This window comes from Sinohyriopsis cumingii, chromosome 16 (genome assembly GCF_028554795.1).
Source record: "Sinohyriopsis cumingii isolate HCF-2022 chromosome 16, ASM2855479v2, whole genome shotgun sequence".
Taxonomy (NCBI): Eukaryota; Metazoa; Mollusca; class Bivalvia; order Unionida; family Unionidae; genus Sinohyriopsis; species Sinohyriopsis cumingii.
Window position 1 is genome coordinate 75,684,415 of NC_142976.1, and position 60,948 is coordinate 75,745,362.

At 37.6% G+C, this 60,948-nt stretch overlaps 1 protein-coding gene across 3 annotated transcripts; it reads right to left on the reverse strand.

The window, feature by feature from the left end:
* Positions 1-11,682: 11,682 nt before the first annotated feature.
* Positions 11,683-42,119, reverse strand: LOC149780818 (uncharacterized). Of its 3 annotated transcripts, none has more exons than XR_016415141.1 (6): positions 41,786-42,119; positions 35,133-35,291; positions 31,554-33,338; positions 27,457-27,540; positions 14,713-16,792; positions 11,683-14,652 (listed from the first exon to the last, which is right to left on the reverse strand). XR_016415141.1 is itself a non-coding variant. In XM_089937881.1 (5 exons), exons 1-5 carry the CDS (start codon positions 41,829-41,831, stop codon positions 16,560-16,562), a joined length of 2,307 nt encoding a protein of 768 aa, XP_089794007.1. In that variant the 5' UTR covers positions 41,832-42,119; the 3' UTR covers positions 11,683-16,559. The 3 variants fall into 3 exon arrangements, 1 of the variants encoding a protein (XP_089794007.1); XR_016415140.1 differs by having other exon boundaries at positions 11,683-14,682; XM_089937881.1 differs by having other exon boundaries at positions 11,683-16,792.
* Between the last annotated feature and the right edge of the window lie 18,829 nt (positions 42,120-60,948).

Here is a 60,948-nt window from a genome sequence, read left to right on the forward strand (position 1 = left end):
GCGTAGATGTCACATCGGACAAATATTCATGAAAAAGGATACGTAAATCAACCAGTTGTTCTTCATGATCTGAATTTACGATATGAATGACATTATTGATATTCAAATCGTAAAATGAATTACCGCCATCAACGTTGTGTAAGAACCAGTAGTACTCACCGGTTTTATCGACACGAAATTGATCCCGTTTATCCCATACACGTTTTTCTATGTTCCACCAGAAACTTGTATAATTCATTTTAATATTATGATGAAAACTTTTCGATGATGTAAAATCATCCCGAGTTGGTTCTGGTAGTCCTTCATACACCGGGGGGATTTCAGGCCAACCTAGTACGGATCTGATTGAAGATTTATAAATATCAACGATGTAATCGGGAGAATGTATTTCAACCGTCGAGGACAGGGTCGGTTCATGAACATTAATTGATATTTTTGCTTCTTTTCCCGTTATTGATTTTATTCTACGTCGAAATTCCTCATTGATCTCTTCAATCTCGTAACTGCCAGTTGGTATTCCAACAACAACCCAGTCAGGTGTTCCATCGGGTTTAATTTTACTAGCAAATACAAGCGAATTATTTGCTGGTGTACCATAAAATGATTTTGATCTGATATTTGGCCAGCTGTAATATACCCGTAATTGCGCTAGTGCTATTTCTTTTACTGGAATTGCAGTGGGAAAATTAACACTAAATTCAGGATTAGTTGAACTTACCGAGATCATCGTTATCTTTGGCGGAGTTGTGTTGGTCACGATCTGCTGGAGTAATTCTGTCATTATTAATACTTGTATCTTTAATACCGATACTTTCGTCGTATATTTTGGTCATCATTGAAAACTCGAAATCAGATATAATTCCATCACTGAGACTCGCTGATAACAACGAGGATAATTTCGAGTATGCTACCGTCGCTGTGTGTAATTTTATTATGTAATCGGATAATTTTTCGTTTGTGCAAGTACATATTTTTTTTGCGATGATATTAAGCACACCTGCAATAGTTGTTGCTGCTGAAATACAAATAGTTACGGCTACTGGTGCCATCATTGTCACCGCTGATAATATAACACCCGTTCCAGCAACAACAGCGGACACTGAATAAACAATCACGTCCACGATAACTAATCGTCGTCGATATTTTTTTACTTTTACTGTATATTGATCGACTTGATCTTTTAGCGCCGCCTGCCATTCACGCGCTTGATTGTACCTGTATTGTGCACCGTCCATATATTTTTATGCAGTAACCAATTGAGGTGTTTCAGCTACAAATTCCAAACACCACCAGTAAGATGTTGCGGTTAATTTCTTATCAGCTGCTTCCAAGATAAATATTTCTTCGGTTCCGCTATTTAATATAACAGATACAACCCCGGAAAACCTGTCTGTGGAATGACGCCATGGAAACGTTGTAAATATTTCAAATTTTGCAGCACTGAACACAGACAGCCTGTACACGCCAGTGGTTGTTGCTGTATATTTGATAGTATTATTTTGTTTGGACCCTGTTGCAAAACCCGATGATACCGTGTATACGATGTTTGTGATATGTCCGGGAGTTATTCCAGCTGGAATTTTAATCAAATTGGTTTTATTGACAATCTCAGGAATTCCCGCTACGATGTTTTGCTGTGCTTGTTTGATCATGTCTAGGTTACTTTTGATATCAGCGAGTTTTATGTCGATGACGGGAGGAGTTCCAAAGAACTCATCTACAGATTCATTGGTTTTTTGAAAGTTTCTTCGAAGTCTTATAAAAGCGGTTACGTGAACATCATACTCGGCCCGCAGCGTGGATAGTTTTCCATCCACGTTGTCGACGTATTTTTTTGTTGCTGCGTCTTCGTCAGATGTTGGATCTCTTAAAACTACTATTTTATTTCCGTTCATGCTGAGTTCACCCGTCATTGTGCCGCCGGTGTTTTTCATACGATTAGCAACGCTTCTTGCAATTTCATTTCTAATTGTTGCTAATGATACACTTGAATCTCTAATTTTGCCGCTGTCAGTAAACACGGGAATATTATCCGTAACTGCACCAAGTACTCGCCGAACTATATCATTCCATTTGATATTGCTGGTTTTTAGTTTACCATATCGATCTTGAAAAATAACAACCTCATCTGGGTCAACTCCAGCCAGGTTCATAATATCAGCGAGTTCATCTTTAGTCGCACACTTCGACAGATCAACGTCGGATTTTATTTTCTTACTAGTAGAAGATCTTCCGTAAATATCAACCATTATAATAAGACCTGTTTTTTAAAACGCTTTACGCGAAACGAATCGGTTACTTGTGTAATCATGCACAACTTTATGTGGTGGTTTGGATGATTTTGATATAGCGTCGAGTACATTAATTACCTCACGGCCGCATATTGGCGGATCTGTCATTGTTTGTGTGGGTAGCGTTGAATACCAAACTCTGGTTGTTGCGTGAAGTGGTGCAACATACTTGATAAATTCAACAGGTGGAGCTAACCCGTACGAATCAAAATAAACAATTCCACGTGGATCAACCGCATATGATACCCAATGAGTACCGGGTCCGGAACGTTCGTCGAGATTAATAATACCTGTTTCGAGTTTGTTTGGTTGTTTCGGTAATTGATCTCGCATAAAAACACCTCTAAAGGCTTTTGTTTTTAATTTTTTAGCAGCATCAAGTAAATCAAAATTTGATGCTGGAACGTCTAACGAAGTGATCCTGGAAGCCTTAGACCTCTCCCCCAACGAGATCCTGGCAATCTTAGGCCGCGTCCCTTTTTTTCTATCCATTTCCAGTTGCTTTCTTTAGTGCCATTCCAGCAGCTGTTCCAACAGCACCTAACGCGGCTGCTTTTGCTACGGCTGGAGCAGCAGCAGCTATTAATGCCGGAATGGCCGCGAGAAGTGGAAATATACCACCCGTTTTAACCATGTCTTTGATGGCGCTCGGAGAGAGATGGAATTGAACTCCGGTTTTTGATTCTAGGGCTTTATTGAAATGTTTAATCTGATTATTTGTCAGCGATAATTTGTTTGGACCACCACTAATCTGATCTCGTTTTAGTGATATTTTAGTTCCGCATTTGTTGGCGGTTTTTGATTGAAGCTTTTTTACCTGACCGGGAGTCAGAGTAACATTAACATGACTATACGACATTTTTTATATAAATAATATTTTTTCTGAATAATTAAAGATTTTCTACTGGTGCATCAACGACTCTCATTCGACCACTACCACCTTCAAGTAACATGGCTTTATCGCTAAGTATGACCGCGATTGCTCTGTAATCAACACCACCGGTATTTAATGTTGCTTTGAGATGTATATCAACGACAGATTGTTTTGAGAGCTCAAGATGCTCCAGCGAGAAATAATAAATCGGGTACAAGTTTTTAAAATCTAGTTGTGATATTTGCAACCCGGAATCAACATTTTGATCACGTCCCATAAATGACATCAAACGATGATATGCACGTCCTATATGGTTTTGTGCATAATTTAGTTGTATATTCTCTGTTGGTTCCTGTTGTCCGTTTATCCGTAAGGAAATATTTGTGCGACCTAGTTGGTCAAATATCATATGAGAGTGAGTTTGTGAGTTTAAACGATTAGTTCTCTGAAAAGCAATAAAAATATGTCGTGGTGCAGAAACACCCTGTTGTGATGCTATATGCCATGTAAACTGACCGTTAACGTTAGTTTGCATACTATCCGTGCTTGTTGTTAACCATGACAACAAGGATTTACCACCTGTATCCATGAAAGAAATCAATTTTTGTTCTTCTGCGATCGTTGGAGTCATTACCGGCATCCACAGTGAAAGCTTCGATAATATTACTTTACCAGCAGGTCTCCACAGAGCATCGTCATCATCATTCTTTCTTACAAGAACAACCGTGTGTCTAGCTCCAAAAATAACCTTTTTAACATTCCTGCAAAATCCAAAAATATGCGATAGTGGAATTGTACATGAAAAACCTCTATTGCCTCCTAGCAACATATTTCTACGCGCTGCAAATCCGAAGTTGAAATTTTGGACAACATTTCTAATCACCGGCGCCACATCAGCATCAGCGTTATTGGCATGATTTCTTGGTCGTCCTATATCATACTGATCGATTTCAGGGTAATCGGAGTTATCTTTCACAAACATCATTGTGGGACCTGCTGATCTTGTATAATCATCAGAATATCTTGCTAATCCTATTATTGTTGTAGCAACGTCGACATCATTCTGAATTGATTCAATATTTTTTCCATCAATCATATATGTGGCGCTACTAAATAATGCCATGATCCCGTTGTTGACAAAACCAATTTTTACTGGATCTAAGTAATTAGTATTATCCGTTTTTACAATTGTACCTTCTACCTCAAGAAAAGCATCAGCGGGTAAAAAGTATCTACTTGTGTCATGAACTTGTAGTTCAATTCTTCCACGTTGATCTGGTTGTTTTGCGTCATAGGAATAAAATTGATAATCACGTACCGATTCATCCTTAAGGACGGGTGCTTCCATGTCAAATGCTGTGTCGGATACGCGCTTGAACATTTTATTATAATTATTTTTCGTCTAACACGTTGATTACCGCGTTCGGGAAATTCCACTTCGGGAAGTTCCACTTCCGGATATTAAACTTGAGATATTATTTCCAGATTCACCAAGTCCTTGATCTGCTAACGCTGCTAGTTTTTGATTTGCAGCTTGATTTATTATTTTACTGACATCTGCAGGCATCACCTCAGTACTTGGTAATTTTACCGGTTGTTGTTTTCGTCGCAATAATCGTGCTAGTCTTTCTTTGATCGCCGAGAACGCCTTACCAGCAACATTGAGAATTGCACCAGGAGCTTTATCACGAACAATATCAATGGCCTTCATCGATAATTGTTTTGCAACAGGTGCTACTTTTGGAGCTATCCTTGTAAATAATCCCTGAATAACATCACCAAGTCCATCTCCGTAAGTAGCTCTTTAGATTGGTAATCGTGAGTTTACCGCTCTGATCTGTACAGGTTTGCGATGATTATTATATATTATCATCTTATTTTTATTTACCATTTATCTAACAACTAGTCATCAACAAGTGCATCGATAAGTTCTTGGTAAACGCCAATATCCATGATGCCGCCGCGAAATAATCGCTGGCAAATATCAGCTGCTTCATTAATTATTTCTGGTGAATTATTTCCAGCACGTTTTCCTCGTATAAGAACCTCTAACCGTGACACGTCATTGATGATATTATCAGGACAAACAAAATCATCCCCCAGACCACTGCCAGTAGCACCCGGTACATCGTAAATTTCTTCTTCTGGAGATTGCGGTCGAGGAGGTTGTTGCCGCGGTGATGGAAGTTGTCTTTTCTGTTGCCGCGGTGGTGGAAGTTGTTGCTGCGATGGTGGAAGTTGTTGCTGCGATGGTGGAAGTTGTTGCCGCGGTGATGGAAGTTGTTGCTGCGATGGTGGAAGTTGTTGCTGCGGTGATGGAAGTTGTTGCTGTTTTTGTAGTTAATCAAAATAAAAATCTATTGCATTAATAAATCTAATATATTCAACATTAGTATTTCTAGCTTGGTCAACATCATGATGTATACGAAATATCCACTTGTTCCAATTTTCACGACTTATAGTATCATAGGCATACTTGGTTTTTAAAATTACTCTTCGATGATCATAACTCTGTATGGCATATTCAGCTAATTTATTTATATCTCTAATTTCCTTTATGTAATTAAACTATTTTTCATTAAATTTATCTTTTAAATGAACCCTTTCTTTGATTTGTTCTGTTTCTGTTTCTGTTTCTGGTACATAATCTTTCATCTTACTTATTTCAGTATGAAGTTTTCCAATACCTTCAAGTATTTCCTCACCAACAGGTGAAGGTTGAGCTGCAGCTATGTCAGTTGGAAGGTCTCGTAAAATCTTCTTGGCCTGTTTAGTTCTTCTTGCTATTTTTTCAGTCTGCGCTGCAGTTTGTTTTGATACCGGAAGAAGATCTTCTTTGATGACGGTTGTAACTTTCTCAGTAGCTGCAGTGACGGGTTTAAACAGTTTTTTAGTTTCTTCTTCATACTCAACTTGTGCTTCTTGCTGCGCTTGTAGATTTTTTCTGAATGAGTCTCTGACAGGAAGAAATTTTTTAATTGCTTCTAATCGTTCTCGAGCTATTCTTGCAGTATGAGATTCTGGAGGTATCATTTTATTATAACATAATGATTTAATTAATATCAGCAGAAGAGGTATAAATTTAATTAAAAAGATATCGTTCATATAATGAACAACTGTGCGTGGCTGCGTCAAGGAACCACTAACAAATGTGATAAAAAATGCCGTGGAGAATATTGCAAGAAACATAATTATCTTGTAAAGAAAAACCCTCATGCTGGTCCACGATGTTGTGTTGGATGTAACAACGGCGTTAGAGGATTATATCAGATTTGCAAAAATTGCGGTGGAGATCGATACAGAAGTTTGATGATATATTATAAACACAGAAAGAACATAAATCCAAAAATAGAAAAACCACCATCAGAACTTGAATATTACTTGAAACATAGAACAAATAAAGATGAAACAAATAAAGATGAAACAGATAAGGAGAAACGACAGCGAGAACGCGTTGAGAAATATTCATCAAACTTGGTATGGTGGTAAATTAATAGCAGCAGAGAGGGTACCTACCAACGTTGGTCGTCAAAAATATAAACAAAAAAAATAAATAAACACGTAGAGTACTTTATTTTTCAGCTACTATTTCGAACTGGGGTTTCATTAGTATAATCAGTCATTACAGAAATAAAACATCTCAAGGAAAAGTTCATTTGTAAAAATCTGGACCTTTCTACGAGATGATTTATTTTGTTTGTTTTATTTGTTTTTGTCGGAATTCTATGGTCTGTTCACCCTCTCTGCTGCTACTTCTATTGGCCAAAACTCAAAAGTGATGTTGGTAAATACTGTAGATCTTGTCATACCTGTCAAATGGTAGGATAACCAAATCAGAAAATCCTCAAGGCTCATCTACAACCTATTCCTGCCTTTGATGAACCATTTACTAGAATTATGGTAGACTGTGTTGGTCCTTTACCTAAGGCCAATCTTTTAACTGTCTATTGATGTAAGTGATGTTGGGGTTGGAGCAGTTTTGATTCAAGAAGATGAAAGTGGTATTGATCATCCAGTGTGCTATTTTTATAAGAAATTAAATAAGCACCAAAGGAATTATTCAACGATCGAGAAGGAATGTTTGGCTTTGATCTTGGCATTACATATACCTTAGTTCAGTTCCTTCTCCGATTATTGTATTTAGTGACCACAACCCCCTTACTTTTATCGGCAAGATGAAAAATAAAAATCAAAGACTACTAAAGTAGAGTTTATTGTTACAGGAATATAATCTTGACATCAGGAACATCAAGGGAAAAGATAATTTAATAACAGGCGCACTTTCCCGTGTATAACAATGTATTATTTCATGTACAGTGTAATGTATGAGTTCTTTTAAACCTCATGTATAATTAGTCTGTGGCAAAAAGAAAGCTTATGTACAAATCTTTCTTTTTTATGAGGGAAGTGTTATGTATATTTGATTTAGTTATAGCTGATTTAATATATATTTATTTCAATTAAATTGTCAGTTTTTTTAAAAAAAATGTTACATGATATTGTAATGTAAATCTATTCACTAGAGATGATAGTTGTTTTTAGAAAATAGTTTGACCTTGACTATTAGTTTATAAACGCCAGGTGTTGATCTAAATCCTGACCTTGTTTCAGAATTTCTAGCAACCTTCGTAAACAAGTTCTATTTTATTTTAAAATGATTGGTTGTTTCCAAGGTCATGATGGTACTTTGTCTTTAATACATTAACCCCTGGAGCTTTTTGTCATTTTTGCCTGAAAATCGAGTAGAAAAAACATTTTGAAAGCTATTTCTGAATAGACTCGAAAACACCAAATCCCCGGTCATCTTTCAATAACATACTGCCTAGTTGTGTTAGAAACATCATTTTTCGTTGGCTATTTGACTCGCGCATGAGCAGAAGGGTAAAAGTTGGACTTCTTTATTTTCTTTTGCTAAACGGAGCCATTATTTTTTTTATGGAGACCACTCTTTATTCCAAATGCCCATCTTATCCTACGTTTTGCAAAGGCTCATCTGTCTGTTTGCAGTTCATACCGGTTTGCCTTAGATATGAGACCAAAAAATCAAAAATCAGGACACAAAATAGGATTCCGACCACGGGCGAATTTTGCGTTAAAAAGTCGGGTCCAAAAAATGAGGTTTTTCTATCTGTATTTCAGGTTTTTTTGGTATCATTGTAGAGCTACATCTGTCTACCTTTCGATAATACCACCCACTTTAGTGTATCATGCATGACCATGACGCTACAGTGCTCGGCAGTAGGCTACTACCTTCTGCCCCGTAAAGTCGTCGCTAGGGGTTAATGTGTTAAGATGTAAACAATTTTTTTTAAATTTTATTTCTTATGGTAAAAACGATTGGTTTTCGTCAGGGTCACACTGAGTAAACGTGATCTGTAACAAGCACTTGCTTCTATAACCTTCCAGAAGATGATCACGTGACCCCTTGTTTACGTTGTAGAAAGACCATATAACCCATGTTTTGGAGAATTAATTTCAGTAGAAGCTGGGCTGTTACACTATTAGTTGTATGTTGTGCTGTTTGGAATTATTTCAAATTACTTGGATTCAAAAGGATTAATTCTGTTATTTTTATGGAAAATACGTGTGCTCATGTAATATTGTGGAACATGGACAGTTTTTTTATAAAAATTTATTCAGCTATCAGAAACCGGAGTGATAATTCTTGTTTCTGCAAGGAACTGTAGACTTGAACACTACAGCTTGCAGCATACATCAACGTCTTCCATCTTGGATTCTTCATCAGGATTCGAACATGAAATCAGAACATTTTGTTATTAGGACTACTAAAATTTTATTCTTGGATTATTTTTTTTTTATTCTATAAAACCGTCAAGTTCATATTTTTTCACTTCAACAGAATTTTTCCTGGGAAATAAATGATTGCATTTTTTCAAAACTTGTTGTTTTCACCCTTTCTTGTGTTACTGTTTATTTGAGCCTAAACAAGTGACATAAGAACACCACTACGGGAATCAGACTCATCAAGAAAACAAAAATCAGTGACATAATACACAGATTTTATCGCATACACGTGACATTTGTTGAAACCAGCTGGAAAGATTTTTCATATGTTGGAAATTTTGAAAATAAATGTTATTTAAACAGAATAACAAACAACTTTATAAGAAAAAGCAGCTTATTAAAAATTATTTTCGACATGTATGTAAAATGAGGATTCAGTCATTAAACAGTACAGTTCCCTAACGCTGCCACGCACCCCACTCCGACGGTTTTTCGATGTCAACGCCATTTTTTTCAATTTTTGGAGGTCCCTCGGTAACTCACGCCTCGCTTATAGTGCGGTCTGTTTGTGGACCCCATTGTGTGCGAGTTATCTTGGGAAAGGTGTATCACATTGAGCTAGGGTTTTCAGTGTTAGTTGTATAACAGTTTCTGTAGGAACAAGGTCGCCATATTTGCTAGGGCCGGTTTGTGTATTCAAGCAACAGTGGTGATGCAGTTCACCATCTTTGATATTATTAATTCTGCAAAATTCTGGTGTCTTTTTAAACACGTGTATAAGAGTTCCTCCTTTTTTTTCTCAATCCTTTTTGAAATATTAAAACTAGACATTGCAAATATCGAATGCAGATGACAGAGTTTTTACTGAAATAGACTGTTATAGATGACAGAAAAGGACTGAGCAGTTTGCTTATTTACATTGACAGTTACCATTTGATTTGAAACACCAATAAACCGATATTGTTGGGGACCTCTTACTAACAGCCAGTTTAGAAATTATAAATGAAAGAATTAAGTTTTGTGCATTTTTTGTATCTCTATGCTTTTTTATTTTACAATCAGTATGGGATTTACAAACAAATGTGAGGTTGTGCGAATACTATAGTGTCTTTTGGGTGTTCATCAGTCCAACACCTGAATGATCGCCTTCGATGTGTGGGTGATTGCTACCAGGACAAAAGTTGTACATGCAACTGTCAGTGCCAAATAGAAGACTCGATCTCCAAAAAGTTCCATGGCTTCATGCAATTTTAAACTGGCATTTGACTGTCAAGTATGCTACAATTATATTTCCAAATTCATTCAGGGTGCAAACTCTGTTGCTTCAACACAATTTACCATAATCAAACCTTCATGGATGATTTCCATGTTTCATAAGTTTTCCTTTGTTGTCCACCAGTTGAAAATGGCAACTTGGATCTGTCAAGTATTCTACATTGGGTAATATCAGACACTGCAAAAATTTTGACAACAAACAATTTAACATAATACTGGCAAATGATCATCTTCCTTGACTATTTTCCCCACGTGCCAATGTAATGCATTCTTGATTTTGGTATAGTTATTTGAATACCTCTTTGTCCAACACCAAAATAAATAGCCTCTAGCTCCTTGTTTCAGTTTTATGAATTCGTCAATGTAGCCCAAGAAAATTCCTTTATTGGAGTTGTCATCTTGCTGATATTGTTCTGTTGTAGAAAAGTGAAAAAATGTCATGTAATTTTAACACTTACTATCCACAATCCAGATCAAGAAAAGTCTGACACTCATCTAAGTTCCTGTCAAACCCCTTGTGACAACAATGTTGGTCTTCATGTAATATTTCAGTACAAGAATGGCTAAATCAGTTTTCATTGGCAATGATGTGGTAAAACAAGATGGTACAAGTTGGATGTAGGTAAGATTTTGCATTTGGTCAAACAGCTCTTCCATAAGAAAGAACCAGTTCAAGTCTCATTGAGGAAAGTGCGCATGTCATCTATGAAATAAACATCCCTGGTATTTATTCATGGATGATCTGGATGTTTTCTAAATCAAAGCCATCAACAGAAAGGTTACCAATTGTCTTTTCTCCTTCATTTCTAGCATGTTATATCCATTTGTCTTCACTTTCATATGAGTAATGGAGTAGCACAAAGTTTTGGTGGAATATCAGAGAGGTACAGTTAGCGGAGGGTGTTCTCATGAATTAACTTTCTTTCCTAGACTAATCCACACACTTTAGTGATAGTATAAGCTTTGTTCAAAGGATCTATGCCTCTGAGATACAGAAAAAATTGTCAAAATTTTCATGAAGAATGCTGTTAAATGTAAAATTCAGATCAACAATATTTCAATATTTCTTCTTTAAAGTTGAACACATAGGTACAGGAAGTTCTTTTTAAACACCAATCCATGAACGGAATGATATTGTATTATGTTCAAAAACTGATCATGATAGCAAAAATCTGGAATTAAATCTCACTGATCATTTAGAACGCCGTAAATTTTAAAAACTTCGACTCAATCAAATGGGTGGAATAGTGAACGACAAGTATTAGTTCTGAGTAAGTGATTAAATTCCACTTCAAACACAGACTTGGCAGTAATTGCTTAAATAGAAAACACAGACTTGGCAGTAATCGATTCAATAGAAAGCACAGACTTGGCAGTAATCACTTAAATAGATGAAATGAAATGACCAGACTGATACACAAAATAGTTAGCTACGCCATAAATTAAACTTTTTGGAACTCATTTCAACATCAAGTAGAAATGACAATAAAACATGGCTCTCATAAAACAAGGTGTATTATTTAGATAACCAAAATAAATCATAAAACATTTAAGCTACAGATATAATATACAGATATATTTTGTCATTATTAACAAATTATTTTATGAAGATAGCACACAGAGAAAAGAGTAAAACTTGATTCTGTTATACAGTGATTAAATTACAATAATATATTTGAGAGATAGAATCTGGCAAAGGTTAAAAAAAAATAAATGCTTCAACAACCTAAGGCAAATTAATAAAACTGCTGTATTGAAATTGTCTGATTTCAGGAACATACAGATCTATTGAGACTCTAATAATATGACAAGACTACTGCATATACTGGCTTATAAGGCAAACCCAACTGCAAACTGCACAGACCCAAATCAGTCATTGCAAAATGCACTGGCAGATCTGGGTCTCTGCAGTTTGTTAGGACTAATGAGTTGAACAAACTTGACAGACCCAGATCTGCAGGCTCATTGTACTATGGTAGATCAGGATTTTTGTTGTCTCCAGTTTGACTTGGCTTATAAGTGAGTATATCTGGTGTAACTGTATGGGAATTTGACAATAACATTTTTCTTTGAGATGTAAAATTGTCAAGTTCCATGGTCCAACTAAATGAATCAATTTCAATATGAATATGTAGTTTCATGCAAAGGCAATGTACAAAACTATATCTGCGTGTAAATATTTGATGAAAAAAATTATCTGGTGATAATGTAATATAGATAACATGACCAACGTTTTTAAATTCTATAGTAACACGTGTAGCTGCTCTTGGGTTGCACACAGTATGTTGTGTATGCATTATGTATTACACATTCTACATTACGACATGGTAAAACAGGAAACAAAGACTTCAACAATAAAACAGTTCATGACATAAAGTACAAAGTCAGATGCCTTGCCCTCCTGTAATAAAATCTTACTCAGCATTGCAAGTAATAAATGTTACTCTAAATAGAGATATCTTACATGTACTTCTTACAGGGATATCTTACTCCAAACAGGGACATCTTACACCAAACAGAGATATCTTACTCAAAACAGGAAAGTCTTACTTTGTACTAGGAAAAACAGAGATATCTTATCATACAAGGATATCCTGCTCCAAACAGGGTCATCTTAATTCATACAGGGGTATCTTACTCCAAAAAGGGACATCTAACTCCAAATTGGGACATCTTATTTCATGCAGGCATATCTTACTTTATATAGGGACATCTTACTTCATATTGGGATATATCTTACTCCAAACAGGGACATCTTACTTCATACATGGATATCTTATTCCAAAAATGAATATGTTACTCCAAATAGGGATATTTTACTTCACACAGGGACATCTTACTCTATACTAAGACATCTTACTTCAAACTGATTAAAAGGTCCTTTAATTGTCCAGATTAATTTCAGGTAAGATTTTGAGTTGTGCAAAGTTTTATGATGGCGTGGGAGAGGGTATGGTCGGTTTCCACCTGACTGAACATTTCATCCACCATTATTATTTGCATATACATGTATATCAGAACCATTTACTTCGTAAACATTATGACTAAACTGAAGGTTAATATGATCAGCAAAGTACATGTATGTAGCAAAATAACTGAAAAAGTTCTGTGGTCAAGTCTTGATTAGTGCTGTTGTCTGTCCTGTTCAGAATTCCATAATGGAGCAGTCCACTGAATAGAAACTTACCACCACCCACCCCCAACTTGAGAAAACACATTACTGTTATTTCTCAAAGTAGTTCCTCTATGTACACTCATACTGTCAGAAATTACAAATGTCCATGTAAGACTTCCATTAAATTTGGTCAAGGAACAAATGTCACTGTGCTGAAACCATTTTTCTTTTTTGCACAATTCTGACAGCCATGGAGAGTTTTCCTTCATGGATTTTTTAAAAGTCTTTGAAACATTTCAAACAGTATTTTCTTTTCTTTGAAAAACTGAACTTTCTCCATATCTTACTCTCTTTATCACTGAAAGATAAAGTACAAAAGTAGAACTTCTCAGGTCATGGTGATGGAGACAGAGGGTGCATTATCAATATATCACATGATGATGAAACAACAGCTGAAGCAGCATCTTGTTCATGCATTGATAAATGACAGCAAATGAATTCAGTGATGTCATTCTCATGGCTTTTCCCTTTTCATGTGCAACTTTAATGCACTTTCTCTCAGGCTGGAAGCAATAATAACTTTAATGTTTTGTCACACATTTTTCAAAGCGCTTGTTTCTCCCCCTCCCTTCTTTAAATTAATTTCCTAACTGTAAAGTGGGTCATGTTCCTGCTTTTTTAATCATAGACACATATGACTCCTAATTAGTTGGGCAACATTCCTGACTAAATCAGCCATCCATCTTCAAATACTATAAGTGTGCTATGAAAACAAACGTACACTACTCCACCTGGTAACTACAGGTATTGTTATCATTTGATCCACCCAATTGTATCCCTAATATATTTCCTCAATAAATTTACAGAGTTTTTGTCATCATTTAGGGAGCTTTTTAACAAAATTCAATGACTTTTAAAGGAGCCATGGGTGGCCAAGTGGTTTAAGGCAACTTGCTTTTACCAACTACTGACATCTTACCTCTGACCTTATGGTCAGTGGTTTTTCCTGGTGTTTTCCCAGGTTCTTCCTCCAGCAGTTATGCTGTATAACATATCATGTGCTTAAAAATGGCATTAAACCCACAACAATAACAAGGTTGTATGAACCTTGCATTGTATCAGAATTACTTCAACTTTTGACAGTTTCACCCTGAAAGTGATTCTAAAGTGAAAGCCATCAAATGTTGCACTATGTATGTGGTCTGGAATGTATTTTGTAGAAATCATTGTTCCTCTTTTCGGTCAAAGTGACCTTAACCTGGGACCATTCAACACAAATGTTGACATGCTTCCTCCATACCCTAACCACCAGTCATCCAGTCCTCCATACCCTAACCACCAGTCATCCAGTCCTCCATACCCTAACCACCAGTCATCCAGTCCTCCATACCCTAACCACCAGTCCTCCATACCCTAACCACTAGTCATCCAGTCCTCCATACCCTAACCACCAGTCATCCAGTCCTCCATACCCTAACCACCAGTCATCCAGTCCTCCATACCCTAACCACCAGTCATCCAGTCCTCCATACCCTAACCACCAGTCATCCAGTTTTGTCCTTGTCAAATATTTAGCATGAATGTTATCATGTGGAAATCAAACTGGATGGACATTTACATGGCAGCCATGGTGGTTGTATGGCCAAGAAATATGGGCTAAAAACATCACATAAGGATATACTACACCTCAGATGGGTTTACAAAAGAAAGAATACCTCTAACATGGCTCAAAGGGAGATAATAAATCTGAAAATCTTGAGTATGGGAGCCAATTTATGTAAATCAGAGACTACTAATAAGGTAGAAAGATGAAGCATAATGGTGTGTATGTCGAGTTAAATACTTCTGACTTCTTTTGGAAAACATGGTTCACTTTCATCTACAATAGAGAAATAATTCATTTGCACTCCACCTGTAACTGATTGATTTGAACAGAGCACACTTTTGGCTTGGAGTTTGTGATTGAAATTGTCAACCAATAAAAAATTACATCAAATTTGAAAAGGCACTCTTGATCTCAAAACTCAAGCTTAGATTGTTTCACAATTTCCAGGATAGGTAATTATGACAAGAAATCACACACAATGTCATTCTGGCATAAAGTCATTAAAAATTTCTCGTCTGTTTCCACATGAAAATAACATTAAACATTATGTGAAAAAAATCATTAAGGACGTTAGTGGGATAAATGTGCTGAACAATGTTTAGTGACCTAGTATGGAATGATAAAGTCAGCGGAAAACTTCCCCATGTTCAATGAAGCACTATGACATATTAAGTTTTCCATAGCAGGTCATTAACAAACCATGCAACTAATAATCTCAGGTGTTTTAGATCAAATACTGTTCTATGTACAGAATCCAGTCAAGGTTTTTTCAGTATCTACATATGCACAAATATTGACCTAAATACAACTCATCATTTGAAAAAGGAAAAGTCATACATGAACAAGCATCATTAGTTACTTTGCAATGATCAGGAATGCATGGTATTTTGCAGTCATGACACTTCGTGGATGCCTAGCATTTGGGATAAGGAAGAGACCAGTCAATTACTTGGTCAATCATTTCAGAAATTATTACCATTTCTATGAAGCAAGCAAGAAAGTTGAAATAACATATAGGAGACAATATTTTACAATTGTTCAATTATTTTCAAATGAAAATATGTTCCAGTGCAGTTTTTGGAATGTAAAATCAACAATGAAAATTTCTTTTGATTTTAGAAGCTGATTCATCAACAGTGACACCTGACATATGGGGAGAGTTTGGCAGTCTGACCACCCGTGTCGGTTCTGACCTGGATTTATGGCTGAAAACCTGTTCTTCAAGAAGGAACACAACTTTGGACATAATACCCATGACTATTTGTTTGTTTCATATTTCATAAGACATTTAATTTCTATAAAGGAAGTTTCAGTTTTCATCAATTAGCAAATAACAAAATGCATATCAAATTATTCTATCATTTATTAGCGAATTTTCTTTCCATAAACCACTGTTAGGGTTTTTCTTGGGATGCTCCTGACTAATGGGTTAGAATCAGGCTGGATAACAAAGCCGTTCTCCTACAATTAAAATTACTAAATGGGCTACAAAACCACAAAACTGAAATGTGTTTGTGTTCACGGCTGCCAAAACACACCACAGGTGGAGCTTTGTAACAGAAGGTTATGGAGTCTGTTGTGCATGTCCAGTTGCCATAGCAATAGATTATCTTCTTCATCTTGTGCTGTTATTTCACCCACTGTTATAGCAACTCAGTTGTCCTTTTGACCTTGCCCTTGATCTTCCTGCTCTTTCCGACCTCCTGCAGAGGAGCTGGATTTATGCTCTATTTGATGTGACTTGAAGGAATCCTGCCGGGTAAAAGTCTTCTGGCAGCATTTGCACTGCAGCAGTTGGCTACCATGATGACGCTTCTGGTGAATTTTAAGGGTGCTGTTTTGAGCTGTGGCATACTCACAGTGTGCGCATTTAAATGGTTTCTCACCTGGAAGATGAAAATTGATGTAAAATGAAAACAGATTTGGTGGTGGGGCCCCCTGGATAATCCAACCTCTGAAAAAACAATTCAGTACACTGTATATGCAGTATTAAATAAATCTCCAAGCTCTCTGTACACCTTTGATACTTAGTCTAGGATCATCATTATCCAGATGCTGAAGATCCTAATAAGAAACTGAGGTGTCCAGGTGAGAGAAAAATATGTCCATCAATGAGGGTAATGTCATTATGCCAAAGGAAAATAATAAAACTGTTTTTATGGTGAATCTTATTAACTTTATTTATTACTATCTTTTAATTTCATTTAAAGTTGCACATTATCTTCTTAACGTTTTAATGCAAGAATTCTCTACTTATGTTTTTGTTATTATCTTTCTTGTCAACTCAGGCTTTATCTTACAACTACTGAGGGAAAACATACAATAATATGATTCAGCTTTGAAAAAACTTAAGGTCCAAAGGATGTAGCCTTAGGATACTGAGGGTCCAAGACTTGAATATGAAGGTCCAGGATACACTGGAAGTGCTTACAAAGAGCTCTGAATCCCAGAAAGAAGGCAACAGTGACATAGTTTTTGGTGCATGTTGTTATGACTGTAATGTTAAGAACCAACTGAAGTTTTGTAGTGTTGGGGTTATCTCCCTTTAATTGCTGATATCACCTTTCTAGGCGAGGAGTTGCTCAGCCTGGTTTGGAGCTATTCTCCAAGATGTTTGGTTGAAATAAATAGCATGACCCTGTGATTTAGGCTTTTTTTTCTTTTCCTCAGTTATTTAAATCCATATATAGCAATACCAGAAATTCTATATTTTCATGTGTTTCACTGGAAATGTGTTATTTTTAGAATTTATGTTGAATGTTTTTTTTTGTTTTTTTTGTATGAATTAAGAACCTGTTTCATTGCCTTGCTGAAAACAAGACCAACGAATTGAAGTAACATGAAACCTTCTTTTGTGATGACCTATTAGAAATTAGTGTAATGGAAAATTTATGGGCAAGTAAACTTCACTTAAGTAGAAACATGAACCATCTTGAACATAATTTCCCACATAGCCAATCGATATGGGTGCTCCCAATATCACAAACAACCATTCAAAAGAACCACAAAGTTATGGAGAAATACTCATCCTACATGAATGACACCCTTAAATTCATATGATAATATGATTCCTATGTGGCAGCATAGAAATATATTCATGATGTGATGAAAAAAGCCTTTCCTTGCTAAATATTGTGACAACTGAAATAATCCAAGATTCAATGCAGAATCTGCTCTTTTTGATATTTTTACTACATCTGGCCATTGATGATTTTCATTCGGTTAGTTCTAAAGAAATAACCCTGTCTTGGTAATTGTACCAGGAACATGATCATTAAGTTCACTGGTGGTGTTCCTTCACAAATGGCATTCTTTATTAGGGCTGAAAGAGTGTGTGTATGAGAGTGTGTGTGTATGTGAGATTTGGATTTTTAACATAGCTATAACAATTTCATATCAATACAATGTCTTCAGTGTGGTACATGATAGCAATGTCTAGCACAGGGAATATCTAGCTGCACTACAAAATATAGATATAAAAAAAACTCATTTTTTGGACCTGACTTTTTTCTACTCAAAATTTGCCTGTGGTCCAAATCCGATTTTGTGTCTGGATTTTAGACTTTTTGGTCTCAGATCTAAGGCAAACTGGTATGAACTGCAAACAGACAGATGAGCCTTTGCAAAAAGTTGGACAAGATGGGCATTTGGAATAAAGAGTGGTCTCCATACAAAAATAATGGCTCTCTTTAGCAAAAAAAATTTTAAAAAATCCAACTTTTACCCTGCTGCTCATGCGCGAGTCAAATAGTCAATGAAAAACAATGTTTCTAACACAACTAGGCAGTATGTTATTGAAAGATGACCGGGGGTTTGGTGCTTTCAAGTCTATTCAGAAATAGCTTTCAAAATGTGTTTCCTACTTGATTTTCAGGCGAAAATGACAAAAACCTCCAGGGGTTAATGTGTTAATGATGAGAGCCAAGTGAGACAGCTGTTAGTACTATTATTAGAAATCTCAGCTGGTGTTTGAACCCACGACCTCCCACAGCCAAGGCAGACGCTCCAACCTCTAGGTCACCGGAGTGGTCTGGCTGGAAGAGCAACAACCTTGCACAATGCACTTCATTCCACATGAATACCAAGACTGCCATATACAGTGTATGTCCCCTCCATGTTTAATATAATTTCTCTATGTAGTCACCAGTAAAGTATAGTTAACACTAATGACTGTTAACCAATAGGGTTCAAAAGCCTTGACCTTTGGGAAAGGTACATGGTTGTAAGTTCAGCCTAATTTACAGAAACCATTATTTTATTACTTATCTTGGTTGTGACCTCTAGATCCCGTAATCTATAGATTACTTATTAAGCTAAGAGCAAGTCATCCACAAAATTTGGGGAAAGAATGAATCCAGGACAAAAGTTATTCTGCAAAAACCCATTTGACTTTGAGCTGACAATGCCCTTGGCCTTTGTACTTCTGATTATAAAATCAATAGGCTAATTCCATATCATAAGTGTAAGCTAACCACAAACACTGGTCAAGGAATGTGGTCTAGAAGTTATTAAGCAAAAGCCCTTTTTCTTCTTTCAGAGACCTTGACCTTCAATATTTTGACCCCAAAATTAATAGGTGTCTGTCTTACCTACTGTGTAAGGTATCAGCAAATATTGGTAAAGGTACATGCTCGAGAGCTGACAATGCCCTTGGCCTTTGTACTTCTGATTATAAAATCAATAGGCTAATTCCATATCATAAGTGTAAGCTAACCACAAACACTGGTCAAGGAATGTGGTCTAGAAGTTATTAAGCAAAAGCCCTTTTTCTTCTTTCAGAGACCTTGACCTTCAATATTTTGACCCCAAAATTAATAGATGTCTGTCTTACCTACTGTGTAAGGTATCAGCAAATATTGGTAAAGGTACATGCTCGAGAACCGAAACAATTCTCAGGAAACTATATTTTGTTCAGTTTGTGACCTTGACATTTGACCTTTCAAGTTTATAGACTTTTTCATTACACCAAATGCAAGCTATGTACAAAGTCTGGAAACTATTGATGGTGGACAACTTGAAATAATGTCCAGAATTTTTTCTTCTTCTTTCAGTCACATTACCTTTTGAACAAACAAGAGCCATTAACTGAGGACTGATATTCGACTGGAAAAAAAGAATTTCCAGAAATTCAATATAAGACCATTTCATCCTTTTAACTGCTAAGTGTTGAAACTATTTCTGATATTCCTCAATGATAACAAGATTTTTAAATTAGCTGTGGTAGACATAATGGATATCAGAATGGCACCATATTCATTTAGGACCAACATGACAAAAGTCTTCAGGTTAAAGGCCCATATTGATATGACTTCCATTTTGGAGGAATAATAATAACAAAATTTTCAAGATGGCTACCATGGTCACCATATTGGATATCATACTCGCACCATTTACATTTGGGGGCGCTCACCAGTTATTATGTACTTTTGAGAGAGTGATGTATGTAATGTGAAGTTGTTTGCATTTAAAACATGCACAATGGAGAGAATGTTGGCATACCTCTATGCTACGTTAATGTAATGTGGATGATATTTCTTTGGATATTGTACTTTTGGAAATTGTACATGATTTAAAAACAATGCTAACTAAAATGACTGCTCCCTTGTGCTAAAAAATCAGCCTGAATTAGTCTAAAGTACACTATCCATAGCAGCTGTTAAAACAGGGAAAATTAATTTTTCCAGACTAGACAATACCAGCTTTTGAAAGTGCAATGAATGAATTACCAAAGATATAAAATGTAAAGGAAGTTATCAGCTCTTTTTTATACAATTTACCTCTGAAGTTCAGGAAGTGAAAATGACCAAGTGGAGCTAGCACTTTTTTGAAAGGTGCACATCTGGAGTAAGGCCAAGCTGTATACTCTATAACCCATACTACACCCCTCAATCTTACACCAAAATAAAGGGAATTAAAGGTTCTTTGAATTATACCTAAGATATACAAGGTCTTTTTTAAACAGCCAGTATAACCAGTGAGGAAAGCCAGGGAAATTCTTTTTCTTTAAAATCCTAATCCTATGCAAAATACAAAACTGTTGAGCACCACCTTTAATACCAACTATACAAATGAAGTACTATGATGAAAGCACAATGTCAATATGACCAGCCTTCTAGCAAAAGATTTTCAAGATGGCCATTTTGGTGGCCATATTTAAAAGTCTAATATATACCATGTACATTTACAACCAACATTATATCATATGTCTTTTAGAGAAAACACAATGCTAATATGACCCTTCATTCAGGAGAAATAGCAATAGGTGGCGCTATACAGTTTCGCATTTTGCATAGGGTTAGGAATTTAAAGAAAAAGAATGTCCCTGGCTTTCCTCACTGGTTATACTGGCTATTTAAAAAAGACCTTGTATATCTTAGGTATAATGCAAAGAACCTTTAATTCCCTTTATTTTGGTGTATGATTGATGGGTGTACTATGGGTTATAGAGTATACAGCTTGGCCTTACTTCAAATGTGCACCTTTCAAAAAAGTGCAAGCTCTACTTGGTCATTTTCACTTCCTGAACTTCAGAGGTCAATTGTATAAAAAAGAGCCGATAACTTTTTTTACATTTTATATATTTGGTAATTCATTCATTGCACTTTCAGAAGCTGGTATTGTCTAGTCTGGCAAAATTCATTTTCCCTATTTTAATAGCTGCTATGTATAGTGTACTTTAGACTAATTCAGACTGATTTTTTAACACAAGGGAGCAGTCATTTTAGTTAGCAGTGTGCTTAAATCATGTAAAATTTCCAAAAGTACAATATCCAAAAGAAATATCATCCACATTACATTAATGTAGCATAGAGGTATGCAAACATTCTCTCCACTGTGCATGTTTTAAATGCGAACTACTTCACCTTACATACGTCACTCTCTCAAAAGTACATATTATCTGGTGAGCGCCACCATAACAAGATTTTCAAGATGGCCACTTTGTCAGTCATATTGGATCTCTGAGCAGCACCATTTTCACTTATGACCAACTAGACATCACAAGTCTTCTGGTAGACACCCATGGCAATATTACTTTTCATTCTGGAGGAATAGCAACACGAAGACAGCACATAAGCACCATTTGTATTTAGAATCAAGCAGATATAATAAGTTGTTTTGGGGTAAAAACTCCACATGAATATGACTTCAGTTCAGGCGAAAATAGAACAAGATTTTCAAAGTGGCTTCTGTAGCTGTTATATCTGATGATATCCAAGTGGCACAAATTTTATTTAGAAACAACTGAACTCTGTGTGTGTGTGTGTCTGTGTGTGTGTGTGTGTATACATATATATAAAGGATATAGACAACTTCAGGACAGTAATGCCCACACTTGCACAATAGCACCTAACAAAAGATTCCAAAACAGTTCAATAAGTTTTTTTTTTAAAAAGTCTCTTAACTTGAGAATGTGAGACAATCTCACCAAATCAACAACTCAACAACAAACCATCAGCAAGATCTGGACTACACAACACAAACAAGTGTACATGCCACAAGTGTAACTGACATAATCATGTTAAGTTGCTTTGCAACTGGAATATACAAGGCACACCCATCCCAGATATGGCCTGCCTCCTTATCAATCTATATTGAAACAAATCTTTATTCTGCACCTGTCAGTCATATTTACATTAATGTTTCATAATATATGCTTAGTATAACAACAACATTAATTCCTTAAGACAAATTATCTCCTGTTGTATTAAAATAAATTATATTCTGGTTTATTAAGATAAATTATCTTATGTTGTATTGAGAATAATTATCTTCTGGTGCATTAAGATAAATTATATTTGTTGTAACAAGATAAAGTATCTTATGTTGTATTAAGATAAATTATCTTTGTTGTATTATGATAAATTATCTTCTGGTGTATTATGCTAAATTATCTTCTGTCTTATGAAGATAAATAATTCTGTGGTGTATTATGATAAATTATCTCCTGTTTTATTAAGATAAATTATCTTTGTTGTATTAAGATAAATTATCTTCTGTTTTATTAAGATAAATTATCTTCTTGTATATTAAGATAAATTATCTTTGTTGTATTCTGATAAATCATCTGCTGTTGGATTAAGATAAATTATCTTTGTTGCATTAAGATAAATTATCTTCTGGTATATTAAAATAAATTATCTTCGTTGTATTATGATAAATCATCTGCTGTTGGATTAAGATAAATTATCTTTGTTGCATTCAATAATCTTCTGGTGTATTAAGTTAAATTATCTTTGTTGTATTAAGATAACTTATCTTCTGGTGCATATAGATAAATTATCTTCTGTTGTATTAACATAAATTATCTTTGTTGTATTAAGAAATTATCTTTGTTGTATTATGATAAATTATCTTTTGTTGTATTAAGATAAATTATCTTCTGGTTGTTGTTGTTGTACGGTTTTAAAGCCATTTTTCAGCACACGATAGGCTATACATGGTGGCCAGTATCAATGGTGGAGGAAGAACCCAGGAAAACCCCAGAAAGAACCACGGACCCACGAGAAGCTACTGGCAAGCTTTCTCACATACCCACATTTGCTGAATCCGAGACTCGAACCCATGCAGACAGAGGTGAGATGGCAGTGATCCATAATGGAGAGCGCTTTAGACCACTCGGCCACTCGGGGCCCCCAAATTATCTTCTGGTGTATTAAGATAAATTATCTTCTGTTGTATTATGATAAATTATCTTCTGTTGTATTATGATAAATTATCTTCTGTTGTATTATGATAAATTATCTTCTATTATTGTATTTAGATAAATTATCTTTGTTGTATTAAGATAAATTATCTTCTACTGTATTATGATAAATTATCTTTGTTGTATTAAGATAAATTATCTTCTGTTGTACTGCATGCACTATTTGATCACTATTTGTTTTTCTCATGCATGTAAATTTCATGTATTTGATGCTAGTGCACAGGGTCTTTTTAAATAAAGTTGGTATATCCTAGGAATAGTTATGCCAGTTTACCAGTCTTATATGTACATGTACTTCAAGTGTAATTCCATATTTTATATCATTAGTTTTATCAATGGATACTGAGTTACAAAATATATGTACCATATATGCTTGCTTATAAGTCAAGTCCAACAGCAAAAAGCACTGACCCAGATCACATTATGCACCAGAAGATCTGCAGATCTGAAGGTCTGTGCAGTTTGTTAGGAATAATCAATAGAACAACATAGACCCTGATATGCAGGTACATTATGCTACAGCAGATCTGGATCTTTGTTGTTTGCAGTTTGACTTAACTTATAAGCAAGTACATCTTGTATATCTGTTTGGAAGGTCCTTGAAAAATCCTTTCACAATCACTGTTCATTCCATCTTGTATTACAATGCCCAGATTCATTTATTTTAACATGTTTGTGGCATGATGCCCCAGTGCTAGACATCACAATCAAATGTCATGCTGAAGACATCATAGCAATATGACTTAAAAATTGTTGAAGCTATGTTGAAAATCTAAATCAGACACACAAACACACACACACACACACACACAGATGCACAGCACAAACACACACACACACACACAGATGCATAGTGTGTTTGGAATATAAGACTTCTGCAGTCTAACGCTGCAGTAGCTAAGCAGACCAAAATTGTTTTCTAAATTGGAAGAGTACTTATGGGTGGTTAATAGTGATGCTTTTTATCACACAGCACATGCATAAACACACACACACACACACACACACACACACAAAAATCTACCAGGAATGTTTTCATGGACAGCAAGTTTGCACCCAGAATCCTATGGGCAGGGAATACTGTGTCCCCTTGTCCTCCTAATTTGGAGACACACAATTTCAAGGGCATGAAAAATAATGACATTATTACTAACACACAACTAGTGGTAAAAGAAAATAGACAATCTGCTCTGCTTTCAAAGTTAACAAGAGACCCAAGCTGTGTCAATGACCTGCTTATGAATCTTAACAGTTGACAAGTTCATGAAGCTTGCTTATGTAGTATTGAAAGAACACACACAATCAAAACTATTTCCCCAACTTTATTTCATGCTTATTGTATCTATTTGGCAATATATCCTGCTCAAACTTCTCTCCAAAGATAAAAGCATATTTAATACACACAGTCTCTTGCTCATAATCAAGGTCATCCAGATCATAATAACCCAAGAGATCAAACATATTATCTCAAGAGTGGTAATAATGTTAGCCATTAGGTACAAGATCACCTCAATAATATAAATGGATCTCAATTACTTTCAAAATGTATGAAGAGCTTAATGATATAAGCCATTATATCAATTCTGGCCAAAATTAGATCAGAATGATGGCTTCCAGAACAGTAATAAGCAAAGCCAATCATATGCAAGAGGAAAGATATGCATGGATTACACACTGTACTAACACAGTCCAAGATCTTAATGATATAAGCTTACCTGCCAAGTTTGATCAAAAGCAGATCACAAAAAAAGGCTTCCAAAACTGTAAAAACTTCAGCTAATCAGATCCATCAGTACATCAGTAATATTACATATCTCGCTTATAATCAATCTTAAACAAGATCTTGATGTTATAAGCATATATATATAAAGTTTGATGAAAATCGAATCAGAAATATGCCTTCCAGAGGGTTAAAATGGTTAACCAATAGGATGCAGGTCAATTTTCACATATCTGCCATATTCCCAAGAGTGGAGGGGGGCATGACTCAAAAACTGTTTTGAGGTCCCAAGGTCTGATGACCATAACATTAGCATTGTCAGAACTTATCTGATGCAGTTTGATAATGAGGTGTGCTTGTCTATATACAAAAAAGAATTTACATTTCGTTTGGAAATCAACATTAAATTGGAGTGAAGTGGGTGGAGGAAGAGACATAACATTGTCAAGTGTAATGGGGGCTTGACAAGTAATTCATTAGTAATAAATGCCTCTGTCCAATTAAGGGTGTTAATGCTTTATCAATTCAAGTCAATAGGCAAACATGAGCATATGTTTATTATGATGGAAGTTTGGGACTGTTATGGCAGGTATGATTTCATCACTATGCATGGGTCTCACTCATTATCAAACTGATCTGAGATTTTAAAGACATAAGTTCATATTCCAAGCGTGTATTTAAAAGTACCCCTCAAGGACGGCCACCCATCTAACACTGCCAGTGGCCAGCATGTTAATGCAAAACCTTTAAAATTTACCCCTCACAAGCGGCCACATAATCGTTGATTATTGATAAAAAAATTTCACTAATATTTGTTGATTTCTCAACTCAAGGCATTTTTTACAATATGCCAATAAATAAACTTTAATCCATGTGAAGACATTAGTAATCCAATCATCCTCACTGATGTGTTCCTTGGATATTAGGTTTTATCTCTTTGATAATTACAGGCTATTATTACCACCGATAATTATCAAGATGACAAAAGTTAACCACTGAGAAGCACAGTACAGTTCAACTCAAGTCAGTGTAACATCTGGTCACCTGGTAGTATAATGGCTTCCGTCTCTTAAATTACAAAATATACTTAAGCAGGTACCAAACTGAAGAAAACAAAAACATATATCATGTGGCAATCTCACTTCCTTTGTAAACACTGTGCAGCTCATGTGATAAGTACAAATTGGCAATGAATGTGTAAGTTGTTGCCAAAAATGCAAAATGTTGTCAAACATTCTCAGTTTCGAAACAAAAGTGAAAGCAATTTGACTAAACAAAAAGAGGATGAGTACTTCGATCACTACTAGGAAATTTTATGTCAGAAAGATTTAAATAACCATCATCAATATATTCAAACATTGTGAGCAGGAAAATGAAATCAGAGGACTTCAAGGGATAGTTACAGCCCGATGTTTGTGCCCAGATTTTACTAGTAAGGTGTTTTTGCACCCCGAGTCATGAGTATACATATTTTAAAAATAACATTGATGTTATTTTTATCACATAAAGTCCATGTTATACCATTCCTGGGTTTTTAATTGAAAATATTAAATATCTAAAACTTAGTTACACCTTTCATAGTTAATATGTAGTTATTATTCATATCTTTGTAATCCCCCTCTAGAAAGGCAACCCCTCTTATAAGGCCACTTTCCTACTGCAGAAGGGGGTGGCCTTATAACAGGGGAGCCACTGTATCTAACAGCATTTATTATAATAAAACCAATTTTTCTTAAATATTTTTCTTTTCAACCAACAATTCATTGACAAAATGTTAAAATGTGTATTTCTGCTAGGTCTTCATTTATAATCAGTAATAACAAATAATTAAAATGTTCACCTGACTGGGGATTTATGAATAATCAGTAATATGAAATAATTATAATGTTCACCTGTGATTTAAGAATAATCAGCAATATGAAATAATTATATTGTTCACCTGACTCTGAAATATAAATACTTGCAAAATCTTCACAAGAATATAATGTTCCCCATATGAAAATTAAGTGACACAAATAGTTACGACTTTTTTTATATGGACTGATGATGTGTAAACAATAAGAAAATAAAAAAAAGTCCAGACAATAAATTTTATAATATATCACTGGCAACATCGGCAACTTCACCTGTGTGAATTCGGAAATGTACTTTAAGGTGACTTCTTTCCACAGTAGAGTAATCACACTGTTGGCACTTGAAGGGCTTAATGCCTGCATTAAAAGAAGAAATAATGTTTAAGTCATTCCAATTATGTACATTTCAAATGTTGTGCAATTAAAGGAGTTGTGCAAAAGCCCAAAATTTCAAGTCTATGCTTTGCTTAAACTTACAGTACTTTAGAATTATTTTTTTTCTTTACCCTACCAAAGAACAATTTTAATTATTCTAAGACAAAGATCAATTAAAAATGACGGTGCTAAATAGCTTTCTACCCCAAAAAAATTTAAAAGCTTAAAACATGTTCCTTGATAATGCTTTAAAATCTGGTGTGAAAATTCAAACACCAAGTGTGCATTTCAAATGGAAGAAGTCCTGTTCACAAAGTGAACACATGAAAGAAGTGTTGTAGTCTACCATTTTACATGTACCGATATTTGCATTATGTGAACTCAGTAAATGAGGTTTATGATTCAGAATTACTGAAAACTAATAATACAGTTCCTTAAATTTTAACATGATACAGTTGTATGCATTATGTTCACTTAGTTATAGAGGTTTACAATTACAAATTACTGAAAAATTAGTGATCCCTTAATATTTAAACATACAGTTGTATGCATTATGTTAACTTAGTAATGGAGGTTTACAATTATGAATTGCTGAAAAATGAGTGGTTTCTTAAAATTTAAACAGTTTGTATTCATTAGATGGTGCTCACTAATTTTGCATTTTGCTTAACATCAATATGAATGTACCATTTTATTCAGAACATCATACATAATTATATGAAAATAAAAAAAATAATTGCATACATTTTTATATTTGCTTTAAGGAGGTGCTCTACAGTTTCGTATTTTGCATAGGGTTAGAATTTTGTTTAAAAAGAATTTCCCTGGGTGTCCTCACTGGTTAATGGTTATACTGGCTATTTAAAAAGGACCTTGTATATCTTAGGTATAATTCAAAGAACTTTTAATTCCCTTTATTTTGGTATAGAGGTAAATTGTATAAAAAAAAGAGCCGATAACTTTTTTTTTAAATTTTATATATTTGGTAATTCATTCACTGCACTTTTAGAAGCTGTTATTGTCTAGTCTGGCAAAATTCATTTTGCCTATTTTAATAACTGCTAAAGATAGTGTACTTCAGACTAATTCAAGCTGATTTTTTTAGCACAAGGGAGTAGTCATTTTAGTTAGCTGTGTGCTTAGATTATTTACAATTTCCACAAGTACAATATCCAATAACCTTTCAGCCACTGTACATGAAAATAACATACAGGTATACCAGCATTCTCTCCATTGTGCATGTTGTAAATGTAAACAACTTCACCTGACACCCACCACTTTCTCAAAACATGTATGTAGAGCACCCCTATGTTAAATCAGTGACAGAGACTTACAATTATGAATTACTGAAAAATGAGTGGTCCCTTAAAATTAAAACATACAATTTGTATTCATTATGTTAAATCAGTGACAGAAGTTTACAATTATGAATTACTGAAAAAATGAGTGGCCCCTTAATATTTAAACATGTCTGTATGCATTATATTAACTCAGCACTCGAGGTTCAGAACTACCGAAAATGAGTAGACCCATAACATCTAAACATGATACAGCAGCATCTAACCTGATCAACATTTGTCCACTTAAAAAATAAAAATAAATACTTCCAAGGAATTAGATGTCCCACCTGCTACCCTATATTTTCACCAACAAATGTCCTTGAGGTTGGGAAAGGGTGTGTTTCCCAATAGACAGTTTTTGGATTACTTCTCTGAAGCAATGCACAATTGACCTCTGAACCTTTTCTCAGGCCAAAATAACAAATTTACAATGCACTACCAAAATTGCATGGGGAATCACATGCTTTTCTGTTAGTTATATAAAAAGATATGGTTTTAAATATGGAGGTAATTATCAAATGATATTATCAAAATATGTTTATATTATCCCTGCAAATAATTTTTACTCATTTTGTACACAATGAAATTACAAGTAATTTTCTTATTTAATGGCCACCATTCAGCTTGGGTTACACTGTAATATACTAAAATGTAGCTGGGGAGACAGGCAGACATGCTGCTAATGTTCAATAGCGAAAATATTGATAAAATGCCTTCCCAAACTGCACAGAGTAAACAAAATTTCAATTTGATTTAAGCCTCTTACTTTCTGGTGATCTGCAAGGACAGAGATGGTAAAATGCATATGTACTCAACCAGACACCCAAAGCCAACAGAAGAGCAAGGTAGGGGATGCAACTCTTTGTATTTCAGCAGTTATCTATGCCACAGTCATTCAGAAGTCATATATGCCATGTATAATAGATAATCCTCTCTGGGTTGGAACCAACAGAGTTCTCTGTAGAATTTTCAAAATTCAAGGCCAGGGCCCAGTTTCTCTAAACAATGAATCTATTATGCATAAAACTAAACCAAATTTTAACAACTGAAATTCCAGGACCAAAAACTGAAGGTCCTGGAAACAAGGCTTTTCACCAAAGAGGGCTTTGGACCAATGACCATACCCCAAAACTTTAACAAAAATTTTAATCATGATTTTTCATCACCTTGGAGAACTTGAAATATGTACCATATTTGTGTATTTTACAAAAACAAACTAACTAAAGGAAATTTTTCATGCATTCAGTTCAAGCAAAGCAATTTATCTGTACTTAGTCCAAAGCTATCATGTATTGGTCCAGCCATAATCGTTGTCAATGTTTAATTTTGGTGCATCTGATTGATATCAACTATGGAAATGCATTGGATGCATCAAGCACTTCTGGAAACAACAGTACTTGATGACTGTGAGTACTCTCACTGAATTAATCTTCATCACTAAGCTGCTAAAGCATTTGAAAAGGCACAATTAATGTCTGGGTGATTAAGACTAAATCTGGTATCAGTTTGCTTTTTGCAGTGTTCACTAAATACCCTAACAAGTTTCAAGGAATGGAATTAATTTCAAAGGAAGGAGTAAAATACCCAAATGATTAAATTCTTCTCTGAAGCTGTGACTTTGACCCTGCATAAGTGTTTTAAGGAGAGAAGAGATGCATGGTTTTGAATGGCACAGATTACTGATTCTGCAGTTCAATTATGGTAGTTATCCCTTGAAGGATTTAAAAACAATTACCCTACAGAAAACCTTTAAGTGAAAACTTAACCACAGTATTAAAATGACCTGCAAGGGAGTCAGAGAAAGTGTAAGGGACCATGAAAATGAAAAAGCATAACTTCCTAATTGTATGGTCCATGTATAATAGCTACCCATTACATAGTCTGAGACTTATGGCTGTTCCAAAAAACATTTAAAGACAATCATCCACGATTTTCAAATGACAATGACTTTATTATAGGATAGTGGGAGGATGACGGTGCATGGAGTGCAATGGGGAAATCATACAGATTCTATTGTACAATGATACCAATCTCCCTAAACGTTTGCAACTGTGACCACACAGAAAACTTTTCACCCAAAAATTAACAGATTTAATAATGACCTTGACCTTGGTTGGAGAGTTGAAGGGAGAAGGACATGGAAGAACATTGCCTATTGATTATATGGTTCTAATTTGAAAGCAATCCTTAAAAGGGTAAGAGAATTATGACCACAGAGAAAAACTTAAACCATAACTTCAACAAATGTTGATGATGATGACAATGCACCAGTGGTACTCATGCCTCCCCTATGTTAATAAAGGTAAGACAGAACACATTAATGTGCTTGATCATTAGAACTGATTTAAACATTAAAAACAAGCACATTTGAACTGCTGGACAACTCTCTGGTTCTTCATCCTGGGACAAGGTATTGCAGAAATAATTTTTTGAATTAAGAATACAAAACTTTGGTTATCTGAGCCATTTCATGAGGATTTCCAATGTTGTACAAGATGAGACAAAAATATCTGTCAAGCCTTATTGAAAAGAATTTTTATACGTGTATCATTTAAACTGAAACAAAATTATAATTTTCCAAGAGTAATGAAAATTTTCAGGAACAATTACTATTATTATTATTATTATTATCCAAATTCTGTTTTATCATCTTACCTGTGTGCTTGCTCATGTGTTTTTTTAGATGGATTCTCTGATTGAAGGCCAGGGTACACACATCACACTTAAACGGCCTTGAAGTCGGATACTTCCGCCTTCGTCCCATTTGCTGTCCCTCTGATAACACTGGCATACGCAAGGTATCAGAGGCTTCACGCTCCACAGATTCCGACCCAATACTACTAGAAGTGGCAGTGTATGACAGTGTTATTGTGGGGTTCCGAGGGGAGACCACTGTTACAGTGTCAGCTTTGGCTGTTGATGGTCCCAGAATTGGCTTCCTATTAGCAATCTCTACTGTCTCAGAAGCAGTCTCTCCAGAGTGAAAAGCTTTGCTAGTCATGGCTGCCTTTTGGACTGGCACTGATAATCTGGGAGGAATTGACTTTACTCGAGTAAGTGACTGTGGAATCAATGGAGGAACTGAGGAAGTGACAGTGGGGAAAGCATATGTAAATGGAATGGAGATGACTGAACCAGGCTTTAAGATAACAGACCTTGACTTTCTTTGTTTGTTGCCAGATTTCTTTGGATCAAAGTTTTGACCAGTACAGTTAGATGATGATGACACAAAAGGCACACTGGAACTGGAAATTGTCTCTGTTGTGACTGAAGCAGATGACATAGGACATTGAATCTCCTCAGGTTTAACATCAATGTATATAGTATGTCCCTCATCTGTAATGTTTGAATCATCCTCTGAAGGTGTCTTAAATGGTTCACCTTCACAAACAGATCGTCTGCGACTGAACTTATGAGAGGAGAAAGACATGTGTTTTGTTTCGAAATGACGCTTTCTCTTCTTGGGAACAACTGCATTGCAGCATTTTTTCAGGCATTCATGTGTTCCAGGTATTACAGTAACGCCACATGTTTGGTTATTACAGCAACCTCTTGGTAGCACTTTAGTCCTTTCTACTGTAAAGCTGTGTACTTTGTCAGCAAATGGCTGAGATGTACCTTCCCTAACTTCCACCTCTTCAATACTGTTCGTCTTACATTTTTCTTCAGTCAAAGTTGATTCACTTGCTGGTTCTTCAAGAATTATCTCACTCTGCTTTTGTATTATTTGCCCTTTCAAAACTGGATTTCCCGATTTGTCATTTTTGACTGTTTCTGATGCACCCACAAGGATATTAGTGCTTTTGTTTTCTAGCTTTATTTCACTATGTTTAAAATCTAATTCACAATTCTGCTGACTCAGCAATATCCCTGCTCTACTAAAATCATTGCCTAATGATCTATCAATAGCTGGAATAGCTGAATTTTCGTTGCAATTGTTGTCATATTGAACTTGGTGTGTTGAACCTATGGCTAAAATGTTCCGGTCCCTTTCATCTGACACTGGATGACTATTACTAATCCCTGTTTTATGAACAAATAATGTCAGTTTAGGATCTAGGTCTGCTTTGTGCTTATATCCATCTATCAACGATCCAAGTTCTGGTTGGTTTACCATAATATTTTCTCTTACTTTCTTTGAAACATCAGGCTGCAAACCATCTGATATGACAGCATTCATCCTGCATGGAGTTTCCACATTCCCTGATCTCACCTGACCTGCTCCTGAATTTGGTATACCTGTATTATATGCTGACTCGTCAAAATTGTTTAGACTCTCCTTTTGAATGGGGAAAAAGTAATTTTCATCTAAAGTCTGTTGCGTCTGCGGGCTAGATGAAGAGGTGTCCACAAAAATGCGAATATTGTGTGTGATCTGAGCATGTTTCAGGAGTCCTCTAGCTGTCATGAAACCCTTTGGGCATGAGCTGCACTGTAATGCTAAAAAATAAAGAAAGAGTAATCAGTGATTACAGCTCACCTCTGTGAACCTTTTAGTAGTCTCCTATAACCAATGAAACATTAATGCAGAAAATAAATTCACACTAAGTGACTGTGGCAGCTAAATGTTGGCCCTTCAATAAATGAAGGTGCTTTTCTCCTATTTCTATCTTTTCATTTCAAGAAAATGTATTTTCAATTATGTAATTCTTACCATCTACTATTGCATTGCTACCCTTTTCTGGGATTGCTAAGCTTCCAACCCAAGTTAAATATTCCCTCCTTCAATGAATTCTGTCCATATGTGCATCTTCAAATGATGCCCATTACATGTATAAAGTGTCATGGTGATCCACTCAAAACTGAGACAAGTTATATTCACAATATTCCATTATAATCTGGACGCCAAAAGGGCAAAACTGTAACAAAAATCTCAGGACAAGATTATTTGCCAATATGCACATCTTCAGATAATGGCAGAGTAAGAAATTTTGTCAATATGCACATCTTTATATGATGGCAGAGCAAGGTAATTAGTTCACATGTACATCTTCAGACAATGCCAGTGCAAGATGATTTGTCAATATGCATATCTTTTGATGATGGCAGAGCAAGGTGATTTGTCAATATCGACATGTTCAGATGATGCAGAGCATGGTGATTTGTCAATATGCACATCTTCTAATGATGGCAGAGTACGGTGATTTGTCAATATGCACATCTTCATACAATGACCATAAAATTTATCATATTTCATGACAATCTACTTTAAATATGAGAGACTGGTTGCATTCTCTGTATCCAGCTGCATATAAAAACAGCCAATACTCTGACTTATAAAAATTGCAAGAGCAAAGTGATCTGTCCATAACAGTATGCACATCTGCAAATAGTAACTGTATTATTTACGAAGCATCGTGCTACCCATCAATAATTGTGGGAATAAGTACAATTGATGGACATGAACATTTCTTTATAGCTCCACCTGTATATCTGTGGGGATATAATAAGGCTGAATGACAGATTTGCTTTCATGTATGAACTCCATGCAGATAATAAACAACCCTGTCATAACCTTTTATATGGATAAACCTTGGATGTCAAGGCTGAAAAGCTGACACATTTAAAAGGCTTTATTAAACTGTCAACAAAGGTTTACAAAATCAGTAACCATGTAAACAAACGTGCACATGGTACATGACATTGGTAGATTCACAAGCCCTGTAAGTATGTCCAGTTGCATCATCGATTTATTAACTAGTATACAAAGCATCAGTATGAACAATATAACACAATTCCTAATGATGTTTTACCTAGAGTGTCAGAAGCTATTTTCAATAAGATGAGGTAAAAGACATACAGTAAATTAAATAGTCAAAAGTGACTTACATATAAATAGTTGTCAGCCATATGCCTAATAATTAAGCCATTTTTCATCTGCAAATGTTTATTTTCCTCACCGTTTGTGAGGTCACAAATTTTAGTGCCATATTGGCACAGAGTAAAAGTTAATTCTGGACTGCACACACCGAGTCACATAATACTGAGATAATATATCTGAATACATCAAACTAAGCAATAAAATTAGTGGCAGGATTCAAAGTGAGAGCCAAAAATATGAGCAGGGCATGCAGAGTTTGGGGATGGGTGTCATATCCCTCTGTTTCTGCCAATTATTACCTTATTAACTAATTAAATATGAACTAAGGAACATAAATGAAGTGTTAAGTTTCAAAGAAGAAAAGAACTTACAAATTTATTTTTGTCATAAAAGCTGTAATAGCACGTGATTACCTCTGTCAATGAAAGACTTGATCCCATGCTGAAAGACCTGAGACTTAAAACCGTTGTCATTGCAGTCCAGCTTTTTGTGGTGAATGAATATAGTGATGTTTTGCAATGGGAATTCCTGTAAACACCTGCCACAGGTCAAGTAGTCAGTCTCCATCTCATCTACAAGGAAATCAAATTATGAAGCAAAAATACTAATAAAGCACACTGGAAGAAACTAATAATATGCCTGTGGATTATGAATGTGCCAGTACCTAAGAAACACAAAGCCTAACCAAGATGTGATGCAGGGAGGGATGGCTAAAGTTGGTTGGTTTTTAATGACACTTTCAACATATTATGCCGAAAGACAATGAAACAATATTTAAATACAAGTGACCAAACCAGAACATCAAATCAACAGATCTCAAAATTTTTATCAGACTAGATTGGCTTCTAAACCACTGCATCTTGTTTACTGACATATGTACATGTATCTCCATGATGACACTGGACCTCCAACTCCTAATCATACCTAATTTCATCCCTTCTGTATCAGTGGTGGGGATAGGATCTAAGTGACAATGTGTGTTGTCTATGTAAAAGCTAACATGGACATTTCTGTGCAATCTCAGTCTACAAATATAACTTTAACCAGACCAGTTTAATTCGTCATAAAGAATGGTAAATTGTGTCCTGCCACAAAAGTTACAAAGAAAGTCTCTGCAAGTGCCATTTTATCCACTTTTGATCAAGACGTAAACAAAGCCTACAAAGTGGGTGTGTTTCTTACAGAAAAAAACTTCAATTCTATGTGATGGTTCCTACTTATGCCTGCTTTTTTATATTCTTTCTCCATATATTATTGTAAAATTCAATTTACATGAAATACACTGCACACTCAGGACTTCTGCCTGCACATACATAGTCTCTGAATTTCAAGCACTGGTGAACTTGTAACATTTCTTAGCCTGTTTTTTTTTTTTTTTAGCATGGGGACAAAGTGCACATTTTGGATTCTGACATGAATTAATAAAAAAATATAAGAGATGCTCTTAAATATTCCTCTTAACAAATCCGAATTACTCAAGTGTTTCTGTCAAAATCAATTTTTGTTCAGTCCTTCCTCACTTCCGCCAAGGTCAGTTAAATTTTAATCAATGATTCAAAAGTCATCATGGACCATCTTTGATCCTATTATTACTTATGAATAGAGTCTGTCACCTTCTAACATTGGCACAGTCTGTCATTTGTATTACTTATGAATATAGTCTGTCACCTTCTAACATTGGAACAGCCTGTCATTTGTATTGCTTATGAATAGAGTCTGTCACCTTCTAACACTGGCACAGTCTGTCATTTTTATTACTAATGAATAGGAAGTCTGTCACCTTCTGACACTGGCACAGTCTGTCATTTTTATTACTAATGAATGGAGTTTGTCACCTTCTAACACTGGCACAGTCTATACTTTTTATTACTAATGAATGGGGAGTCTGTCACCTTCTAACAATGGCACAGTCTGTCATTTTTATTACTTACGAATAGAGTCTGTCACCTTCTAACACTGGCACAGTCTGTCATTTTTATTACTAATGAATCGGGGGGTCTGTCACCTTCTAACACTGGCACAGTCTGTCATTTTAATTACTTATGAATAGAGTCTGTCACCTTCTAACACTGGTACAACATATTTTGATTAAGCAAACAGAATAGCATCATCTGCACACAATAAAAAAAAACCAATTTCATTTCAAGGTTCATGATAGCTTAATGCAAGCAATTAAAATGTTTCAGTTTCCTCTTGGCCATACTTTCATTCTTTCTGTATAGGGTAATATTCCAATGTGATGCATTTCTAGTTATTATCACCTGTATGAAACTTCAAATCCCTATCCTATAATGAATATTTTCAAGTGTGTGTGTGCATTTTGTATACTTAAATGTATTTTCCAAAGCTTCATTTTAAAGTGTGATTTGTGATTTTGATTTTTAACGTAGCTTTAATGATTTTTCAGTCATATCGCTACGATGTCTGCAATGTGGCACTTTATAGTGATGTCTAACACTGGGGCATCATGCCGCAGACATGTAGCATGATGTCCCACCCAGTCACATTATCCTGACACCAGGCCGACCAGTCCTAACACTAACCTCTTAATGCTGAACGCCAAGCAAGGCAGCTGTTAGTTTTAAAGTGTGTGTGTGTGTGTGTGTGTGTGTGTATTTTGTACATTTAGATGTCTGTTTCTAAAAAGTAAGTGTGTGTGTGTGTGCGCGCCAAACTAAACACAACCCAAAAATACATCTCCTTTGCAATCTGGCATAGAATGGTCTATTTTAAACCAAACTGTTTTATTTATATATATGTAGGAATATATATATATATATATATATATATATATATATATATATACACATAAAATCAACTTATCTTTGTCCTTGTCTTTTTTGCCATAAGAATGATCATGTTCAAAATATTTAATTAATACTTGTCATTAGGATTTGTCTGTGTTTTACATAATACATGATATACACTCACAAAACAAAAGAAATTCTTAAATCACATATTCATTTTTTAAACCATAAAACTTTCCAGTATAACTGACCCTTACAAAATTCCTAAATCTTATTACAGTGGTTTCAATAGAAGCCAGTAGCCCTCAATATTTTGCAGTATATTTGTAGAGGAATTAATGCTTAAATTCTAAATTGCCCAAATTATTCACTTTCAAGTTTTATAATACATCACCAATATTCCATCTGAGATAATTAATCCAACAAAAGTTAGCATCTTCCATTCCATCACTCAAAGCCTAGAAGAGGCTTCTTTTCCAATTATGCATCTCTAAAAGTGCTTGCCTGATACGCATTTGAATCTACATGAAAAAGAACAATAAATGTCCAGTCATTTTCCTTCCATACCCAATCAATTACTATCAAGAGTGGCAATCGTGTGCTAATTAATTAAAGTGAGGATGATGTTCATTTTACTTCTGGCTAAAAATTAAAAGTCATCTGCAACAAATTATACAGTATGGAGGGGGCAGCATTAAATAAAGATGTGATTATAAAAGCAAATTGATGATTACTGATACAATATACAAATGATACCAATGATGATCAATTTAGCAAACATTTTGCTGACCAAATTAAAAGATAAAGCATTGGATGAACATAAACACACCATGCATGAAACAAATTTGTGACATATATTTAAAATGTAGTGCAAGTCTACTTTCTACAGTAACATGTTAATTACATACCCAACCAAGTACATGTATCAACCATTCCCTACTGTTGTGCAAATAAGGTTCCCAGTGCACAAGCCATGAGTCATCAATCCAATTTGTCATTGTCATGCCATTGTCAAATGAAGTAAACTGATGACATGTGGCTATTGATGATGAAGTTAATTCATGGGAATATTTTGTAAACCATCCTGCTTCTATATATCATTATCAACATTAGAAATAAAGGTATCCATATACCGACAAAAGATTTTAGAGTGCATTTGGACACTTATGCTCAATTTTGGAATAATGAGGTAAAAAATGAAATTGCAATCTGAATTCTAAAATTTGGATTTTTAATTTAAAACTGAAATTGTCTGAATCTTTAAAACCAGAATCAATATACAGTGTGACCCCAAAATTTTATATACATGTATTTTTCTCATACACAAAAAATATATATCTTTCTTAAAAGTATGAAAAAAAGTAAAAAGTTTATTATCATTTTGGGGAAAAGATCGCACATGAATAATACATGATGATCATGGTGTGGTTCCTGAAATTTTATATGTATTTTTCTCATAAACAAAAAAAAGTTTTTCCTTCTTAAAAGTACTAAAAATAATGCGTCACAAGTTTATTCGGGGGTGGCATAGGGCTTTGCCAATGTCACAAACTGCGATTTGTTTCCTCATATTGGTGGCAAAATTTACCATCATCGATTTTTTTTATTGGCAACATTGTTGGTTGTTTAAACTTGTATATACAACCATTGGTCTGGAGTGGAGAAATTCAAAGGCCCCAAAGGAAGTCTCAAACTTGATATAAAATGCACTGAAATTTATGTATTGTTATATAAACAAATTCTTTGTCAATATTAACAAACCATTTTAACAGTGCACTGTTATATCATAATCCACTTATGTTGACATCTAGCATGAGAACCGTGTGTTGTGAGATATTGGCTTTTTTGTTCTTGACATTTCTGGTAAAGGGAGATCAACCGGATGAGGCATTATCTTGTAATCCATCTTTCGTTGGATTTTCGGCCGCTAGCTAGTAATTAATATATTTACATTGATTGACATTTGTATGTGGATAGTAAGTAAAATTCCTATTCTTTTCACTCAGAATTAAATCCTTCAGAACACTCAAATTTTCTGTAGTAATCCCTGTCATCAGACCAGAACACCTGCATCTCAATCATCCGTTGACCCTTTGTTAAATTTCTGATGCATGTGTGGAAGGCAGCATCACTCCACTACCACAAATATTTATAAAAAAAACCAATATAAAACAAACAAAAAAAACGCATCTTACTTGTTGTTATATCCCATAGGCAGGGAGGAACAATAACTACAATCACCAAACGATGGCCAATTCCTTTTTAAAAATGTACCCAGCTAAAATAGCTTGCTGAAATTTCAAAGGAAACAGATTACTTTTGAAGTGCCGATTGTTATGAAAAGGTACTAAGGAAATGGAAGAAAAAAATCAGTCTCAATCATGCAATGCAATTATTTGAGGTTGCCGTCACAATAAGAAACGGGCATTAGTTTGGTTCTCCAAAGCTTTCCTTTAGCAGTGACTTCAATAACACATGCACCTTTTATTAAAGAAAGCCGACTACACTCATCAATAAAAATGAAGAACTTTTTCTTCAAAGGAAGTCAGTACCAAACTTAAATAAAAGCAATGGAATCTCATGGATTTTTTCATTTTCCAACGTGACTGGAACACATTTACTGTGCCGTGAAAGTTTCCTTTTTGCAAGGAAAAATTTTATGCTTACGAATACTACCAATGGCGGCTTAAAATGCAAAATGACCTTTACCAACTTGAGACGTACTGAAAAGTAAATATGTCAATTCGTTACGTGAATGTGTTATATTTTTTTCACTGAATTCAGACCTATATGACCTGTGACAAAATTAATAAATATTTTAAATCTGTTTATGTGCATATTTTTGATGGAGTGTGTGTGTGATTTCGATTTTCAATTTAGCTTTAACAGTTTTTCAGTCATATCACTATGATGTCTGGAGTGTGACAGTTTAAAGTGATGTCTAGCACTGGGGCATTATGCTGCATACATGTAGCATGATGTCCCACCCAGTCACATAAATATATACATTTTTTAAAAAGTCTTTGGTATGACTCAGATGGGGTTCGAACCCGTGACCAACCTCATCCGAGGTGGACATACTAACCACTAGGCCACCAGAGCGGTTATATTTTCTATGGAATTAGTTGTATTGTGGATTCAATGTATGTGATGAGATTCACAGGTGAGAACACAGTATTGATACTCTAATCATGCTATATATTAGACAAGTATATATAAAATAGTATACACATATATGTACCAATCCATGGTTTTCTAAATAAAGTAAAGTATTATATATGCCTTCTCTGTTTTCACTTCAGGTGTATTTCTCATTTAATATGTATCGATTTAAAATGGTAACTGCGCCAATGAAGCACATATTTTACCGCCTGCATTTATTACTGATGCACCCAAACCAACATTTTTTGGAGTAAATGCATCATTTTCATCAGCTAACTGACATGGTTGCTAATAACACTGTTCGATCTATAACATGGTCAGGTTCTATGGCTCCCAACTACCACGGTATAACAGGGTCACACTGTAATAAGTTTGCAACTAGGCTTTTTGTAAACTACTTTACAGAAAATTGTTTTGCAAAATGGATGAATAAAATTTACATTTGTGTAACATCTTTTCGCTGACATGCCCTTTATCACTACCAATAAAATTCCCAAAAATAATCAGACTGGCAGAGAAAAGTTTACCTTTCTACTAATACTGATGTTAGTAACTATTCAAACCTTATTTAAACATAGGCCTCTGAAACTATATAGGTGTAGTAAATAAATTCAGAATATGAGAAAATAATTCACACACACACCTCTTTTTAGTCAGGTATTTTAATTTGTTTAACCATAGTGGTAACATTTTTAAAACCTGTGATTTAAATTCAGAAACTTAAAAATTTAACAGCTTTCTAACAATATTGTCACAGATGACTTCATCCTCTCAATCATCATGCAAGTTTTTAGCCTGAGGGTAAATTCATACCAGTCGTGCTTTTGATCTTACTGGTCAATCGACTACTAGTATCTGGCCACTGTCAGCTGGCATTTTGTGTCCCCAATAATCGAAATGTGAAAAGTACATGCTTGAAAAACTTGCGTGGAGTTCACAATCATGACATTTGAAGAAGCCGTTTCACAGTGTTTCTCGGTTTCAAAAAAATAAATAAACTGTCATTTTTCATTGCTTGGCATTTTTTTTTAAAGTGTCATGGTTTACACTACAGTATTCAGTAGTTGTGAACCCGACTATCTTTGCACGATTCACAGATACCAATATTAACATTCACTGTATATTGAAGCTCATGCAAAAATACTTAATGCGATTACCGTGAAAAGACGTTGTATCTGTCGTTAAAATTGAGGGGGCAGCCATAGTCACGAATAAATTAATATCTGATTCACATAGGACATCTAATTCTACAACCGTCTTTCACATGACGGACCTCTTCCGCACGGCACGTCAATCTGCCGTCTTGGCATCACATTTTCGTACTGTGTGCAAATCCCGAACAGGACACATTTGAGCTTGTTGGTGGGTCTATTTCTGCATCAGTATTTATTGATTTTGTTTATTTAGTAAGAAAAACTGTGTGGGAACAATAGTAACCTTACTTAAAACAACTGATCACAATTAGGGAAAATTGTTAAAGATAAACTAACCTAAGATTCACATTTCATACACTTTACAAAACATTTTGTGATTTCAATGGTAAAGAGCTATAGAAAGAGTTATCCATCCTGAAGTTCAACAGTTTCCGCGTTTTAAAAAAAAAACAGGATACTCTGAGCGCTCATCTTATTACTTCTATCTTCAACAACAACAACTACTATTATTGCTACTCTTCTTCCTCTTCTTCTTCTTATTTTTATTATTATTATTACTACTAATACTTTTCATCATGGGTTGGTACTGATTCTCCGTTTAATTTCTTCCATATCCATGAATCGAAAATTTGTCAACATCTGATTGCTACTTACATAAGATAAGATTGGAAAACATATCCACATAAGATTGTGTTTGATGAGATACGTTAAGTCCGAATTACCTATATAACTTTTTAACTATTTACTATTTGCTTCTCTTTAAATAGCCCTTATGAATAATTATGTAACCTATTGTTGTTGATGTTGTTGTTGTAGGGTTTAATGTCATTTTCAGCATAAGATAGGCTATACGTAACGGCCAGTATAAATGGTGGAGGAAGAACCCGGGAAAATCCCGGAAAGAACCACCGACCCAGGAGAAGCAACTGGCAAGCTTTCTCACATACCCACATTGGCCGAACCCGAGACGCGAACCCTCGCACAGAGGTGAGATAGCAGTGATCCGTAATGGCGAGCCCTTTAGACCACTCGGCCACTTGGGGCCCAACCTATGGTTGTAAAGTCATAACAAAATACTCGTTGCCAAATAGCATAATGTTTTCTATGAGTTTTAAACAAAAGCTTTTAGTCAACCGTGAGCCTCTTTATATTTAATTTTGTTGGTTTGCGGATGAATACTTACATCCACTACAATGCAATTGATCACCTGTGCTTCTTAAATCCAGCCAGATGCATTGTTGATTAGTTTTAATTGTTTGAATACATCCGTTGATGATTTCAGTGTTCTTTTATTGTTCATCAGAGAACTACCTAATCTCTTCTTCTACAAAGTGTTGCCTCATTTGGAAAACGATAAAAACGACCACTTTTCAGTGACCTTCTAACATCTCATGCATCCAAAATTGCCCAACGTGATCTCAGTTTTTTGAGTTTCATGTTGAAATATTTAACATCAATACTTTCTTCGTCACCATCTGCTCTTCGATTTTACTCATTTACATTTTCAAGTTGTAAAAACCATTAGCTATTAAAAGGTCCATCTTTCATACATATCGCTTATGTAATAGAAGATGTTACTTTATATAAATATTGTAATACCCAGTAATAAAATATAATCTCTGTTCTGAAATGGGTATATTACAGTTTCTGTTGTCAAGTGGACTGTTGAGATAGACTTTATTCTCAGCTATATACCCTATTGTAACATTTGTATATCTTTCCATTTGTATAGGCGACAGCTGTATCCTTTACGGTTATTTATTCTCTTTCTCCTAAATTTCTTCGTCTCCCGTTTTTGTTTTTTCTTCTTCTAGTTTTAATATCTTCCTTTATGAGTCTCAGCCGTCTTGGTTTTCTATATTGTTTTTATTATGTGCACCTTTTGTGATCTTCATTTGAGGTGCACAGTTCTAAACAGATGCTGCACATGTTAGGGTTTTGAATCCTCCACATGATGTACCATTGCGCACGTACTTCACCGAATAGGTGGCGCCGGACATGTATGAAGCTTGCAGAGACATAATTCAAACAAGTCTCCTTAATGTGCCTGTGGCCGATGACTGGACGTTTAGAGCCACCGAATATTATATAACTATTACTGCTTCCATCTTAAAAGAGGGCTGGCAGTCTTTCGTTCTGCGGAACAGTAGGTTTTAACAGAGTTACACTTAGTCCGAGTTTCCTCTAACCCTTGCCGCCCCATGTTTTGATATTTGGACATTTATGTTGGGGTGTAGGGTCAGAGCGCATTCCCTATCGAAAAGTTGGAATTCACCGACACCATTTGGTGTCGGCGTGTGGTAGCCGCTTACTAGCCGGCCCAGCAAACTTGAACGACCTTTCATCGAGATATACCTGCATGAAATCGATATGAATATGATTTATTTTCTCAGAAATTGCGATCATAGCATTCGCTATGTCTTTAATCCGCTGATACACGAGACGAAAGCACGTCGTTGCTAAAACTTGACCTGGATCTGGCAATTTGTATTCCTAGTCACGTGACTACACAACTCTCGCAACCGACATCTGAATGACATCATAAGTCATAAAGTCACGTGATATCAACAACAGACTTTCTAGTGTTGCTGTTGGAAAACAAATCGAACATATAAATTAAAGTAATGTAATTTTTATAGAAAAATTAAAAAACAAACTTTTGAAAATATTTATTGCGAAAACAACGTCGAAAATCTGTAAATGTTGCAGAAATTTGAAGAAAACCAGATTCACTACGAAGAGCACGTGTCAATGTGATAATCACGTGACACCAACAAAATAAAAAACATCGCTGACACGTGCTCAGTACTTCTTGAAAACGGTTTTCTCCACCCTGCTGCGGTACCTACAGGTTTTTGTTCGTTGCTCTCAGAATAAATATGTAATGCATTATATTTATTTGCAAACATTAAGTGACTTCTATATAATATGTCTATGTGCAACAACTTGGGAAATTTGTTCATTTCGATATCACGTGACTATATGACCTCTGATGTCATTGACATGTAGGTTCCGAGATTTGTATAGTCATGTGACTCGGAATGCAAATGACCAGATCCAGGTCAAATTTCAGCAACGACGTACTTTCGTACTTTCGTTACATTGGGTTGATGTTATTACTATAATCGCTAATTTTATCAGCCAATCAGATGAAGTCCTATATTTTTGTGTCTGGAGACTGAGCACTGTGGATGAAGAGCAGGAATGTGTACCAAAAGATTTGAATCACTTTCAGATTTTTTTGAAATCTGCAAGTCCAATGGTTAATACAAAGGTCACCAGATCATGGCCCCTAAGCGGTTGTCGTCAGATCTTCACGTAGGACAGTGGAGATCTGATTTTAATCAGATTGTTGAAGAAGTCTCTGGAAGAATGCTCCCTAACTGATGGACAACGCCGCTGATATGGCTGCTTTAGAGTCCGGATGCAACCCTCTTATATGATGTTATGCTTACATTCTAAACCTATTAGTACACACTTTCTCGTAATAAATGGATTGTATTATTTTTTTCACAGGAGCAATACACCTGCTGTTGTACTTGAAGGCAAAACTAAATTGCTCGGTCTTAAAAACGTAAAACTGGTCTAAGACGTGTGAGTAGTAAAGGGAGCCACTATAGCCTCAATGGAAATTAGCATTACAAGACCCCCCTGGGCCACTATAGCCTCAATGGAAATTTAACATGGAGAAAAACCCTGGGCCACTATAGCCTCAAGGGAAATTTAACATGGAGAAAAGTCTTGGGCCACTCTAGCCTCAAGGGGATTGAACATGGGGAAAAAAGCATGGGCAACTAAAGCGACAAGGGAAATTGAACATGGGGAATTGTAACAGGGTCCAGACCCGATGGGTCTATGGAAAGGGAACAGGGGGAGAGGGACATAACACACACACACACACACACATATATATATATAAAATAATAGTTTGGGGGTAGGCAATTGAAAGTCATTTTTTTTTCTAGAAATAGGAGTGGCCCTGAAAAGGGCCTTTGTGTTTCTTCTTCTTCTTCTATTTCCTCCACTTCTTCCACCAAGATCTCACTTTTTCCATTATTCCTTTCTTCTTCTTCTTCTTCTTCTTCTTCTTCTCTGTTATCCAGTCAGGATGACCCATGGCTCTGAACTTTTCCTGGACTTTGATCCAATTGTTGTTTAGCCGCTCAAACTCTGCCTCTTTCTTTTTGTTTTCCTGATCTTTTCTTTCTTTATTCCATCTCTCTTTAATCTTCTTGACCTCTACCTGCATCACTTTTCTCATCAACTCCTCTCCTTTCTTCAGTCTGTCCAGACCTCTCTCCACAAAAGAGCACTCTGTCCCATGTGACATATTTTCAAGAAAGCACCTGACTTTGCTTGCATTGTCAAGTGCTTCCTTTAGGCTTCCCACTCTGACATAGGTGGGATTTATCATACCTCTCAATCTCTTTTCCTCCTCTTCTATCATTCCTGCTATCACTTCTTTTGCTACGTTTAGGCATTTAGCGTAGTACAGGTACTCTGCTATCTTCCATTCTTTTTCTAGTCTCTCCACTACATAGATACCATCCATTATCCAATAGTATATATGTACCAAGTTGTTAAACAACTGACTTGCAACCACCATCTTCGTTTTTATTATTCCGTAGAATGGTTCGAACATCAAACTCTGTGGGTTCTTATACTGAAAGCGCGGACGTGATGGAAAACATCCCCCTAAGACTTAAAATTGATATTACCTAGATCATCACTTAAAACGCGCGGCCGTGAAGGAAAACATCCCCTACTTCTTTCATTTCATATAATATACTATCCACATAAGTTAAATCAGCAATAAACTAACCCCAAATCTACTACCCCCCCACACACACACACACGCGCGCGCAAAGCAATAAAATTAAACCCAAATTTACTATCCCCACAAACGTACTTGAGCGCTTACAAACACACACACACACACACACACACACACAAAGAGTCAGTGTTTATATACACACTACTCTACCTACACACATTGGCAAATCGATGGTTATTTCTTTTCTAGAGTATTGTGTAGCCCTGAAAAGGGCTGTTTGTTTTAGAACTTCAGATGCACCTATCTAATGCTGGCACCTTCCTGGTCTGGCACCACACACACATCTTCGACTCCAGTCTCTTTTTACTTTTTGTCTTGAGAGTGCAGAGGCGGGATGATTCGCTTCAGCACCCCAATCCTCTGTCTCTGGTATCTTGTAAGTCATCCTCTCTCCTATTTTCTTTTCCTCCTCTTCCCTCTCTCTTCTCTCCTCCTCTTCCTTCTTTATTCTTGCTTCTTCTACGATAGCCTCCGCGGACAGTTCATTTACTATGCGCCTGGCATATTCCAGGTGCATCTGGAGTTCTAGCAGTTTCACAATCCTTGTATTCATTGTCTTGCTGTTAACAGGTCGACGATGGGTAGCCCAACTGACGACTAGTTTTTAAGTTATACTAAAAGCGCGGACGTGAAGGAAAACATCCCCTAAGACACAAAATTGATATTACCTAGATCATAACCCAACAACGCGCGGACCTAAAAGAAACACTCACTCACTTTTTTATACTACCCACCACTATTCTAAAAATGTTCATTAATCACTTCAATATACTATTCACATACTCAAAGCAATCTAACCCTAAATCTACTCTCCCCACACCTCAAACAGCAAAAAAAAAAAAAAAAAAAAAAAGAAAAAACAAAAACAAAACTTGATCTTAATATACTATCCACACCAACGTACTTGAGCACTTACAAGCACACAATCATATACACAAACACAAACACTCACACTATAAAAGAGTCAGTGTTTATATACACACTACTCTACCTACACATATTGGCAATTGGATTGTTATTTCTTTTCTAGAGTATTGGGTAGCCCTGAAAAGGGCTGTTTTTTTGTTTGCTATGGCAATCTTTTAGTTTCTAAGAATGCTACGTTCTCTCAGGATGGACTTTCTGGCGATAGGTCTGCTTCTTCGGAAAGAGAAGAAGAACTCTTTGGTGTCGATACGACAATCGACAAAGCCTTTGTCAGGTTCAGGTTGCTGCTGCTGCTGTTGCTGCTGTCTCTGAAGTCTGTACTTCTCTGTCCATTCTTCTTTCTCCCTGTTCACTTCTTCTCTGAAGAGCTCTTCGATCAGGTCTTCAGTGACTTTTAGCATTCTCACGTTCTCTATTTCTTCTGGCTTCGGTATCAGACTGTGTCTGACCCTATGCAAATTCACGTAGGCTTCGTTTAGCTTAGCTAGTTTGGAGCACATCTTCGTAGGAGGATGAGTCAACAATGGATGGTTAGACTGGAGGCTACCCCGGTTCTTAAAGTCAAAGCGCGGACGTGAAGGAAAACATCCCTCCACGGTTTTCGATCCGCAGCGTTTAATGAGTGTCATGAGAAAGATAGAGAGAAGTCAAAGTGCATGAATCAACATTCTTATAGTCAAACAAAAGACAAAGGCATTTTTTTTTTCAAAACACAACATTTTTTATTCAAAATCACTTAACACTAACCAACAACTTCTAACATTTTTTAACAATAATCCAACAATATAACATCAAACATTTTTTTCAAATGACAAACATTTTTTTCAATTTACACTCTACTTTAAACAGGGTTGGCAACGTTGTGAATGAAATTGTGATTTCCACTGTTGCAAGTCATTGAGTCATGGATGGACACTACGTTTCCTAGCTGAAGACAACAAAATAAGCATACTAGTCACAAAATCAACGATTTACTTTCTCATCGTTTCTAGAAAAACCATGATCAAAATAAGTCACTAAATGTTCTTTTGCTGATAATAAGTGATCAATTTCGATCTCAACTTTCTCTTTGAATTTGTCAAAGAGGGCTTTGATGTAATGGATTTCTTGAGTCGTTAATGGAGGACAGAAATGTTCACGCAAGTCTTTATACCACCAACGTAACACGTCTTTTTTAAACAGACTCCAAGCTTCGTCCAGATATTCTTTGAATTTTTCTTCTTGACTGATGTTTTGACATTCATAGTAATCATGCTTCATCCATATCGTAACTGTGTCTGCCAGGTATGTAGCACAGTAGGAGACCAATTGCTGTTCTTGTTCTGGACATCTCGACTTGATCATGATGTCCTTTTCGTCTTTGTCTTGGGATTCTCCTTCCACGGTCTCCTCACATTTCATGTCTAAAGTTTCTCCACTAGGCAAAGAGGGATAACAGTCTTCCATGGCTTCTAATAGTCTAGAATGACTTCTCTCAAACTGTTGATTTCTATGGTATTGTCGAATTCTGCATACAGGAGGACGTTCACTGTGTGATCTGGAGGTGGATTTGCAAACTGAAGTTCCACACGAATCTGGCCCGATTTTATAGGGTGGAAATGTCCCTCGTCGCTGCCTTGGTCTGGAGTGAAATCAAAACCCCACAAAGCATAGCCTCCTGCATAATCGTCGTACGAAATACCGTGACTGGTGTTGGTTCCTAACTGTCCCGTGGCTTCGTACAGGGACAAGTACGATCTCAGATAATTCTTTGCGACACCAAAGTTGGGCTCAAAGGGTCGGGTACACAAGGTCTTGCCGTCGCGACTGACTTCGATCTTGGACACATTGTAATGTTGAAACTCAAAAGGATTTTGATCGTGGGTTCCGTTGAAGGCTGAATTCCTGACGATACCAACAATCAAACGCTTGGGTAACTGTCCTTGGAACAGATGATCTTCGATCATAGATCGCTGTCCAGCAGGAATGGTGAACGTTTTCACTTCTACGCGTCGTATCGGATACTTGGCGGTCGTTCAGCTCAACGTCTGACTGACGTCGTTTCCCACTTTAGGTAACACTTCCACACGACGCACGTAAATTCGGGCTTCTTGAATGATAGTTTTGCATTCGTTGGCATGGGCCATGAAATGGAAAGCGGCACTGCTACGATTCAGTCTCAGACGGATATCCACCCCGTTCAGCAAATACTTTTCTTGTATCCACATGTCCAAATGCAAACGATCCATCAGTTCTAAACTTCGCCCTTGCAGAATTTTCTTACGACGGTCGTTAAACCCCACATTGTGAGGATTTTCATCTTCTGTCAGGACTGTGTCGCTAAACGTGCCTACACCTGCCGTGTCAGGTTTCCATACCACGCAAGCATCCAGATGAGTATTCTTGGCTTCTTTTCCGTACGTCAAGAGATTTTCCAAGTAGGCACGATATGGGTAAGTATCCATGCTGCTGCTGACCAGTTTGTTATTCAAGTACAATTCCACTTCGCTGAACAAGGAATGCATGAAATTGTTGACAGGAGCTACTCTAGCATCGCCTCCTGGATTGGTGTTGTCCGTTTTGATCACTTTCACTTTCAAATACAGGTAACTGCTATTCAGATCGATGTAGTCTTCGGGTTGTCCTTTGATTTCAAACTCGATGGGAGCGGAATCCGTCAAAGAGGAGACGGGATGAAATTCCACCCATTGGGATTCTTGCATCGTCATCATGGTAGGGGGCATGGCAAAGAAATCCAGTTCCGACTTGGAACAAGCGCAATACTCTCGGTGCATCATTTTTTTGTCTGTTTCTCAATAATCGAAAACGTCTAAGTCTCGAACGGTTCTTCTTTTCTTTGCCTTTCTAGCTTGAAGTCTGGTGAAAGGGTGTTTTCTTCTTCGTCTCTTTCTGCCTTGTCCTTGCTGAATGCCTGACTCGGTAGCGTGCAGGGCATTTATAGGTGTGTCTCGTCGGTCCAAAAGGTCTTTGCCCGTTTGCAGCAAGACATTTTTGCCTGCCCTCAAGAAAGCTTCTTTAGGGTTTTGTTTGTCGATGATGACATTTTGGAGAAATTCTTTGCCTTGTGTCAGTGCCGCATCTTTCAAGGCGTGCAATCCGCGTGTCACCATCGGTTTCAACACCGGGGCCACCGAACGAAAGGCTGATTTCAACATATCTCCTAAACCGTGTCCTCGCTGTCGAGCAGCCCCTCGGTACACTGGATACATGACTTACGAGTCGTGAGAGAACCGTTTTCGAAAATGGAGTTTCACCGTGACTTTTCCTTTGGTGAATGGAATATTTTGTCCCAAAATCTCCTTATATAGCGATGTTGACCGTGTCCAAATAAGACTTGCTGACAGGCAAATAGTGAGGATGTACAAATTCGCGGTGGACGTGGTAAGTGTTTCCACCTTCTTCGTCAGTGGCCGTGGCAGAATCCACTTTGAAAGGAATGACACGTAGTAACGGTGCGGAGGTGTGTCCCACCACGTTGTACTCCACCACATCGGAGTACACAAACATCAAATTCAGTCCTTGGTTCAGTTCTACCGGGGCACGAAATAACTTGCTAAAAGACTCGTTGTCGTAAACGACTGGCAATTCGTTTTTCTTGAGCATGGCCATTCTCATGTCCATGTCTCCGCCCAACATGTCAAACAATTCAGAACAAAATAAAATGGACAGGATTTTACTCCCGTCAAATTTCATCAAGAAACGACGAGCTGCTTTGTGGTATTCCATGGTGACACTTTTTTTGACACTCTCCAAAGCTTTCAGAAACACGACATTAAATCTGGAGGTTATGGTGCTCACCAAATGTTGACGACTAAAATAATAGCCTGGAGGAATGAACAAGTGATAGGTGGTGTACTTTTGATTTTTTGTGCCAGGGGTTTTCTTGTCATATTTGCCATAGGTATCCAAGTACTGTTGTAATTGTTCGTCATGAACTTCTACATTAAAAAAATTTTGATTGGGAAGGACATTGAGGACTTGGGTCGGGTGAATGATTTCTACTAAAGCCACTTCCCAATGGGCTTCGTGATCTAAGGGGGTGGTCTGAGGTAATTTGGCCGTGTAACAGCACAACGTGTTCTTGGGAAACACCTCCATGGAACTGTCACTGGGTAAGGTTAAGTAAAATTGGTTTTGGTGACTCATAATTCTGTGGCTGTTCTGTGGCTGTCCGAGGGGTTGCTGGACGTCAGAGGCGTGTCTCCGCTCAAAATTGGGTTGTTGTTGGAGTAGTGGCTGGCACTGGCACTGGACGCAAGGTTTCCGTGGTTCCCGATCGAGGTGAATTTCAGGGAGGGATTAGGAAGCAGGTAACCGATGCAACTGCTCAATAAAATCGTCCACAATTGTTTGTCTCCTTGTTGCAAACTCAAATTGGCAATGGCTGCCCCGATGACACAATACACCACGAAGATTTGGCAGAAAAAGACGATTTGCGTTTTAGGCACTCGTTCTCCGCACCACACCCACAAGGGTTGTTTTTGTAAATCTTGCAGAGAAGAACTGGGTGAAGGAGTGGTCGACGTAGCTGCATCTGTGTGAAAGGGCATGATGGTCACTTCTTTTTATAGTCGATGACTTGAGAAGCGTCGATCCAAGAATCGAAACTGGGTGGATATCCTTTCCAACGTACTTTGACTTCTTTGACACGTCGTTTGCCTACTTTACGGGTTCTGCGTTCGAGAATGCGTTCGATGTCGTACACGTCGTCTTCTTTTTTGGTGACACGTTGTAACTCGGGCAAATAAAACGTTCCTTTGAGCACTTCTCCGTTCATGTCTTCCAATTTATAGACGGCAGGATGACGGCCATGCACTCGTCCAGTGACACGAAACAATTCGGTCGTCCAGTTAGGTAAGTAACCTTTGTCGAAAGTGCGTTTGGTTTTGCCAATGCGCACCCAATCTCCTACGGTCAACTCTCCACTTTTCTTGGGGACAGCCCTCGTCGGGGACGTACCAAACAGGCGCTCAAACACCAACACTTCGTTGTCGGGAGTCACTTCTTGCGGTGCACGTCCGATGCTTCGATGGTAAGATTGGTTGTACGCTTGCACCAGGTGCAGTAAGATGTCGATGTACCTCAGAGTGTGGTGATGCGTAAAATATTTCCACATGCGTTCTTTCAAAGTGCGTTGAAAACGTTCCACGATGCTGGCTTTGGTTTCGGGATTCTCGGTGGTAAAAAAATGAATGTCACGTTTCTTTAATTCTTTTTGGAAAGCTTGGTTCAGAAATTCGGTACCTTTGTCCGTTTCCATCGAAGAGGGTGACGACCACTTTGTTTCAACACTCGTTGCAGGGCTCGCACTAACTCGCTGATCGATTTGGAAGTCATGGGCACGACCCAGGCAAATTTGGAAAAGACGTCGATGACACAAAACAAATATTTGTAGCCACGATTGTACCTGGCCAAATGAGAGACATCGGCTAAATCGGCTTGCCATTGATGATCGATGCCTTCCACTCGGGTGCGACTTCTGGTAAACTTGCGTCGAATGGGTTTGTGTAAAGTGTAGGTAGCTTGTTCTTGTAACCATCGTTGCACTTGAGGTAAACGGAGACTTTTCAATCGAGTTTTGGCAGCACGATACAATTTTTGAACTCCTGCGTAACCTGCAGGATGAGAGGGATCGTAGTAAATGCTGGCTAAGACTTTTTCCATTTTTTTTGTGTTTGTGTGTTAATAAGACACCCACTCTTGGAGGATGCTACTCTTTTTCTCTTGGGGTACTTTCTTGGATTGCAATGCTTTGCGTGTGCGACCGGCAATAGGTGTTGAAGAGAAGGATGTCTGAGCGGGGGATATCGGTTCTTGTTTCACTTCTGTCTTCACTTCTGTCTTCACTTTCTTTTTTTCTTGTGATGAAGAAGGGGTGGCCATCATCTTTTTAATCCATCCAATTCTGGAGGTAGGTGGTGTTGTTAACTTGCGTACTTTTTCTGGTGGAGTTTGAAACCCTTCTTCTTCTTCTCCTTTTTCTGTCTTGGTCACTGGTAGTGGTGGTACTGGTACTGGTGATGGTGCTGGACTTTTCATCAAGGTCTTAAAATCTTTCAGAGTGGGTAGAGCTGTTTCGTCTAAAGCTTTCTGGTGAAAGAGTTGCAGTCGTTGCAAGAGTTGACCGTACTTTTGCGATTTTTCTGTTTCGGACAAATCTTGGCGATCCATCAAGGACTGCAATTCGTGTTGCAACTGGGACATCTCGCTCAAATGGGGATTGGGAGGTAAATGCGGAGTGCGTTGTTCTTGCCAACGATGGTATTCCATCCATCGTTTGTAAGGCACTAAAGCTAGTTTTCGTCCTTCCATGGGGTTGTCAGGGGTCAATTCTGAGATCTTGGGACTTCCGAGGCCCTTTTTATCTTGCTCCCACCAGTCCTCCCAACATGGTTCCCAAGACTCCTTTCAGTAAGGGACCTAACAAGAGGGGTAAAATGCCTCCACGTTGGACCAACATCTTCTTTTGACGAATGGGAATTTTCTTTTGAACCATTTGGCGAAGAACGTGACGATGTTTACCTAAGCATTGTTTCTGGTGTTTGGACAAAGGGATCGTGCCTTTCAAGACGTTCAAACAACATTCGCACACGGTATCGATGACCTCTTTGGAGGCTGTTTGAATGAGTTTTTTTCGTAGGGGTGGAGAAGCTTTGGACAGGACAGATAACATGTCCCCATGTTTGACTAAACGAAGAGCAGTCCTTTCCTTTTCTTTCCTTGGGGTTTAGAAGAGGGATGCTTTCTGGAGGGTGACATCTTTGAGTCTTCAGCACCAAAAACACTGATACCCCTACTTAGTCACAGACCTTTTTTATACTGGAACGCGTCGCCACTGATTGTCTTGACGTCGTATCAACTTGAGGACAGGCATGACACGTCGTGGAGGGATACGCAACGGACTAAATCTAGCCATTTCTTGCTTGGACAAATCCAGTAAACTTTGTAACATGCCCGATCTTTCTTGGACTTTGATTTTGGGAGCAGGTACTTTGTGAGCCGCAGCCACTGTTGCGAAACTGGAGGGTCCTGCCACTGGGGAAGTTCTTGGGGTCATCAACGGAGAAGTTCTTGGTGTGATCAACGTCTCCAAGTACTGTTCGGTTCTTGGTGACATCAACGGAGAAGTGATGGAACCTGAGGCTACCGGAGACGCAGTCACTGCCGTGGCAGGTCGTGGTTTGCGAGTGTAAGGTTGCGTCCTGGCCGAAGTGCCTCTCTTGCGACTAGTTTTCTTCTGTGGGCTTTTCTTTTTCTGGGGACTTTTTCTCTGTTTCTTTTTCTGAGGGCTTCTTTTCTTTTTCCGGGGTGGTGTCTGGTAAGAGGAGGGTCCCGCCACTGGAGAAGTTCTTGCAGACACGGGTCTTTTTGAGGACCTGGTCTTTTTCTTTTTCTTCTTGGAGCTTCGTTTGACTGCTTTTTTTTGTCTTGGGGAAAACTTTGGGAGCATTAGGATCCCATCTTAATAGAGAGCGAATGATGACCCCTCCTAGAGTACCGCTCCCTCCAGGTTTCAAAATGATTTGTTTTTTGGTTTGAGTGTCAATGCGGGGATCGGCCAGTTGGGTTAAAGCGACTTTGTTTCGATCGAAAAAGCGTTTGGTTTGATGAGGAATCTGAATGATCCCTTGGAGTAATTGACGTGCCGTCACCGTGAACCATCGTAAGACTTCTTTGAGACTAGCTTCTAAGACACGAGCTCGTATTTGTGGATTTTTTTCTCGACTGATGCCGTACAAGGCACGAATCAATTTGACGGGAAGATGCGACTGAAGGGACGTCATGTTCACACTGTGTGTGAGACAGACGAAAAGGGTCTGAGGTTTTTATAGATTTTTTGTGGAATGAAGTTAAGTCGAGGACGGAGACGTGTACAGGACAGGCCCTCCATCTTGGCACCAGTGGTGAAACAAGTGGGTACGAAATCGCAGATCCTCGGGGGTCGTAGGTTTCAAATCGACGAGTAAATAGGCGTGTGGAGTGTGAGTGGCATCGTCGTACGCCTGAGTCAGCCAAGGCGTTCCTAACTGTTTGGCTAAGACTTGCACTTGCGATTTATCTCGAGGGCTTTTAAACAAGACCACGTAATGCGCATTGAGACTGATGGTGCGATGGGCTTTACTTTGTTGAAACAAATTTTGAGTGATGTAAACGACACTGGCATTACGGTGATGCACTTTACGCGTGAACCACAGTTTAATTTCTTCTTCGTCTTCTCCTAACATGTCGTCAAAAATGACCAAATGGGTTTGACGGGAGTCAGAGACGATGCCATCGTCTTCTTTAGGAATGTCTTCCACAAACACGATGGAATCGCCTTGACTTTCTCGCAAGAGGCTGTACGCCGATTGCCACTCTTTGTAACACCACACGATGCGTTGAGGTGGTCGATCGATCAAATGATGTTTATGTTCGATCAAACGTTTGACAAATTCGGTTTTGCCTGAACAGCTAGGTCCAGCAATGAGCATGTTAAAGGGATGACGAAGATACAAAGCCTCCCAACTGGTACGATCTAAGTGTTCGTCGATGACTTTGACTGTGGAGGAAGAGGGAGCAGAGACAGTAGAAGTAGCCATAGTGTTAGGAATGTCACTTGTGACACGAAAAAAACAAGACGAGAGTTTATATACTTTTTTCAGGACACGTTTATTGAATGTTTCAAATATGAACAACACGAAAGACAAAAATACATAAAAGCCAAATAGTGATGTACAAGAATAAAAAACACATCAAAACGATCAAAGTGGAATATAAACAAGTCTCTGTGCAACATGTTCTGGGTAAGCAAGATCTCCTAGGGACAGTGTGTAATGTTCTTACAGTATCTACATGAGGTACGGTCACACAAGTGTCCTCCCGGAATGACCTTTCAGGAATGTCCACGACAGTCCTGTCCTGGGTGACGGGTTCTTCTGGTACTGTCACTAACACAGGTTGAAAAGTTGCAAGGCTCACAAGCGCATTCCACTTCAGAAACCCCACACTTGAATTGTGCCTTTCTAAACTTGTTTTGTGTTTCTCTGAAAGTATTCATCTTGTTCACTTGGTCCTGGTAGTCACAATGAACTATCGATCTTGCCTAGGGTTCCGTCTTATATACAGACCAATACCGACGTGTCCATACGGTAAGGTGAAATGATTGGGAAGTCGCACTCGCTTCTGGTACACGATTTGATAGACTTTTTGCAAGGGTCGACTGACGATGTGGTGAGTGGGTAAACGTACAATCTTGTTGGGTTGATAGGTGGTAACTTTAAAGTGTTCGTCCTCTCCAGACTGCAAGGCTTCTTTCAATACCCCAAAGTTCACCACTCGACTGGTACGATAATTCAGAGTCAATTCTTTCACTTTGCACTGCGTGTGCACTTCTCCTTGTTTGTCCCGATATTCGTAACCGTAATTTTTAGGACCACCACTGGCGAAACTTAGAATCTTGTCGTCGGGATGCTCGTCTGTCCAGGCTCCTAAACGGTCTCCTTCGATGTCAGGGTGCTGTTGACTCGGGTGATGGATGTAAATGCAACTGTCCGTGTCAAAGTACAGGACGCGTTCCCCTAACAGTTCTAAAGCTTCGTACAGTTTTAAGCGAGCATGAGCTGTCACGTAAGCCGCAATGATGACATTTCCAAAAGGGTCGTCTTGTACAAAGTCCAGATCTTCTTCGTAATTGACCAAGATCAAATCCTCGCGAACGACGTCCACGTGTTTCATGTATTTGGTTTTGTCGTGAATCATCTGAAAGTAGCGGAAAGGTTCAGTCAAATACTCCGTCTTGGGTAAACACGGACGTTGTGCCATTTTGCCCTACAAACAATTTAACATCACTTTGGCAAACGATCGCCTGCCTTCGTTTTTCTCGATGTGATCTAAAGTGATACCTTCTTGTGCCCAGTATTTCTCTTTGAATGTCTTTTGGTCTTCGGGAGTGTGACACCAGGAAGGATAGCCACTGGCTTCTTGCTTCAGTTTCAGAAAGGCATCCACGTAGTCGGCGAAAATGCCTTTCTGCGTGGGGTCACCCTTGTGGTATTGTTGTGTCTTGGGAAAGTGGCAAATTTCGTACACTTCTAACAGTTGGTATCCCATGTCCAGAGCTTTGAACAATTCTACGCTGACCCAGGTCCCCGTCAAGGCCCGTTCTTCCTGAGTGTGCTGACAAGGCTGGTCTTGGTTGCACGTTTCGGCACAAGTTCGGCACAAAGGAAACATCAGTTTGCCTTGACAATGGTGAGGTAAGACGGGATGGTACAAGTCCGTGGGAGGCAAAACTTTGCACTTGATCAAGCCTTCGTATTGTCGAATGTTTTTCAGGTCGATGTGTTCCGTGAACAATTGTGGGTGCCCTGCAGGAAAGCGACAATATTTGCACACGTAGGGATACAGCGAACACACGTCCAAGTATTTCATTTCTTCTCCTTTCTCTTCGTCGGCTTGGTACATCAAACAGGTGGCATTGGTCCTTCCTCCGTACAAACTATCCCTCGGGTTCAGGGGGTCCACCAGCTTGTAACTTTCCACGAGACATTTAAACTCGGGATCGGTTTTCAAACGGTGATCGTACTCGTGTTCCCACATTTCCACCACTTGGTATCCTTCCTGTTCTAACTTTAGGCGTCGCTGACAAGTGGCCTGGTACAAGTCTTCCATGGTTCGTTGTAGAAACTGATTTTTAGTTTTACGGTCAGGGTAACAGACGGGACATCCGTGAAATTAGCAGCCTTTAAACTCGTACACGATCTTTGGGTTTTCTAAGTCCCAGCCATCTACCGAATGCGTTCCAATGGTCTTTTCGCCCGCTCCGTTGCGGACATGCTGAATCCATTTGTCTTCCTTGTCGCACAAGTAATGTAACCAACGTAGGGCTTTGACCGAGTATTGACGTTTGACATAGTTGGTCGTTTGAGGACTGATGACCGCCACGGTGTTTTCAGGCATGAATCTTTGTCTGTACACTAAGGAACACGCTTTGGCAATGGTGCAAGCTTCTTTCAAAGGATCGACCCCTCCGTGTTCCATGAACAGTTCTCGAAATTTTCCACAGCAACTCCGTAAAATGTCCACGTCGGAACGACAATACTTTAGCATTTCTTCCTGAAAGTCGAAAGGGTCCGAGGCGTGAGCCTGGTACCAAGCGTAGAAAGCTTCTCGTTGTTCGGTACCCATGTTGTCGGGGTCGTAATCTTTAGCCTCAGGCAAATGGGGTAGAACGGCGTGTTGATTGGCTTCCGTATTGAAAAAGTGTGGAAAATACCCTTTAGCCATTTCTGTCATTCCAAACGTTTTGGGCATTCGACTCAAAGACATGGCCAAGTAACTCATGGAATCTTTAAACTGTACTTGTCCCACTTGCATGGAAATGATTTTGGCTCCGTTCAAAGTCACTTTAGGTCGTTCGGTGCCTTGTTCCGTATAATACCTCAAAAGAAACTGTCCATCGTATCCGGAGAAATTGTGAGCCATCACCGTGGCATGTCGATGACAATCTCCGTAACGTTCGATGTCCTCTTGGCTCCACGTCTTGTCGATGGGGTCTAAGACCCATTGGGCAAAATCGGCTAGCGTGTTCGGTCCCCGAAAGATTTTTTCACGCCCTCCAGGAATCTTGCTGCAGTGAGGGCAATGACTGAAAATAGGTTCTTGAATGCACTTGTCGCACGCTCGATGAGCCACACAGAAATTAGGAATGTGAATGCCGGTCTCTTGCATGCATTCAAATTCGAAAAAGATGAAATTGCCTTTTTCATTTTTGTGACCATCCTCTTTCTCTGGTTGGTATTTTTGCACGTAGCATTGATGTTCCAAGTCCACGATGTGGTGACAAATGTGACATTTTTTCTTTCCTGAACATACGTGTGCCTTGGCATTATTGGTACGTATGCCTTGTCCACACGTAGAGCACAATCTCATCAGTTGACAAGCACATTTCTGCTGTGAACCTTGCGTCTTCAAATGTTGTTGGTAACAGGTAGGGCTGACAAACGTGCGCAGACAAGTTGAACAAGGCACTGGTCCTTCGCTCAGACAGGGTGGAGAGGCCAAACATCCTGAGCATTTCCATCCGCAATGTTTGTGTTGCTCTCGATTATTATAACCACGGTCACATTTCTCACAGTAATATCTGTATCCCAGGAATCCAGTGATATTGGTAATGGTATCGAAATGGTCATCGTGTTGATAAAGGTGAATGTATTTTCCATCCTTAAAATCTTGGCCTTGAAACAACAGAGGTCCGCGCACTTCTTGAGGGTGCACTTTCAAGGTGTAGCGTGGAGCTAGGACATCTTGCAATGTTTGCATTTCAGGAATGCCACAGGGTGTGTCTTTGGACAGGCCCGCTTGTTGTAACAGGAGTTCTGCTTCGTTTCGTTGTTTGGCTCGGTCCGATTGTCGAATAGTTTTCCAGGCTCTTTTCCATTCTGCCGTGTCGTTCTTGTTGGCATAGGTTCGCCCCACCACGATAGCCCGGGCTAAACACATCTGGTCATGAGGGTTGTAAATTTGGACGAGGCTACGCTTAATGCTGCGAAGATCGTTCACCAATAACATCTTTTTGCGTCCAGTCCCTTGAGGAAGAGAGACGTGAGCCATTTTCAGTGTGGCTTTTCCATCGGTGATGTCAAACTGGTCATTGGGTTGTTGCACCTGTTGTATCTTGTCCATGACTTTGGAAGGGGTCAGTTCTGTGAGTCTGCTAAACTCGATCCAAACAGGGGACTTCAAACCATCGTGTTGTATGGATAGTGTCAAGCGATCGTCTTCTTTGGGTTGACATTGTCGCTTGAGTGCGGTGAGTAAAGAATCCCACATCTCGGTGATGAACCCTTCTGCTTTCTCTAAGGGTACTTCGGACTTGAAATCTTTAAACTTCACCGTGTAGGTGTAAGCCGTGGTTCTAAATTTTCTAGAGGAGCGCTTTTCTGTCTCTCGAATGGAATAGTATTTGTCAGGGTTAACTAAGGGCGGTGAACGTGGTTGAGAGGGCTTGGATTCTGGTTCACTCATGTCGTCTTCAAAATCACTGGCATGAATTTGTGCCAAGACTTCAGCTCTGGTACGAGGCGATAGATCACGTTTCTGCCTCTTACTTTCTTCTTCTTTCTTCTCAAATGAATTAGATCGTTTCATCTTGAAAGCAAAAAGTCAAATGACTCAAGTTTAAACACCATGAGCTAGTCCTGGCAGACCAGCGTATATAAAAGTGTACGTGTCTTGTCCTTTCACTATTCATTTCACTCTCTACCTGATCACAACGATGGAAGAGACTAGCCAGATGGAACGTTTCATCAGAGCGTTGCGTGGGGTCATTAGAAAATTCTCTTCAGACCAGCCTTCGGACTACTCTCCTTCCTTTCGAGATAAAAGTGAAGATACTTGCTATATCTGTCAAAAGAAAGGACATTGG

Excerpts from the sequence above, each read along its gene's own strand:
- LOC149780818 (XM_089937881.1), bottom strand. The coding sequence starts at position 41,831 with ATGGCTGCCCCCTCAATTTTAACGACAGATACAACGTCTTTTCACG. Across the intron at positions 35,292-41,785 it reads AGATACAACGTCTTTTCACG|ATGAGATGGAGACTGACTAC; the intron begins GTAATCGCATTA and ends ATTTCCTTGTAG. Across the intron at positions 16,793-27,456 it reads ACATTTCCGAATTCACACAG|GTGAGAAACCATTTAAATGC; the intron begins GTGAAGTTGCCG and ends TTCATCTTCCAG.